This window comes from Hibiscus syriacus, unplaced genomic scaffold (assembly GCF_006381635.1).
Source record: "Hibiscus syriacus cultivar Baekdansim isolate YM2019G1 unplaced genomic scaffold, ASM638163v2 tig00111013_pilon, whole genome shotgun sequence".
NCBI classification, from domain to species: domain Eukaryota; kingdom Viridiplantae; phylum Streptophyta; class Magnoliopsida; order Malvales; family Malvaceae; genus Hibiscus; species Hibiscus syriacus.
Genome location: NW_024062953.1, coordinates 720,918 through 790,571, shown reverse-complemented (window position 1 = coordinate 790,571; position 69,654 = coordinate 720,918). Strand labels below are relative to the sequence as shown.

The window sequence follows — 69,654 nt, the reverse complement described above, 5'->3', positions numbered from 1 at the left end:
GTTTTGCTGTTCCAACATTGCCATACTTCTCAACTGCCATTGGCATAACAGATCTTGTAGAAGTAACACTTCGCCCAGTCCTCCCTTGTCGTACACCATCCCCAATGTCTTCTCCATTCATCAGCTTATTCTTTCTTGATGGCAGGATCAAAGTTGATACTTTTTTAACATTCTGTCCAGCTTTCTCATCTATTTCATCAGACTTGGTCACCTTCCCTTTAGATTTAATTTCAGCAGCCCCAGACTCCTCACTTTCAGAAAGAGCAACTGAAGATAAAGCGTCACCTTTTAGTTTAGCTTGTTGGGGAGAACCGCTTGACAAGCGTCTAGCATATCCTGACCCAATCTCATTTCCAGCCATATCAGACACATTATCCAGCAATGGAGTTTCATCATTATTTGAAAGAATAGGAACAAGATTTGTTCGTCTTGCAGTTCGTGAGCTCTTCTGTGGTCTCTGACTGGCCCAATTGGCAACAGGTGGTGATGAAGACTGAGTTGATATCGTGCGTTTGCGGTTACTCACTCCACCAGCAGTAGGTAGTTTATTTGTACAGTGAGATAGCTCCCAGTCATTTGATGTTGTTGTTCTGTGAACAACTGGTGACAACTTTGGGGCAACTCCAGAACCCGATCGTGGACCACGAATAGATGCATTCAGTTTTGTGCTTGAAGTCGGACTAGCTGAATTAAACTCATCACGCGCGCTCACCCTGCATATTGTAGAGAACAAAGAGCAAACAAATAAGTACACATACTGCAGTAAAACACTAAAAGGAGAAGCATGCCAGGAGACAGAAATAAAGATGCCCCAAAGGACAAAAACCAAGGCTTTTACAATAGAACTAGCCAACTAGGCCAGTAAAATTTATGCAAAAAGATTAAACACGTATTGGGAAAACAATGCATACTTGCTAACAGCTCTTAGATTCACTCTCTCTTTATCGGAAGGAACAGGATGATCTCTCCTATCATTGCGAAGGGAACTGTTGTCCAGATCAGTCCTAGGAACAGATGACCTAGGACCTAAGCCACTCAGCAGCGAAGTACCTTCTGATTTTCCAACTCCAGCAGATCCATTAGCAATTCCTGACCTATAGCAGGTTAAATATTTATTAATAAAAAAATCAATAATAGGATACATCAAAACTTTAAAGAACAAATATAAGGAAAGGTTAGATTCACAGAGTGCTCCAAATACAAGATTTGAAGAAAAGGCACTCAAGAAGACGCTAATACAATTTCCCCACAGCCACCATTATGGTCATCTGATATGGAAACTGCATCCCTCTATAGTCTGAGGAGAAGGCTCCAATAAGATTTCTTTCTAAATATGTCAGAACTCAGAATGTCAGACCAAATCATGATTAAAGTACTATCACAATTTTCCTATTCCCTACAACCACCATTATAATCATCTATTAAGGAAAAAGTATCCATCTATAGTGTGAGGTGAAGGAAAACAAGACTTCATTCTTTATTTGCCAGAAAATCACACGCTTGGATCTTTAAGCAATAGGTTAGGTCAGATCATGATTAAATCATTCTATCTCTCAAACATTAAGTGCAAGATAGACTAAAGGCAGACATTACGTGCTTGTACCATCATATACTTCTCCTGCAAATATTCTCAAGTATAAAAACACCTTAAGGGCATTTGTTAGATGTCCTAAGCACTAAAGGCAAAAGCAATTTCCCTTGATTTGAAAGCTCCATACTTTCATTCAGGTGATTTTAGATCTCAATAAGGATGGCATGCCAAATAAGGACAATACAGCAAAGGATTATAAAAGGTTAGTAAAGCAAAATTATGGAACTGTAGAGAGGGTTACCATAAACATATTTCCGCTCTAAAGCTACTGTTAGAAGAGTGATTTAGGGTTTAGGATATCATAAGAAGTGTCACTTTGACATTAAATAGAATCAAGTATAGTCATGGTGTACTAAACCAGAACACGTATTTGACTAGATAATTACTCATCTCTTATAAAAAAAAACTAGATGATTACTCATCAATGAAAAAGGTATGTGGTCAAGGGTTCAAATCTCACAACTCAAAAAATAAATAATAAAGCAAATACCTAAAATCCATTTGATAACTAGCCACTCTGATTTAACTGACAAAGTTCCAAACCAGTCCAATCCAGTTCGGGTGTCACTGAATTACACTGGTGATTCTTATGATAGATATAACCTTCCAATGATAATAGAATTACTAATACTGTGGTTGTCCTCCTAGAACCATGTGCATTCCCTTTAAAAGATGTTATTAAGCAACCATGCAAACAATCACCGCGGCACATGCACAATAGTAGTACTTTCAGCAAGCATACCTGAACTCATGGGAATCATTGTTTAACCTTGATCGGGAAACAGAAACAGCCCTTTGCTGTATTCCCTGTTTAGGTTCCCGGTACCCTTCAATTGGTTTAGACGATACGGTACTTGGAGATACATCAGGTTTTATACCAGACCGCTTTTTCTTCATCTTTGCCTTTTCCCACCCATCAACACTGCCAGATAAAGTTCTATCTTCACCCTGAACTGCAGCAGTATTTGAAGCCCTGAGCATTTCCCTATCCCTATCTGCATTACCAGACTGCCTGACTAGAGCATTATTCTGCATATCCATCTAGATTCATTAGAACAAATATTAAATCTTCTCTACAAGAGATAGTGAAGCAAAAACGGCACAAACCAACCAAGATGAGATTAAAAATATAAAGACTATGCATAACAGTAAGAAATTGAAATATAAAACCAAATTCATATCAAAGCATGTGTAAAACAGAATATTATGTAGGCTCTTGTAACGATAAATGGTTTCCTATCAGTCACATAAGTACTAACTCAGCAAGTGAAGTACATGAGAATATTTTTGAAAAGGAGTAAAGAGAACAAACCACCAATGACCATCTAGTTGGACTTGGAGAAAGAAAGTGAGGTTTGATTCAGTGACAAATGGAAAAGAAGAGATCAACTAGTATAGAAAAAATGAAGGCAAAGCTAGAGAGAAAAAAATAAAATAAGCAATGATGACAATATTTACACTGGGACTTCGCACTCTTTGATTGCAATCATACTTGAATACGGCACATAAAACAGCCAATGCACAAGCTTACTAAATAAGTTGCATCCAGCACAATAGAATATAACATCATCATGACAGAAAATGCATAGAGATGGAAGATAAAAAGATACAAACCCTAGCATCCAGCAGAGAAGTTCGAGTACGTTTATTAGGAAAAGCACTTTTAGGCCTTTCTTCCGACTTCTGCTGCTCAAATTCGATACCTCCAGCAATGGAATGATTATGTATTCCCATCTTACCAACGCTTGGCCCCAAGACTGACCGATCACTCGATAACAAAGCATTGGAGCGGTCACTGGTTAAGCTTTCTGATCGAGATCTTTTCTTGGATGGTATGGTTGGGAAAAACTTGTTGAAGACTGATAAGGCTTCGTTGAAAGTTTTCATGCGCTCCCTGTTAGCCAATTTCATTAATAAATAATGACAGCTTCAATCCAAAAAAACAAAGTTTACAAAGAACTACCTCGCTTTGACAGAGCAATCACGTAGACCAGCTTTAACTCGTTTGATTTCCTCAGGTATGGGAGAAGGCAGCAGCTTGCCTTTTGACAACAGAGTTGGAGATTCATCAGGTGAAATGCCAAGAGCAATATTGATGCGCCGCTTAAAGTCTCCTTGGCAACTAGACTTATGTTCAGCAGCAACCACCTTGGGATCAAAACGCAAGCACTGTAAGAAGTAGGACACGTCTCCATGGACTACTACAGAAGTGCTCCTTGACATACTTGGCAAAGAAGATTGGATTTGATTCTCCATAGCCTCACGAAAGCTACTTGATCTGTCTAATTGAGCAGCTAATTGGGCTCCACGCTGCCCACTAGAATACAGTGGCCTATCTGGGCTATCAGAAGAGAGATCAAACTTGCTAGACGTTGCCATTGCATCAGGTTTTGGAAATCCACAATCTTACAAGGCCAATAAAGTAAGTAGTGCATGACAAAAATGTTGTGCAACGGCACATAAAGGCTGAATTAGACTCTTAAGGATAAAAAACAACCTATCTGCAAAGGAGAAAAAAACTAAGGATGAGCATATAAATTTTGTATTAGATTCCGAATCCACTGAATGCCACCTCAAAATTCAAGTTTTTGCGTGCATAATGCACATGTAAAAGTACAACTAGAGACAATAGGTTAAAGTTCAGTCATGAAGTAATTCCTAGTAAAGAAATATCAGCGGTCATGGAATTAAAATGGCATTAGTCACCTTCAACAGTCTGTGTGCTAAATCTTTTATTGAAAGTATGTAGCAAAACAACCACACCATTATCATAATCACGAATCACACATATATATGCACACACACATAGAGACAAGAATCTGAGTAGTGCTGGAGAAAATTAAAACCTTATTGTTAACAAATTAGAACTAATGAAATAAATAAGGAATAAAGGATAAACGATGTAAAAGTTAGTCTGATGCCCTGATTACACTCAAACCAAAGCACTCTGCCACTGTTTAACTAACTGAACCAGCTGACAATATTCTATATATTAAATCAACAATTTAAATACCTATTTCGCCCAATTAAGACATAAGAGGACCAACATTTATTTAAGTAATGGAACTTACTTTAATTTCAACTGGCAGAGACATCATGTAAATAGCAGTCAGTAAGAGCAGTATTCCCATTTTAATTATTTCCTAATCAATATTGCAGTTATGTTTCTCCCTTTCTTCACTACGACGGGGATACATATAATTGCGTTCAACTTCACTTTCCTTACTTCAGTTAAATCCAATCTCAAATTGAATCACAAGGCAACAAGAGAGAGAGAGAGAGAGAGAGAGAGAGAGAGTAAGTATTGCTTCATTGTTCGACTAATCAACAAAACCTAGCTTCATCAAATGAAAATACTCTATTTTGCACAGTAAAAGCCAGTCTAAACTAAAAAAAACTATAACTCCTCGATTTGACATCTGAATCATACTTCATTCATCGAACTTCCACAATTGAAAAACAATTTTGCAGAAAAAACCCTAAATAAAACTAAATCACAATGAACATTGTAAAAATTAGCAGAAATTAAAAAATTCAATCAAACAAAATTTCAAAAAAATAAACAATTAATAAATTTCAAAAAGAAAAACCTAGAGCTTGCAATCAAAGAATGTGAGTAAGAAAATCTACCTCCAAATGAATCACGGGAAGATTCGATTGCGAACGGCTGTAGTTTTCTTCTTTTTTCCGCAAATAATTAGAAAATCTTTTAAATTACGAATATGCGATCTTACCTAATATAATTTTTTTTATCGGAGAAGGTCGGAATCGAAGGTTGAAAGTTCGTACATGGCCATGGAGGTCGAAACAGCGCCCACCTGTGTTTTTTGATTGGCAATGAAAAATTTGGGTTGAATCAAATGACGATTATGCCCATGGTTCGTTGTGCTTGGATGGGGAGATGTCGCGTCTATCGAATAGGGTCTTTTTGTAATAGAAGTATTTGAAGCCGGCTCCCGAGAGACGGCTTGCAGTTTATGTAATCTGCTACTATAGATTATAGAATCTATGATAGAATCTATGATTTAAACAAAAATCTTATTTTTCTTGAGTTGACTTTAGGCAGTAATGTCAATTACTTAATTTAGATAAAGAACATCAAATGAAAAATGCTTAGTACAAAAAATAAATGATTAAATTTTGTCTCGAACGAATAATATTTTAGAGTATAAAGAAATTTTCGTTAAAATTAAGTGTTTAATATTTTTTATCGGAGATTTTTAGGTGTCTGAACCTTAATGACCGTTAAGTGACACATGTCATATTCTAGTAATTTAAAAAATAAAAAAATAGAGAAAAAAAACAACCCAGCAGCCCCGCATCCCTCTTTCTCTTTTCCGCTGCCTCTTCCTCTTTTCCCTTTTCATGGTCACCGACCGACCATCCGTAACCTTCATCGTCACTTTCATCAGCATCAACATCAATCTCCGATCAAACCCTATTGACATTTTGTTGTAATATGTCACCGTTTTCCATATAGAAACGTTCAAAGGTTCGTTGGATTTAAACAATCGGCATTATTTTTCGTTGATTCCGACCGATCCTGTCATCCATAAGTCACACCACCACCACCATTCAAACCATCGTGTAATTCCGATCAAAATCCAAGTGTTCGGCGACGATAGTGGCCGGAAATAACCGACGACAATTAGTAATTGGTTGAAATGATATATTTTAGTTTTTTAAAATTTTTTTATAATTTCATTAAAATTTTGGGTTTTTATAAATAAATTAAGTTTTTTTAATAATATTTTTATTATATATATATATATATATATATATATATATATATATATATATATATATAACGGTAGTCACCTAAAAGTATAACTGAAAAAACATTAGACACTTATTTTTAACAAAAAATCTTTAGACACCAAAATATTTTTCGTTGTATTATTTAGGCACTCATTCTTGTATTAAGCTAATAAAAATGTAAATCTATGTATTGTTTTTATAAAATTAGGTATGAGAATGGTGGGTTAAATTAGATTTTTGGTATATTTGAACTTAAATTGAATATAATATATTTTGATTTATCATCTTATTAAAATTGAAAGAAGTTTAATTCGATTTTTTGTGTGTGATAAAAACATATATCAATGTGATTTTATCATTGAAAAACACTCGATCTAAACCTGGACCTAATTTAAAAAATAATTCTACAAAATCAAGTTCGATTAAAACGCATCAATTTTAAATCAATTATTTATCTCTATATAAAACATACATGTCTTCCATTTTATACTATCTTATTTGAACCGATATAGTATTAACCGGAATGTGCATATTCTTTATTATATTTGAATATATTTGACACACTTTTTTAAGATAAAATACATCAAAAAATAATTAAAAATGTTAAAGTAAATATTTTGATTAATAGCCTTTTAAATATTATATATATTTGTGTTAGACCAAGACAGATATAAGTTTTTATCTTAAAAGTTAGATTGATTTTTGAGTCGACAAAACTTCACTGAAGTTGAGTTAAATTAAGTGATAAGTCGAGGAATAGAACACTATGATAGAATTCGAGTTGATCAAGAACTCTACCCAATCCATACCTATCTCTACCTGCAACTCTAAACTCTAAATAACACTTCTAAAACTAAAAATAAGCATACTTGTACAGAATTCAGCTTATGCATACTACATACCATATCGTTTTTATTAGGGTGAATTACATAAATATAAGAAATTTTTTGTTTTCAACACTAAAGTTTCAAAAATAACGAAACATGCACTAATATTATTATTTTATAATAAATTAATTACTCGATTGTTACTAGCGTTATCCCAATAACAAGAGACTGATGTATGATGTTAAACTGATTTGTTTGACACCGTTTAACCACACATGAAGCTTCAATCATTTTCAGAGATCTTTATCATCTACCGTTGACAATATAAGGAGTATAGGGCAGCTAAATGTTGCTCACAGTGATTTTATCGATGTGATTTTGGTCACCATGTACCAGCTTTCCAGGCTCCACACTTTAGTTATTCGTTCGACTATTTCACCAGAGAACCACCTAGTTACACGGCAATATTGAGTGTATTATTTGAGACCGTTTTCTTATAGACCTTTGAATTATCTATATCGTATATGATACCAGAAATTTATCTCGTCAAGACAATCTCCATTATTCTTTTGTAATAGTGATACTGTTGCATTAAGGCATTTTTTTTTACATTTAATTGTGGGTCTTATGTAGAAATAATCGTTACCCAAGTTGACAAGACCTATGGTCTGGTCGTCAATTTGAGCTACGCCTCTAATAGTTTTGATTAAACTTTTCATGTTGTCAACGATATACAACTAAGATCTTTGCAAATGTTGAAGTTTTTTCTGTTGGTTAAACGGTTCCAATTAAGTTAGTCTAATGTGTCACATTTGTCTTTTGTTATCTGGATAACGTCGGTTAACGGTCGAGGAACTAAATTATTATAAAACGATGATATTAGTGACTATTCCATTCTTTTTAAAACTTTAATACTGTAAACAGGAACTTACTCTTAATTAATTGACTATTTATATATTGTACCCTTTTTTATTACGGTAATATTACACCGCGATGACAAGCACGTGAAGGGGGCCACTTTGAGAGTGGCGCCAAAATGCTGTTTTCTTCCTTTCTTTTTTACACTCGAGAAACTTTACCATCTTATACATGCGTGACCAAACCTCCAGCTCTCTCCCACAGATTTTTTTTAAATAAAGCAAAAGAGTTGGTAGAATTTCAGAAAAGCATTTTCGCCGTTGTTTAAAGCATTTACTTCCTCTTGTTCGATACGATCAAATCCTCAGTGTAATCGATGCTGTTGATTCGACGTTTTAGTGTGTCCTTATAAATTCCTCGTTTCTTTTTACGCGGGGGAATTTTTTTCTTAATTAGGGTTTAGATTATAGTTAAGGTTGTGAATTTTCCTTTTTCCTCTTTTTAAACTTATTTGAAGTTGAATTGATGGAACCTTGTGTCGGCAATAAGTTCCGGCTTGGTCGTAAGATCGGTAGCGGCTCTTTCGGAGAGATATATTTGGGTTCGTGACGTTCTTTGCATTTTTCCCATTTTATTTTTTGTTCTCTTTTATTTGTATATTTGAGGGGAATCTGGTGCTTTTCCCCCTCCCTTTGCAGGTACGAACATTCAGACAAATGAAGAGGTTGCCATTAAGCTTGTAAGTAGTATTGGATTGCTTGTCAATTGTAACTGTTGTTGGTTGCTTTAACATTCGAAAAAGAATAGTAATGTAGTTGCCGTTCTGATTAGGGTTTAACCTGATCTTGTGTCTGTTAAATTTCGTTGTGAATGCAATCGCTTATACCAAAGCTATATAGTTGAGTTGTAGGATGGTGTTATACAAGGAATTGTAGAAATCTTTTATTCGTTACTTAGTTGTGTTCTAGTCAATGTGCATGCAAAGCAGAAACTGTCTTCCGATTTCTTTGAGAGCGTTCGGAGGAAGCATGGAAATTGCGCTGATGTTTGCAGCCACTTGCATTATGCTCAATGTTTTTACAAACTCCCTTGGGGGGAAATGGAAAACATAATATTAGTTAGGATTTAAAATGGGGATCATCATATCTCATTAAGAGGATCAAATTGTTCCCAAGTTAATATTTCCATCATAATGGACAAGGACAGCATACTCTGGGTGGTATTCTCCTGAGATGAATAAGGTTGAACGGGGTGACTTTCTTTATAGTGTTGATTACCAATTTACCATTGAATGCACATTAGTCTCATTATTTTTTTCTATACTTGATCCTAATTCATTTAATGTTAATCAATCAACGATGCTTATAAATCTTGGTCAGTAGGCAATTTCATCTCGGGTGACATTAAGAAATTGATTTTCTGCTAGAATTATTGTTTGATTCAATTAATTGTACTTCAAACTTCAAAGTTTTGATGTTTTGTAAAAAAATTGCTTGCTTATATTTAGTATTGGTAGCTGTTTACTTTTATGTTGTGGTTGCTTTAACCTTAATAAATTCTTTTGGTACCTAGGAATTCACTGACCTTTTCTTTAATAATCAGGAAAATGTGAAGACAAAGCATCCTCAGTTGTTATATGAATCAAAGTTATACAGGATCCTGCAGGGAGGAAGTAATGATTTTTTTTTGTCTTTCTGAAACGTAAAGTTGTTGTTTCAAACTGTGGATGTTTCTAAATTTCATGTTCATTATTATTTTTTATTTTGTTTCTTTTGACTGCAATTGTTAAATTTCCCTTCTCAATCATTTTATTGGCAGCTGGGATTCCAAATTTGAGATGGTTTGGAGTTGAGGGAGACTATAATGTTCTGGTTATCGATTTGCTTGGACCCAGTCTTGAAGATTTATTCAACTTCTGCAGTCGGAAACTCTCATTAAAGTCAGTTCTCATGCTTGCAGATCAAATGGTAGTTTTGTAAAAACTTATACATTTGCAACTGTAGTTCCTCTTCCATTAATGTCTTGTCACCTCATGCTCTTTTTTATTTTTCTCCCCAGATCAACCGTGTTGAATTTTTTCATTCAAAAGCATTCCTACATCGAGATATTAAGCCGGATAATTTTCTTATGGGCTTGGGGAGGCATGCGAATCAGGTTTCTGTTTCTGTTCAAAATACCATTATGTTATGCATGTTTTTTCTGTTACATATAATATTTAAAGAGATTTGTTGTTACTGTTTTTCTTTCTTTCATATAGGTCTATATCATTGACTATGGTCTGGCTAAGAAATATAGAGACAATTCAACCCATCAACACATTCCATACAGGTGAAAGAACTTTGCTTGCATGTAATTTATTGTATATAGTTTAGAAGGCCTTATTTATTTTGATATCACCCCTATTTTTCTTCTCTTAAATCCTAGTGATTTATTTTGGACATAACAAATTACTTGTAGTGGTGGTAATGATGATGCAAAAACTCAACACTGGCATGTCTATTTTCAGTTTTCTTTTTGCTGATTTATTCTGTTGATTGTTTTCGATGTGCCAAGCCATTTTTTTATATTCTACCTGGTCATGGCTGTTTCAGGGAAAATAAGAATCTGACTGGTACTGCAAGATATGCAAGCATGAATACACACTTGGGTATCGGTATGTATGGTCAATCTTATTTATGGTGTATTTTCTTTGATGTATAGACCATTCTTTAAATCTTCTTAGTTTTGATTCTTGGCACTCCTATGCCATCTAGAGCAAAGCCGCAGGGATGATTTAGAGTCACTAGGATTTGTGCTTATGTATTTCCTAAGAGGAAGGTGATTCTTGCCATCTTTACTACATTCTTTCCTTTTTGTCTTGCATTCATTTCCTTGATAGTTTCCAATTCTGATGCCACTTCTCTTTACAGCCTTCCTTGGCAAGGCCTGAAAGCTGGAAATAAGAAACAGAAATATGAGAAAATTAGTGAGAAGAAGGTTTCTACCTCAATTGAGGTAACGAGGTCTTGAACCTTGCAGTAGCGATAGGTTTCTATAAAGGGAATTTGAGGTAATAGAAAGATGTAGATTTATGGTTTTGACGTCCTGATTCTTGTGTGAAATTGTGATTGTTGCAGGTCTTATGTCGAGGTTATCCTACAGAATTCGCATCATATTTCCATTATTGTCGTTCACTAAGATTTGATGATAAGCCAGATTATGCTTATCTCAAAAGAATATTCCGTGACCTCTTTATCCGTGAAGGTTTGAATTTACCTTTTCTTTGGCAGTACATTCTGTCAGTTTGTCTTAATCCAGATCGACATCTCATCCATTCTGTATTCTTTTTTATCCTTGCTAAAACAGGCTTCCAGTTCGATTATGTCTTTGATTGGACCATTTTGAAGTACCAGCAATCACAATTGATCACTCCTCCAGCTCGAGCCCTTGTGAGTGCGAGTAGGGTGTTTTACTTCTTTTAGTAATCGTTGTGGAATTCATCTTCTGTAATGCTTGTCTTCATTAGGGCCTTGGTGCTGGAACAAGTTCTCCCATGACCCCTGTTATTGCCAATGTTGACAGACTCACAGGTAATTGGTGCACCTTTCATATGATTGAAATCTGTCATAAATAGCTCTAGTCTTTACTATCTATGTTTTGAATTTTTGGGTACTCAAGAGTGTGTTTACGCACGCATGCAAGGTTTGCATTACATGGAATGCTATTCCTTCTCTGTTTTTTTTAGCTCTCTTTGATATTTAACAAGAAAATGGTAAATGTAATCTCTGATCTGTTTAAAAATCAAGTCACAATTGGAATTGTACCATTTACATCTCTTGCTTTCAGCTGGGGAGGACTTGCGAGCATCTGGTTTGTCATCCATGGATTCCTCTCGGCGGAGGACATCAGGACCCTTGATGAATTCTGGAAATCATGTGAAACAGAAGAGTCCAGTTGCAAATGATCCTGTAAGTACTAAAAGAGTCTGACAATCTTTTTTATTTTATGGTTGTGCGCATGTATATACCTGCTTGATGGATATTAGCAAGCCTCGTATGGAAGATGGATGTGCTTCAGATACTGTATAATTCTATTAGCAATGCATATTTGGTAGTTTGAACTGTGCCTATGAAGTAGCCTATTACCATTTTATATTTTCATTCTGAAGTGCTAACTAACTCGGATTTTACTCAGATCAAGTTTCTGGGGCAGTCAGGTGGATCTTCTACGAGGCGAGTTGCTGTTTCTAGCAGTCGTGATGCTTTTGCTGGTAGTGAGGTCAACCCACCTCGTTCTCATGCAGCCTATGCTAGCCCTGGAGCATTGCAAAAAGGCTCAAGTCGACAGAGAAGTCCTGTTGAACCTGTTTACCCTAAGCGGACAATGTCTGCTAGAAATACCTCTCATGTCAAGAACTATGAAGCAGTCCTCAAGGGAATTGAGGGCCTGCACTTTGAAAGTGATGAGAGAATTCATTATTAAATGCTCAGCTATACAAATTGTTGTAAACCGTGAAATGGTTGATGTATTAATACATTTTCCAACAGAGTATTGGAGAGGTCGAGTTTTCAAGGGATTTGTAACTCGGAGCTCCCGATTTGGAACCGGGTGCAGCGCACACCCAAAGCATAAATTTCTGATCCACTGATGATGAAAATGTTGTGAAGTTAAAATTTGAGTGCTTCGAATTCGAAGTTGTTGGCTGTCGAAAGTTTTAAAAGTGTTGTATGGTATGATTGTTTTCTTACAAACAGTTTTTAACTCCCTGTTTTTGTGGTGTTGCTTTCCTCTCAAGATATAATGACCTTCTGGTTGCTTCTTTCAGATATGAAACTAGATGGCATTGTAAATTGTTTACTGTACTCGTTTCATTTGTTATGATTATACATGCATGCATGCATTGCATACATATTAATGGAATCTAGAAATGCAGGACATGATCAAGATTTTATTCTTCGCTATCGTTGAAGGTTGTGCAGTAAGCTTCACCAAAAATTGTCTAGGAGCCAAAGCCATTGTCTGTGAGTGAGCCGCTTGCAGCTAAAGTTCCCCTTCACCAGTATTTTCCCATCTCCCTGCAGCACCTTTCTTTCCAGCCCCTTGTCTAACCATTTTCTCTCTTCTCCGACAAAAAAAAACACCCTCTCGTACTGTGGCCGGTCAACGACAATAACTGCTGTTTTCCTTTATCTTTGTTTTGTGAGGTCGGGGGGGGGGGGGGTTAGAACTCCCTCGAGTATTCTTTTGATTCATGGTCCTGTTCCCTTGCCTTAGATGGTTCATCAAGGTGAGTATGGCATCTTTTGTTGGAATAAATGCACCGGTTAAGAGACTCCGATTTGATGGTAGATGCCCATTTTCCAGGTTTGATTCCTTAGATGCTCACGTTCGTTGTTCGCCGACTACAACTATCGTCTTGATGGATCCTGTGTAAGCAACTCACTTTGCAGGTCTCTTTCCGTTTATGGTTACTTTGTTTCTTCGCTTGTTTCCGGTGCACTTCTGGGTTACACTCGGGCAAACAATATGATGTGCGACTATATACCCCACTTTTTCCCCCTAATGGAATGAATGTTTTCCATATTCAAAAACAAAACTGTCCGATTTAAATGTTTTATTTTCCACACATGTATTAAAGGTGAGATTCACCAACATAAAACTAGTAGTTTGATCATTTTATGTATTTTCATAACATTTTTCGTGATTAATATTTTAACTAATTTCATTCGAAAAAAGTTGTCCTCCTTTCATTGTCATTAACATTAATCTTATTTCAGCACAAAAAATTACAGTAGTGATTTGACTTAAGTTCGTAATATTAATAATCAAAAAATTAAATTATATAAAATTAAAACATATAAATTAAATCTTAAAATTAAATATAGTAAAACATGGAAAACCTTGCATGTGTTCTTATGCGGTATATTTCATGTATTATAATTATATTAAAATAAATTTTAACTTGTTAATAACTTTATACATATTCTAAAACAATATCAAGTAATAAATATTCATACACCCGAGTTAATAGTCATACAAATTAGTCAATTCAAATCCGGAAAGAAACAAGAGAAAACAACACTAACATGTTCTAATTGAAGGGGTCATCTATGTCATCTTCTATACAATGAGCACAATTTCACCTTGGGAACCTGCAAAAACAAATGAAAGATGCAAAATTCATAAGAATGGAAGAATGATGCCTAATAAAAATAAGTAAGACCATATTATTACACAGATACAGGTATGAGTATCGAATATGTATCACATGAACTTGATCTTTTCTTACGTATTTAAAGGGTGCTTGAAGAGCCGTATCTTCATACTCATTTCCAGATATGGATGGAACACGCGTAAGAAACGAGTACTTAGAAATAAAATGAAGAGTTGGAGAGATTATTACATGTTTCAAAAATCTCTTTGGCCAATTGTAGCAGTGAATCTGTATCTTCAGCCATTTTCGAGACTCTTTCTGCTTCTTTAACTGCTTCAGCTGCAAGAAACGACTTATTTTCTGCTTCAGCAATGAGATAGGCAGCAGTTACTGAAGCTTCTTCAACTGCATCACAAATTATACGACCGGTGTCTTGCAACTGCTTGGGCTGCTTGCCTTTCTGTTTTGGGATAGGTGATTTTGTCCCGAAAGTTTCATATTTTCTTATCTTGTACCGATTGTGCACCTGCATTATTTCAATAGATAAAGCAAAATTGATGCCATATTTCAGATATACTATAAGTTTAACCTAATAGAACGAACTGCAAACACGATTTACTTCCTTCAACAAATTCATGGCTCAACCAAAAGTTTCTTTAGCAGCATTTACACAACTTTGATAATTTCTTCAAAGAATGAAAATTGGTTGAATTAACTGTTGCTGAAATAAAGATATTTTGGTTCGACTCCCATGACCGGTTGTTCTTAAGTTCCTTGAAGTGGGGAAATTTTGAACAATAAGCATATCATAACCTTTGTAGATATCCCTATGTTCCTTTCTGTTTATCCTGAGGGGCTATAACAAGACAACAAAGAAATTCAAGGAAAGCTTAAGCACTTCTACTTTGTTGAATGAATCATCTATCTACCGAAGCAGTTTCTAGTAATGAAAAATCACATAGCAGAAGAAGTGGATAAGTATCTTTATAGCTTTAAAAAAATATCCGCAATTCGACTCTAGTTATATTTTCCATCTATTCGAAAGAATACAAATGAAAACATATCAAAGGTCATTCGGGCTCTTCCCCACATCTTGTATCAACAGCTCATATTTGACCTTTACATTGAAGTGCCATGACTACACCAAGAAACTCAAAAGTCAGCTCCATAATTTCCTCCTTTAGAACAACTATTTTATCAGTAGTAATTTAAATAACTTGAAATTGAGTATTCAAAAGAAAGAAAGAAGGTTTTTCCTTTTTGACCAAGCAAAAACTAGTACATGACAATTGATAAAAAGGATAGAACCATTTATGATTTACCTTTTCTAGTTTTTCTAAAGCAACCAGCCTTTTCAACCTTGAACATAACTGCTTCTTAAAACTTTGAGGTACCTCTTGCCTTTGCTGCGTAATATATTAAGGAAAAATCATACTCGTGATTTGATAATGTAAGCTCATCAACAATGGGAAACCAAGTTACAATGCATGGATAGAGAGACCTCAAAAATTTCAAGCATAAGTAATTTTGATTGCAACATCCAAGTATTCAAGGTTAACCATCATTTGGTATTATATTAACGAAATAATGAACTCGTGATTTTGATTATGTAATCTCATGACCAATGAGAAACCAAGTTACAATGCCAAAAGAGAGACCTAAAGTCGTCAAGCATAAGCAATTTCCCAAACTACATCTCAATTAACCATCATTTGTATTTCTATGCGTCTTAAAAAATATCATAAAAGGCAAGGAGCTTAATGGACGCTGTTGTTAGCCTGAGAAAATTTCAGATTCGAAGTGCCTTAGGCAGCAAAGCCTATCAAGAATTGCACAACATTAGGCACATGTAACACACATACCTTCAAACCAACATGTATGGTTTCTCAAGTTCAGTCTTATCATTAATGATGAGATGCATGGTTTATTCAAAACAGAGTTCAACTTCGATGATGATTAGAGACAAAAAAAGGTAACAGCACATTAATTCTTCCATTTTCACAAGTATTTTAGACTTCAGACATAAATGAAAATATTGAAAGGTGTTCCTTTTCCTAATGGAACAGTTCCAAGTAAAAAAAAATATTCACCACCAAAAAAGAAAACAGAATCTGACCTCAATGTAGCCGACTATTGCTCTGTTATCTGATCCATTTGGCTCTTTCAACGCTGATACAGCTTCGATAATCAATTCATTGTACCGGCTACAATCAAACATCACAATACATTACATGCTTATCACAAAGAGATTAGCAATAAACCATCAAAAACACCTTTAAAAGAAACTGCAGACTGGACCCCATTTATTTTTGTATAAGGAAAAAAGAAAGCCTTCCTCGTTGATAAATTACGCTAAATGACTAAATCCCATGAACACTAAAAGTTCTCAAAAATATAGCATCAACTAATTATTTGTTCCCAAACATTGTAAACATTACTAATTATTTAGATGAGAAAGAGAGAAAAGTTGCATACTTAGGACTAGGAGCAAAGCTTCTTGAAGAATCATCAATGAGTGGTTTAGGCAATGCAGTTTGCTTAACAACAACAGAGCTCTGCGGACCGGCGGAGTTCGGCTTGGGCTTGGACGTCCTTGATTTTTCCCGAGAACCATGACCTCCAGGTCCACCACTCAAATTCCGCCACTTGTCCTAAATATCCAAACAGGTTAAAAAATCGATGAAAGAAAATTTAAAATAAAAATTCAAAAGGAAACTTGACGGGGGAAACCTTGAGATCAATGTTGGAGCGAGCAAAGAGGAAAGGGCTTAACTCGGGGTCTCTTTGTATTAGTTTCCAATTCCCTTTGCCGTATTTGGCTACCCCCGCTCTCAACGCTTCTTCTTCCTCTGCCGTCCACTTCTGCTTTGGATTCCCCATCTCTCTGTCTCAACGATGCGTTACACGATGTTTTCCTTCCGGCAGCCGCTGCTACTGCCGCCAGCAACCGCCACTCTGCTGCAGCAAAAGTTTTAATTTTTAAAAATTTTCTATACCGACGGTGACGCTTCAGGCTTTGAAATAGTTTGAATGCTCGAGTAATGTGGCGGTTTACAGAAACGATATTTGCTGTACGTTTCTTGTATGTTATACGACGCCGTATTTTATTTAAGGCTTCTGAGAAAAATTGACCTTTTTTTGCAGCGTCCACCAATTGCACTTATCCAACTGAGTAGCAGATGGCCAGATGGGCAACTACTTTTATCAAATAATATAAGGGTAAAGTATACAAACTGTCCTCTTACTTTTATCAACTATATGATAATGTTTTATTGAGTCACCTAATTATTAAAAATTATAAAATAATCTTTTAACTATATGACGTTATTTTATTGAGTCTTCTAACTATTAAAAGTTACAAAATGGTCAATCAACTATTCATACGTTCTAAACTCATCTTTTCCCATTAAAAAAATGTAACCGTATGAGTTAGATATTAACTTGTTGTTTGAAATATGATATTTTAAGCACTAGTTCGACAGTATAATATAAATGAAGAATCAATCAATAAAATACAACTTAAACGATTCTATAATCAGACTTTATTACATCTTAATCAACATGTTATTGTCCAGCTCAAACGACCGCAAATATTTTAACGAATAAAACGAATTTAGAACATATAAATAATTAAATAATCATTTTATAACTTTTAATAGTCAAATAACTCAACAAAACAATATTTTATAATTAAAAGTCATTTTGTAACTTTTAATAATAAAAAGATTTAATAAATTAATATCCTATAATCGAAACTATTTACGTAAATTTAGGGATGGGCAAGGGTCGGGTTTCGACCAACCCGACCCGACCTGAAAAAATATATACCCTCCATCCGACCTAAACCCGACTCAATTTTTTGAGATAAAATCTAAACCTATCCGACCCGACCCGAAATAATAAAAAATATTAATCTTATTCGATAAAAACAATGATTTAATTGAAAAAAATAATATATAGAGGGGGTATTATTGTAATTATTCCTAAATATATAAAATAAAATTATATTTTTCCCATATAGGAACAGGTCGAGTATTTTTCACCCTAAACCCGAATCCGACTCGACCCAAACATCACCTTTAAAAAACTCGACCTGACCCCGATTTTTTTTTTAAAAAACCCGATCGGGTCAAGTCGGGTTAAAACCGACATGTTTGGATCTCATGCCCATCCATATGTACATTACCCATAATATAATTATATTGAATGCTTAATTATTGTTCATATTCCTGAAAAGTTTAGAATTCTTGTTAATATTTCTGAGAAGTTTAGTAACAGACACCATATCAGCCTTCTATCTTCTTTCTCACTAAACATCGAGTTCTTCCAATTATTAAAACAATTCTTCATTTAAATTTAAAAAAATTAAACTATCATCAACGTTTACAATTCTTTAGTTAACATCTCCCACGATTTATTCTTTAAATCGGAAAGAATAAACTATCATTGACATTTACAATTATTATATAGTTGTTATACTTTATCTTCTCCAATTAGTCATATAGTTAAATTATAATAATTTTTTAATAGTCTAAAATGATTATAAAATAATATTTATTCATAATTTCATTTAATGATTGATAATATACATACTCTATAAATATAATTATTTAAACTCGAAACTTTTAAAAAAAACAACACTCCTTGCTCAAACTTGAGACTTGAGATTTTTACACTCCTTAACGGGTGAGGTTGTTTGATGAGTTCAAATTACAATAACAAAACAAACTTTAATATTAAATAAAGAATCTAATTACTTATTTAATTACATCCTAATGGGAAACAGTTGCATGAAAAAGAGGATATAAGAACCATGATTTCTTTTTCTCGTTTAATCAAGTAAATCAACATCCAGTTTGTTCCACCAGCTCACTTGGGAATCCACTCCAGCTACATGCTTTCCAGGTCACAAGATCCTCTAATTCAACATAAATGTTCGGATCATTCATCGCCAGTTCCTCATTTGTTGCAGTATCTGTCCGGTTGTCAATGCTGATGTGGTTGTTGTTCTCAATACAGTCAGGCAAGAACCCTGAGAGCTCATCAGCTTGAATCGATTCCAACGGAGGGTAATCCTCGGATACTCGAGCCTCGAGCAATCTCTTCCTCTTGCTAAACTCTCCACCCTCGAGCTCTCTCTTTTGCTGTTTCCTCTCGCTAACCAACTGCCAAATGAAGTCTGGATGTCTAGCCATTTTAGCTAAGAAGTTGCACATCTGTTGTTGCTTACGTTCGGTGAAACGAATCCGTTCTTCGACGATGTTAAGCTGATGATCTGACTCTTCTTGATGTTGTCTCAGTTCTGATACTTCCATTTGCAACGAACATTGATCTTTCTTTAAAACCTCGACCTCGGATTCCAATCCGATACCATCGGTTGAATTATTAGTACAAATGAGTCCTTGTCGTTGCTTATTAGTATATCTACTTCTCCTCTTAATATTCTTCAACAAGTCCTTCTTCCCCCCTCGAAACTCTTTATTTGCGAACTCCCATCGATCCGAATCAATCTTCCTAAATCCCTGAAAGAAAAAACCCAAAAATATGTTGAATTTAAACTTGTTCAATTATGGTTTTAGATCCTTCACTATGCTAAATTTTAGGGTTTAAAGTAAACCCTAAACTACTTAACTATGTTTAAATGATATTTTTATCATTAAACTTTCAAAAATTACGAAATACTCATTAAATTTATCGATTTTATGATAAAGTAATTATAATTACACTACAAAATAATCATTAAAAATATCACACTATTATAAAATAATCATTAAATTTATCAAATAACATCATGATAACCATAGTTTAAACTTATAACAAGCATTAGCTTTTAAAAATATCATAAAACTTAAATGTTCAAGGTTTACTTTTATATCATTTGTTCTTATCATAAAATAGAAGCTAACTATCAAATTATATTGAATTAAATAATTAAATCTAAATTTTCCGTATAATAGAGGGGCTAGATCCAGAATTAGACCAACTGAAACTGTAGAAAGTAGCGACTAAACCCATAATTAGACAAATTAAAACTGTAGAAAGTAGGGACTGAATCCATAATTAGACTTACATAAGTGTTGAGTTGGCGAATGAAGCTGGAGAAATTCTTGTGCTTGAAATATTTAGGCAGCAGAATCTCAGAGAACCTGTAAGAATCCCAAACGACGAAGCTGTTACGGTTCAAACTCCAGGAAACGATCGGGTCGGTATCCGGATCCTCCACCATCTCGAACGTTTTCCTCAGAAACGGCGCCGGGCCGGACTCATGTAACCCTTCCACCGGCTTCGGCGAACCATCCGATGAGTTCAAAGACGACGACGGCGATGACCCTTTGTTCCCGTCTTCAACGAATCCCGTTTCTTCATCGTCTTCTTCTTTTTTAACCGCTTTCAACAAGTCCAGCAGCTGATCATCTTCTTCTCCGCAGCTTTCATCACCCGCCACCGGCTCTTCCTTGACTACTACCGGATTGTCTTCAATCTCTGTGTAGCTCAAACCAAAGCTTTCTGATTCATTTCCTCCACCGCCATTGTCTTGCACATAAACCACCATTTTCTTTGTTTCTTTAAAGTGTTCAAAGTGAGAACGGCAACGATGAAGGGATTTATATAGGAAAGGGAAGATTTGGAATTGAAAGTAACGGTGTTTATCAGCTTTATATATATCTTTTCAAAGGTTATCGCCACGTTTGTTTGCTTTTTCTTCATTTTTGCCATTTGTAGAGATGCTTTTTATTTTTTCCACCGAATATAAAATCTAATCCCCTGTATTTTCATTTATTAACAAATCAGCCCCTCTTTTACCCATTAGGATGTCGCCGCGTCTGGTGTATGACAAAAGCAATGTCGCTGTCTTTCTTGTGATCAGGATAGAAAAAGGGGGGAAGTATGTATCAATTGTTTCATATAATTATTATTTAATTAATTGTTTGATTAATTTAAATTAAATGCTTTTAGAAACTATTTATGATGGTATTATAAATTATCAATATTGTCTGATTTTTAAATATCGAGTATAAAATAAAGTAATTTTTTCCTTTAATCTTGGTTAGAAGGTTTTATAATGTTTCTTGTTGTTATTGTCAAGTTTAAAGTCATAATTGTTATACATAGACGTTCAGTCTATGAGTTATAAAGGTTTTACGTAGCTCACTCCTTTTAATTTTAAAGAAGAGTCACAAACAACGATTCATTATAGTGAATAATGTATTAAAAATATCAAGTTGAAAATGGGATAGAAGATGGATTCCCCCCTCAAACTTAACTGATAGATTTTATAGTAACTTTTATTATCATAAATTATATTTAAAATTACAGTTCTTATTCGTATACTAACAAGTTGAATAAATATAAGTATTTGATAATAAATTTGATTTTTGCAGGTCACATAAATTTATTATTAATCTTATTAAGAATGCCAATCGGTTGTTTAGAATTTTTGAAGTGGCCTCGAGTTTGAGCCTAAACCTATATAAAACAAAAGTATATGGGATAAATGTAGCCGAAGAACGGATTTCAGCCTGGGCAGGAGTGATCGGTTGTGGTTGGGATAAGCGTCCCACAACTAATCTTGGTTTGTCGCTGGGTCAGACGAGGAACTCTCCCGAGCTTTGGAAGCCTATAATAGTCAAACTCCTAAGTCGTCTTGATAGCTGGAAAGGTGTCCTTCATTTGTTTGGAGGAAGGCAAACACTGGTAAAGTCGGTACTCTCAAACTTGCTGGTTTACTACCTATCTTTGTTCCAAATTCCAGCCGGAGTTGCGTCTAAGTTGGCAAGTATCATCTCAAAATTCCAGTGGGGACCGAACTGTGATCGATCCATTCATTGGGTCAAGTGGGAGATTGTGTGTAAACCTCGGAATCAGGGGGGTTGGGACTAGTTGATATCCGCCTCAAAAATGGGTCTCTCCTTAACAAATGGGTTTGGAGATTTGGTTCTGAGCCTAACCGTTTGTGGAGGAGGATTGATGTAGCTAAGTATGACTACGAATCTGGTTCTTTGATTCCTCCTTGCCGGGATCCGAAAAAGTTGTCCTGGGTTTGGAGAAGCGTCATAAAGCCAGTAAGCAACCGGGAAGATTCCTTTTCAAAGGGTTTGAGGCTTGTGCTAGGTGATGGTTCGAAGATTGATTTTTGGAACGATCGTTGGACTCGTTTCTCTTCATTGAAAGAAGCTTTCCCAAGAATTTTCGGGTTAGCCACAAAAAAGATGGGGAAGGTGTCGGAGTTTGGTGCTAAGATTGAAGGAAAATGGTCGTGGAATATCGAGACTAGGAGATTGCTGTTCACTTGGGAGTTCAACTTGTGGGATGAATTTATCCGTACTCTAAATGAAGCAGCGCAAGGATGTGTGGAGGAGGATAGGGTTAGGTGGGATGGGTCTCAAAGTGGTTTGTATTCATCGAGCTCTTTTTGTGCTAGTTCTATGTTTATTGAGGAAGAGCGTGATAGTTTTTGGAAGCTGGTATGGGCGAACCTTGCTCCACCGAAAGTGGAGTTTCTTGTTTGGAGAGCAGTGATCCAAAGATTACCCGTTCGTGTGGAGTTAGAGAAACGGGGCTGTTTATATTCGGATTCTAACGTTTGTGTATTATGCTTAAAAGAGCCAGAAACGGTGAACCATTTGTTTTGTAGGTGCGAGGTGGCTTAGAAGGAGTGGTCGAGATGGTGTGCCATATAGAACCTCCAGCTAGTTTGTCCGGGCGATGTTCGGTCTTTCATCTCTTCCTGGGAGGGAGTTCCAACTTACAAATCCAGTACACCTCTTTGGCAGCTTGTTATGTTTGGTATCTTTTGGTCTATTTGGATCCAAAGGAATGAAATTATTTTTAGCAACAGCAGTTTGTCTGAGGAGAAGTTGTTTGAATTGGTTGTTTTGAGAATTGGTTGCTAGTGTAGGTGGAAATGGCCTGAATCTTACTTGTCAACCTCTGACTTCTGTGGGAAAACCAATGTGACGGTTTCTTTTTGGAGGTAATGGTTCCAGCGTTTATGATTCAATGGAGCTGCCTTTGTGTGGGTTGTGCATGTTGTGTTCCTTGTTGCAATGCTTTTGTTTTCTTCTTCGGGTCTTATTTCTTGTCGAGTTCTGGATGCGGGTGTTTCTTCCAGGGTGGGGTAAGTGCTTCGGATATGGGTGTCGGATGTTTATGGTGTTTGTTGCGGGTATAAAGATTTTGAGAGCGGTGTCAGTTGTCTGTCAAATGCTGCTATTAGGGCCTGTGTGGGAGGAGAATCCCATTCTGCTTCTCTGGCCCAGTGGTTCTTTTGCTCGTGTGCGGTTGACAATGGGAAGGTGTTGTGTGTGTGTGGTTTTTTTGCTGGTTTTAAGTGTGTTTTTAGAGGGGTGTGCAGCAGTTTACTGTAAGGTTGGCGTATAGGGAGGTTACTTTGATAGTATTGACTTGTGTTGGAACCTCCTGTGTGCTTTGAGCATTCCATGCGGCTATTGTAACCATATTGGCTAGCCAAGCCACTGAATATGGTGTGTTGGGTGCTGCAGCCCTGTTATCGTGTCTTTGGTTAATAATTGTGTGTGGAGCGTAGGAGTTTTGTGAGGGAAGCTTGATTTGCTGTTGGTGTTGTAAGTCGAGTGTATCCAATATTCGAATTGGGTGGGGCATTTTTTTCTTTTATTTAAGATTAGGAAGATTTTTAAAGAGACGATCTGATATTCGATTTGTGTATGAGTTTTTTGTATTAATTAAAAAAAGAGTTTTATTAATAGAAAATGATGGGTCATAATACGAGACTTTGAAGTCTTAGAAAATGAAATTTTGAAATTATAGAACATGGGATTCTAGATTTGTAATTGGTAAAAGGACATTAGTTGAAAGTTTTCTCCTACTCAATATACTTGAATTTTTAATAAAATTATTTGCAGAATAGATACAAAAGAATAATAATACTTGTTTATTTTTTATATATATAACGTTAAATTTGAAAGTAAAGGTATCAATTGAAAATGTTTAACTGTTTACTTAAAAAAAAGTTCATGATTACACTTCTAATTTTAAATCTTACTTGAAACATCTAATACTCCTTTGTATCATCTCCAGACTCTTCACCTTGCAATAGCGTTTCGTGGCCGTTGGATATACTGACGTGGAAATCCCAGATGAATACGATCGTGCGGTCCTTACAAAATTATGTTATTCCCTTCTGCATGATAGCCACGTGTTGGGCTTCTCGTCCGTTAAAGTGTCCAATTTCTTTTTGAAAGAATCGAAGAAAATAATTAATTTCGTCATCGCTTCCTATCCAAGAAAACTATCGTGCACTCTATGTTCTGGTGAAATCTATCCAATAACGCCGCGCCACGTTACCAGGAACGCAGAGAAAGGTATGAGCTTTATTGTTTTGGGCCAATAATAAAAGCTTTGACCTGTAATCATATTCGAATATATCATGTACAGCAGTTTTAATATATGATTAAAAAAATATTATCGAAAATATTTTTTAATAATATTATTATTTTTAATACTTTTAATAAAATATTAATTAAAATATTATTTTATCGTAAATGTTAATATTAAACTGTTAACATTATTCACCATAATCCATTTCATATTGGGAAAACGGGAGCCGTACAGGTAGCACCGGTGACATAATGGCAGTTGGGCCAATGAATAACGTGGCATAACCTACTCCTCTACTTTTAGTCTAAGGAAAATAAATAAATTAAGACAGTATTTGTTTATACATTATTAACTTAACTTTTTTTAAGAAAAAAACTTAATCACGTGGCAAAAAAATTATACCTTATCTTCTAATTTGATGATATACAATGTTAATACAAATATAAAAATTAAAATTAATTTTTAAAATTAATTTTAATTGCCCTCTCAATTTTAAGATCTCTCAATAGGATTTTTTTTATATAAAAAATTCAAACTTAAAACTTTACTATAACGATAATTAAATTCCTTATCATTTAAATCAATCTAGGCTAATTATTCTAAAATTTATTCTGATATCTTTTTAAAATAACTTAAACTCTCTTTATTCTAAAAGGGTTTATCCTCTAATCTTAATTCTCATTCTCATTGTTACCCGTCTCTTGAAAATTACAATTTAATATATATTTTAAAATTTTGTATATTTTGTATTGATAATTTTTTTTTATAATTTTAGAAATTTTATTCTATTAAAATTTTAAAAATTCATTTATAATATACAATTGTGTATCTGTCTCATATTACTACAGTGAGCTAACCTTTGTCTACAAATGACGAAGATGGGATTAATTGCTTTGAGAAGGACGAATGAGAAAAAGTACAACAAAAAATGTTGAAGAGAGTATAACAATGTTGAAATTTGGATTTTGACTTCAATGAACAATGAATCATGGAAGCAGAAGGGCACAATTATGAAACGGAGAAGTAGAGGAGCTTGCCGATTTCGGTATTAAAATAAAAGGACGACGCATGATGTGATGAAATAGAGTGTTAAGGGATTTTTCAACAACTGTTTGGAAACTTACAGACGAACGAAAAAGATAACGCTAATGTACTTAACGAATTAGTGAATGGAGTTGTGATTGTCGAGATTACTTATAACTTTATCAGATTTTTTTTTGTTAGAGACAACACGAACAATTACAACGAGAATAAGAATCGAGATTAAGGTTAGAGTTAGAGAAAATATTTCTTTAAAAAAACATTTTAGATTTTATTGTTTAAAGATGAAGAAATAATTGACACTTTTAAAAGTTTCTAAGTTAAATTTTAAAAAAGTCATATTTTAATTTATCACGTCATCAAACTAATAGAAATTAATAATTTATTGACTAAAATAAGACAAATCTATATTCAGATGCGAATGTAACATACCTATTATTTTAGATAAATTGTATAGTTTAATATATTAAAAGAAGAAGAAAGAATAAAAAATTTACATACTCATTTTTTAATTTTTAAATCCGTTACTATCTTGATATCACGACTTATAAAATTATTTTTTTTCAAAATCAATAACTAAAATAAAACAGAACAAGAAGAGAAGGAATCACAAATGCAATATATACATACATACATATATATATCAAAACTCCCCTTTTCGCTCCAATTCCTTGACATCTAGAGTTTTAGCGCTTTCTCATTTATTAAAAACAAAAGCAAAAACAAATAAAAATAAAAAATCCTTCAAAATCGATGTCACCGATGATAAAAATCATTTTGATCCTCTTAAACCCTACCCCGTTTCGCTTCACTCTATGACGCATTTTTGTTTCTTTCCCCCCTTAATTTGGTTTTAGTTCTTAACGGGGAAGCTCGAGCCAATCTCATCAATGCTCACAAGGTCGATGATTTCTCTTCTTTCTTTCTTTCTTTCTTTCTTTCTTTTATCATTTTCTTTGATTTACTGTTTTTATTTTCAGAATAAACTTCCGAGTCTTGCTTGGGAAAACACTGATTTGCTAGAGAGCCCCTCTCTCCGAATGTCAGGAAGCGTGTGGAGATTCTTAGAGGAAACCAGGTACTTTCTTTTTTACGACATTGCTTGTGTGTGTGTTTTTTTTTTTTACTCAATGATTGATTTTAGGTTCCGATTTAGTTTCATAACCAATGAGCTCGAGCCTCTTTGGATGTTTAAGATTACTCAATTTTGGTTCTGTTTGCTTTGAGTTCATGCTTTACATTTACTCTCTTGTTCTCATCTAGATGTGGATTAGATTGTTGTAATCTAATTTTAGTTTATTCGAAATTCAATATGGTTGGAATCTGGAAGAGAGAGAGCTCATTTTTGACAAGAGGTTCATTTTTATTTCTTCAATAGGGTCAAACATGATGAATTAGAGGCTACATTTTTTGACGAGAGGGAAGCACTTGAAGCTGAATATCAGACATTATATCACCCCTTATATGCCAAGGTTTGCCTAAGGCCATCTATTCTCCGGTCCTCATCTCTACTCCAGCGCATCTTTATCTCTACGCTAGAGATGAAACAGTAATTCATCTCCAACGCTATCTCTACATTACCATTAACTCTATTTTATTCACAATATTTAATTATTATAATATTGATTTTGAAAATATAAAATAAAACATATACATATCTAAAAAATATCAAGATAAAAAGTTTAAATAAAATATTTATAAATAATATTGCGAAAATACAAATAAATAAAAAAATTCTAATTTCAATGTATTTTTATCTATGTTACAATTTAATCTATCTTTAATCTAATTTAATCTACTTTAATCTAATTTAATCATTAAAAAATTCTATATTTTTATGTTTGTTGTATTTTTATGTTTCAAAAAATTAGTATATTTATTTATCTAATTTCAATATATTTTTATCTATCTTACAATTTAATCTACTTCAATCTAAGTTAATATATTTTAATCTATTTTAATCCTAAAAAAAAGGAAAAAAAAGGAATTTGTAGCGTTGCTACAGTATCACGCTAGATGTAGCGTGGTACTGTAGCTATCTTCAAAATGGCGCAGCACCGGAGGCATTTTTCATCTCTACTTTGGCGAAAATCTCCAATGCAGCGCAGCATTGGAGATGCCCTAAGAAGGGATCAAAGAATGCCAAGCCAATCACTAAAACAGAAGATTGTGAAAGTTTCTTCAACTTCTTCAATCCTCCTAAAGTTCCCGATGATGATGATGAAGGGATTGATGAAGATACCGTATGGGCAACCTCAAAATAGCAATATAAATTTTGATGATTGATTCGCTACTTTTGTTTTTCAAATCGTTTTCTCTTTCTTGCACATGCTGAAGAGCTTCAAAATCTAATGGAACAAGACTATGACATAGGGTGTGTTCTCTTTCCAAGCTTACTCTAGTTATAGGCTCTTTCGAGTTTGGAGATCTCTTCAAGCTTCTAATGAGCTCTATATATTTATCAAACTGATATTTTGGGTCTTATTCTATCTGTTCATTTGTGTAGATCAACAATTCGAGACAAGATTATTCCACATGCTTTGTCACGGTTTACAGGAGAAGCTATTCAGCGAGATGAGTAGAGATAGAGGATAACGATGAAGATGATGGAAATGAAGATGACGACGAGGACGAGGATGATGAAGGAAGTAAGCACTAAAGAAGGTATGTGATAATTCGTCTTATTACCCTTCCAAATTTTTAAGTGAACACTAATTTTTCATTCCATGAAAATGTTGCTGCAGTCTATGTAATATGTCAAAAGGAAAAGAAGGGGTAAGGTTGTTTACATAGTTTTGATGGTTATTTTTTTACAAACTTATGGCAAACCATGAATATGATTGGTTTGTAAGTTTCAAAAAACGGTCCGCGATCGCGATTTCGTCCGCGATATATCGGTTTCGCCGCTGTCTGAGTTACCCGCGACGGCCGCAATAGCGTCCGCGACGACCGCAATCACGGTAAATCCGAAATAACTAAAAACGCGACCGCGATTTGAAACTCTGTGGAGAACCCTTCTTTTTCCCTTTTTGGTTTGTTTTTACTAGGATGTGGTCTCCTAGTCAGTAGATATGTTGACATTTTCTCCATGTGAATGTTACCAGTAACTCGAGTATATCTGTCTAGGAATGGACTAAGAGAGTGCTCGGAGATGCGGTTGTATCCTTTGGAAATTTTATATTCTCATATAGTTTATTTTATATTTTTATATTTTTTATTGATGATCTAATTTTATACCACAAATTTTTAATATAATTTTTTAAATTCACGACTTCAAACATAAAAGCTTGCGTTTGTTTATATATTTACGTCTGCATAGTGTTCATCTTATGATAGCTTTGTCATCAATCATTCTGTGGCATCTGCGTAGATTTCTTTTAATTTCGTGCCAGCCCCTACGGTTAATTCCCCCCCCCCTTTAATTTTCTCCTTGGTTCAAGATGATGTTCGTTGGTTTTTCCCTTGTTAAAGGCCCAAATGGTTTGTTGAAATGCTGCTCTATTTGTAAGATAAAATGTATATGAATATCAATACATAAACATTTGTATTTAAATTAATATTTAAGTTGAGTTTTTTAATAGACATTTTATATTGCAACTCTTTGAAAGTATATTCTTATTGTTTTTTTTTTTGTATACTTTTTTGTATTCCTGTCAATATTTTATCTTTAAAATTATTTTTTAAAGAAATAATATTATAAATATATTATATAATATTTAATTTATTAAATAATATTATAAATATTTATTACATAAAAAAGAATATGATGAAGTATAAATTGAAATAAATAAATATTATAATTAATTTAAATAAGTATATCTAGTTTTATATAAAAAATTAAAAAATACTTGTTAAGTAAAGTTTAAAGCTTTGGTGGTATGAAGGATAAAATTAAGAAATGATAATTTTATTGATGAAATTATTAAGATTTAAAGTAAAAAAGATGGATATGAAGTTTAACTATTTGATTAATAATTTTTTTTTCTTTATATTAAATTCTAAATAATAAAATGACACTTGTCAAATTCATTAATTTAATTTATTTTATTGATTTGAAAGAATATTCACAGTTATACACATATTAATTTAATTTGATTTCAGGTTAATCCAAAGTAAATGGTCTTGTATAAATATGAGTTGTTTACAAATTCTAAAGGACAAAATGAGAATGATGAATGATGTAGAAAAACCCAGAAGAATGAATAGAGGAAGACTGGTCAGTGATACACAATTACAAGTCTCGGATCAAATCAAGTTCTAGAAACAAAAATTAAATGTTTTTGAGCCACTCATTATAAAATGTTGACCGAAACCAATCAGACACCATGTGTTCAAATCATCATTCTGTTTCACATTCAGTATAGTATTAGATTCTGAACCTTTTCACCTCCTTCAATAACCTGGACTCGTTATCTGTAGTGGGGCTGGACTTATATTAATCCATAAAATATTGAAGAGATCATTGGTTTACGTTCAAATAATTATTTTAGTTATTAAAATTATAATTAATAATAATCATGAAAATTTAATAAATTTGATGACTATTTAATAATTTTTAAAAGTTCAATGATTAAAATAATCATTTGAACATGATGTAATGACCTGCTGTATACTTTATCCTATAAAAATTTCTTAGGAAAGCTGCTTCCTCAATCCATCAACGTAATCAACTGTTTCTCCTTTCTCCTTTTATTAATTAAAAACTTCTTAAGTGTGCTTGAATTTACGTATGTTTAGATGTTAAAATAACAATTATATTAAATTAAATTAAAAATTCAATTGAATGATCCGACAAATAACAAGTTGTTTTAGACAATTGATATGTAAATAGATAGTTTATTTTCTAAATGTATGACTAAATGAATGTGTCCGACAAATTGACTGCAATTTTATGGATGAAAAGGAGGCTATGAAAGCGACCCTTACTTGTTATCTCCCCTTTGATTGAATGAGTAAGAAACCATATAATAAAACGTTTAAATATGCATTCAAAGTTGGTCTAATATCAACACAACTTTACTTTCCAAGACTATCAACCCTATTGAATTATTGCCATACTACCCTTCATCATCAATTTCGATCTGAATTTAAAACTCAGATCAACTTGATTTTATTACAAAAAAACAAAATTTTAAATTTGTTTAAAATTCAAATCAATCTAAATTCAATGATCTAATTTTGACATCACTTGAATCTAAAATAATCAAATTAAATATACATAAAAAAATATAATCTGAAGTTATCCAAATTTAAAACGATTAGAACATGAAATGATTTTATCTAAAATATTTCAAACGATTCATACCTAAAATTAATCAAAATATAAAATGATTCTAATCAAAATAACCCATAAAATTTACAATATGAATGGACCAAATTCAATATTCTATTCTACTTTTTGGGGGGCCGGTTGGTGGTGGTTTGTTGAGACGGCGCTTTTGACTGAGATTTTTGTTGGAATGGTACAAAAGAATCCGTGGAATTTTATGTAGACCATGTTATTTTGACCTACTAATTATAAAATTAGTTGATCTTATTCCCATATGTAATGGGGTGAGGGGAGGTAGGATCGCCAGGTTGAGAGCAGTTACCGTGGAAGACCTCCGGCAGTCAAAATTATGAATTGCCTACCGTGTGATTCGATCCTACGACCACAAGGTTAAAATCCTTGCGCTCTACCAACTGAACTGTACGGGCAATTCAAGTGACCTACTAATACTATTATTAATAGTATATATGTATAAATTAGGTTTTAGTCCCTAAACTAGATAATTTCTTTCAACATGCTCCCGTAACTTTTTTCTTATCCACTCTAGTCTCTTACCTTGGCAACTTTCTCATTTTAGTCATTTTGATGGCATGATTAGGGGTGAATATTCGAGTTGAGTCCAGTGAAAAAATGAATTAGTTGTGTTTACGAGTATCATTTTTTCATTCAAAATTTTTTGGAATTTTTACGAGTCAAGTGAAGTTTATGAAATTCGATTTAAATTGAATCATATATACTTGTTTTGTTCAAATTTAAATATAATTATTTATAATGTTACGATATTAATTGGTTTCAATTAAACGACTCTCTCCACCTATATATGTACAATATATGCCGTTTTTTCACCATTCTAGTTACTAAGTTAGTTATATAGTTGAATGCTTGTAATGATCGATTCTAATTGCAACTATTACTCTCGTTGAAATTAAATTAATTGTATATTGTCGTACCTGTAATGATCGAATTCGATCGTAGCCGTTAATCTAGTTAAAAGTTGCATCGAAACAAAAAATTCACTAAAATAATCCGATCAAAATTCAAAATTATATAATTTACAGCAAAAGAAAGGACAAAGCTGTTGACTACAAGAGAAATTGTTTTGATCACTGATTAAAGTGATTAACGTATGGGATTGTATTAAATCACTGTGCTAAGTCTGTGATTAGTCTTCTCACTGCTTCCTTGAAGGTGGATTCATCCCATCCATTGCCCTACAAATATATCAACAAAAGGCCTTGTAATTTTGTGCTGAAATGACTTAAACTAAATAGTTATTTGTTGAGGGACTAAAAATGTAATTGTTCATGGCTTCGCCTCTGAATCTAAGTAGCACAAATGAATATATGAATGGTCCGATTCGTCCATAAGAAGTCATCTACTTGAATCTATTCCGAATCAGAAAATGACCTAAATCCACACCAATGCCTTGAACTCAAATACCAAATCCGAATGAAAAAATTATGGAAATAATTTAACCCAACCCACCAATGCCTCAAATATGATGAATTTGCATACCTCAATCCTGAGTCTCAAGTTAACAAGATTAACCGAACCAAATTCCGATAAACGAGTGTTAGCTTCAACGGACTTCAATTTCACATTTCTATCAAGCTTCAAGAATTCAAGTAGATGAATTAAGATATCCGCGATCGACCCTTCTCCTCTGACATTAACTCTTAGATCGATGAGTCTTTGTTGGGATGTGGATTCGGATACAGGCATAACGACAACATTTACCCTCTCGCTCGATGAACTATTAACTTCCATGGCAGCTTCTTTGGATGGCAAAAGCTGTGCTTCTAGCAATTGGTTTTGCCTACTAAGCTCCATTATTTGTTCCTTCAACGAAGCCAAGTATTCCCTCGCACTTATAAGCACCGATGCTTTGTCTCTCTACATGAATGCCCAAAAGTAATGTTGTAAATCAATGGTCGAGTCCTTGTACTTTCACAAAAGTTTATATTCATTCCCGTGGTTGAATTATATAAAATATTAAACTATACTCTTTGGATTTCAAAATTCTAGTTTAATCATTGACATCGATAGTGTTAACCATTTAAGCATTGTTCAATGACCTATGGTGTAATTTGTCTTAATCATTTTAAGTATAAGGGTTAAAGTGAAAAATTCATCCAATTCCAGGGATTAGAAGCACATTTGACCTAAGCATAAATAAATCACTTTAGGTACCTTGGTGCCCGGAGGAAGAAGGGATCGCAATGCAGTGAAACTTTCATTGAGTTTCTCTCTTCTTTTCCGTTCCGACATCATGTGGTGCAACTGATTGCTAGTCTGGCGGCTTCCGATCAGCTGTTCCCGCCTCGCCAGATTGAATTTTCTATAAAACAAAATCACTCGTTTCATCATAGCTTGAGCTCGTAAACTGGACCTCGCCGGCGTCGTCGTCGGACCGCCAAACGTCGATGCATAGCGCTTAAAAGCACTAGCATTGGGGTTTAGCTGGTAATTGTATGGCAAATTCTGGTTCCGTTGAAGGGGAGTCGAAGAGGAGGAAGCAGAAGAAGAGGAAGGAGACGTTAAGACGGCCAGGATCGCCTTCGTCATCGCCTTGTTATCGCCCTCAAGCGTCGGTAGCCGGACGTTGCACCGCATTCGAGAAAAGGCTTGCATGGCTTGGCGAGGATCGTTGAACGAAGAAGGTTCGTGAGTGGTCGGGACGGTGAAGATCAAAGAAGAATCCGGACTGCTCGTGGATAGTGACCTTAGCGACGACGAAGACGATGACGGCCGATTCGGATCGGTCGATTGCGGAAGCTGATCTTCCAACGGAGACAATTGTCTGCAGAAATCTCCGGAGAAGAAGCTTCTCATCTCCATCTCCATGTTAAGCTGCAATTAATAAGACAATATAAAGTTGAGTGATACATCGTATATATATATACATCGTATATATATATATATTATAGAATGGCGGCATTATAATACACGGGGAGTATTAGTATTAATTTATTGGGTAAAGTGCGCTATAGATTACTCAATTATGTATAATTGATTGTTTTAATCATTAAACTTTTAAAAATTATAAAATGATCATCAAATTTATCGAACTGTTATAAAATAATAAGTGTAATATTATAATAAGGGTAAATGTTCGATAAACTTAATGACCAATTAATAATAGTTTGATAAAATTAATAATTATTTTATATTTTTTAAATTAAATAATCAAAATGACAATTTAAGTACAATTCAATGACATTTAGTATACTTATTATTTTACTTACTTGTGTCACACTTGATGACCCTAATTCAATCTCTCCACTCCTGCATGCCATAAATACAGCCGTCTGCAATATTTTGATGGTATATATCAGATAAAAGGAATCTAAATGACTCGAACTTGAAAACTATAAGAAAGTATTATATGAATCAGATTGTTAATCCGAATGGAAAACTTAAAATGACCCAATCCAAAAACCATTATAAGATCGAAATGACACGAAAATTTCGAAACTATAATCGACCCAACTCGAAAGCAAACTGAATCTAAACGTTTACGACATGTTTTAAGATTTGAGAAGTAGAACAAACCTTGATCCCTGCTTCCTGCAGTAATCAAAGACAGAAGATACGTTAGTCTAGTTCATGTAAAACCACAATCTAGTACTGTTCAGTTAATGTCATGGGAGATTTGCATTGTTCTTTACCCGATAGAACCGCCTTTGTGTCTGATGTGATGCTCGGTTTTGAAGCTCCGATTCCTCGAACTCAACGTAAGGCTGATTCTTCCCGAACGCAAATCCTGGAACGAGCTCACTGCAGTACAGAAAATGAGAAAATCCCGCAGAGATCAATGACAAATTTAACAGGTTTAAAGAAGATTGAAATCTGTAGCAAGATTTGTCATACTGATCGTTTTGAAGATAAAATATTGATCGTCGGTACTCCAGGAACAACCCCAAAGGTATCGGCCGGTTGTTTTCTTTATTGTAACATCCATCCCAGCCGAGTAAACAGCTGCAATGGGTGTTTGCTTGTTTCAGTGAGAAAGACCAGAGGCAAATATAAGTGCAGCATGTGGATTGCATTAGCAACTGCAGGAATTCAGCACGAGATGCTTCATCGAGGTGGAAGACGGCGTCCATGAAGAATGGCGAAATCAAAATGGTATTTTTTTTCTGTGGTAAACTAGCAGTTAGGGAGATCCCTATACTGCTGGTTTAAGTTTCATGGTGTTTGATTGTTTTTATAAAAGAAACGATATTGTAATAGCTTCATTGTTCGTCTGGTAAATTTAGGTGACTGAGCTTGGAAAAGTCTTTAGGGGAGGGTCTAATTACATTTTTAGTCCCTATATTATATTAATTTGGTCATTAATATTATCCAAATTGATAACAGCGTTTAGTTGCTGTTGTTCAAGTGCTTGCACAAAGTTCTTTTACCTTTATCGATTGTACAGTTAGGGTTACATGAAAGTCCAATCAAACAATCTTCGACTATAAACTTACACTTCGATTGAATATTTAAGACGATTTTAAAACTCCAATCTCATCACTTTTAACGATAATAACTCATGATGTTATCTATTTGGACCTGATAGTAATAATTATAAAAGTAGAGGGTTGGGTCGACTGAACCAAGAGTGGAGTCTTTAACATAGGATGAAATTATGTCAAATCAAAATTTAATATTGTACAGGGAGTAAATTCAAATTAATCCAAAAGCTATAAAAGGCGGAACGGGCCAGCCAGCCAACCTGAGAAAATATGGAAAAGTAATGGTCAAAGTCATCCCTCCCCATGATTCGTTTGAAAAGAGTCAGTCATGGAATGCAGATTTCCTAAACCCCACCTATTATTCTTTAAAAATAAAGTTTCGCTTCTTTAATTACTTTTGAAAAATCTGAGTTAATTGTCATTTTTCAATTTAATCCCTAAAATTTTGAATATTTTAATTTCATCCTCAAACTATGAGTTTTATGTTAAATTAATCCTTTAAGTTTTAAAACATTTTAATTTCATATCAAAAATTTGGAAGTACATGACCAGTTTAGCACTATGCAACAAGAGTTGCCAACATTCTTAAACACTATAATATTTCATAGATATTAAATTAATGTTATATTGTGTTTTAAATCAAGTTTGTATGAAACCCTAAAAGCTTTACAGCTCCTAACACACCAAACTTACCCTTTAAAGACGATATTGACTTCTCTGTCAATAAACCTACGGCATATGACACGATCCAATTCGCAAGCTTATAACATCGTGAATTCATGATTCGAGTATATCTACAAAGAAAGCTAAGATTTGGAACATATAACATCATGATAGCATCAAAACAGGCAGAAGAAAATAACACAAAACCCCAACCAAAACACCATCAAACCATCCTATAAATACGCGCAAAAATGACTATCCATGTAGCTACCATCTGTATATCATATTGAGAGTATCCATATCCACTTGTGCAGATAAACCTTTACTTATATACATTGCCCATCGGTTAGCTACTCGAATGGCTGAGGCAGACCCATAACTACTTTTCAATCATAACATATTGAACACACTTCCTATATACTTGGAGAAATAAAATTTTCAGTTACAGAGTTAGTTTCTAGATACATTATCATACCTAAATCTGAGTGCAAAATCTTCAAATAGTGCCAAATCCTTTTTTATACATTTCATAAACTACCCTTAACCTCTCCTTCCTCAAAAAAAAATTAATTATACCCACATGTGCAGGACATTACGTGCCTAAGTCTACTCAAGCCCACTACCTCTAGGAGTCTGCAATAGCATCGCTGCCAACTGAGTATAATACAGAATGGTAGGAAACTACATGGAAATCCTTTTGGTTTACAGAGAACTATTATAATACACGAAAGAGACTGATATAAGTAAAAGCATAGAAGCCCAAAAGCAAGAGCTGAATGAACAGTGGAAAAGCAAGTTCATCTGAACAAATTAAAATAGCATCTTGGTATTAAATGCAACTAGTGTACACCATTTATAGTTGCCACTGTACAGACCACATCAGTTGATTAAATGCACATACATGTTCATTGCAACTGTAAAATTTATACTGTATCAGCAAAAAATAGTAGAATACGACTCTTGAAGAAGGAAAAGGTCATACTGGCTGTTGAATTTTGAAAATCGGTACTTCTGAATTTGATAGGATTATACATCTTGTAGAGTCCCATTCACAGTTGAAAGGCATACTGTGATCCCTATCATGTCTCAGCCTTGCTTTCAAAGTCAAGCAGCTGGAACCTTTTTTCCATCCTCAATAAAGAAAATTGAAGTTTCCATGACCTAAGGAAGAGGGGGAAATGAAAGTTAGTTAATTAATGTAATTTGATAACTGTCCGATAATCTTGTAGAAGAAAACTGTATGCATGTAGATAACCCTATCCAGAAAAAAAAATATAAAAAACAACGAATATCATCCCTGCCTTTCTTGCAAACTTGATCAAAAAGAAAAGTTTTTATTCTGCCACTACTAAGTAACCAATGACCATGAGTCCATGATTCTCAAGAACTCGTTTAAAAAGTTCAAATGTTAGTTCTGATCGTCGATTCATAAAAGAAAAGGGGGAAAAATAAATGAATTTCTAATTGCTTCTTTAAAGAAAATATTCAGAGAACAATAATTTTTTTAAGCCATGGCACTCTGAAAACATTTACGAAAACTATTTGTTTATCTTAGCACAAAATTCCAAACTACACATAATTACATGAAAAATTTATGCCTTTAAGCCCCCCACCAGATCGGCTGCACATTATAGGTTTTGCTATTACTCAACAAGTCATTATATCAAGGTTTCAGATGACTTCAAAACACTGTTTCCTCTTTCCATGCTTTTATGTCTTTTAATAAGATTCAAAAACACATATAATAACAAAAGTAGGCTTAATTTTGTATCTTCCACAAATCACAAGTCAAAATGACGTTTACAAATAAATTCTAAGAGAATTCAACAGTGATACAGGTGCCACGAAGTTTACATGTAAAAGGTACATCCATTAACAATAGAGACAAGCAATGTGAATAGAGCATGGCACATTAACTAATGCAAAGTTTCAGCACCATTTTTCTATAGTTTTCCTTCTTGGAGGCACGTTTACTTTGTGAGAAAATGGAAAAGAAAGTAAAGGGTTTCTCATTTAGTTTACATTGACCAATGTAGTTGCAACTTGCAATGCTAGATGATTTTGGCTCAGGGTCCTTATATAATGAGGGATAGCCTGCATTATAGGATACAAATTTCATTTGGCATAAATCGAGATAAGACTGATTTTATTTATTTATCTTAATCTACAAGGCATGATGCATGCTTATTCTAGTTTGGCTGAACTTATTGGTATAAGAGTAGTAGTCTGCCTCTAAGAAGTTCACCATTGAAGTTAAAGGAAAGAAATGGGGATAGACGCAACTTAGCATAGCACATTAAAAAGGAAAGAGAATGGTAGTAGTATTACATAAGGCCAGGTTTCTGTTCCTTATCAGTTGGCCCCTGAAATCAATCAGTTGAAAAAATAGTGCATGAAATCATGAGATATTACAACAAAGAGAGTTAAATAGCTCTTTTCTGCAGTGTAATGCACCTTTACAACAGACGCTCCAGTAGCAAACTTTTTTCCAAGTTTCTTTGAAGCATCACTTAATTTTACACCTGAACCAAGTTAAGCATGGTCATGAGATGTCAGTATTGACACAAATTACGCTTAAGAAAGCAAAAAACTAGCATGTGGCTCACCGAAGTGTTCCAGGCCTTTTACAGTAGTTATACATTTGCGCTTGTTACGCACAACCTTTTCAATGATAACTTCTTTCTTCTCCTACACAAGAAAAAAAAACTCAAATTTTCAATTCTATTAAACTAACTTGATATATCCACTGAATGACATAAAAATCCATTTCATGTGAGTAATGTTCTCATGCATAGAAGAGTCACTGATTGTACTTTCTTTTTAATTTTCCCACCAGGAAGACGCTTAACTTCCTCTGGCTTAGCTTCTGAACTACCACCTGCAACCAAGGAAAAAAGGAGTGAAGAATGACATCCTATTGAAAATTTAAGCAAAATCACCACAAAAAAAAAACATGTTATTGCAAAATTAATCGTTTATAGTTTCTTTTATTTATTTTCTCAATAATTATTATCAAAACTAAGTTTAATCAACAAGAAACTAGAAACAAAATTCAAATCAGATCTGACATTCATATCCAAAATAAATTTAGCTGTATCAGCAGAGGAGATGCCAGTGGATTGTAACCGATCAGCAACGTTATCAGCTTCATTAGCACTCGCAGCTGCAAATTTAAATTGAATTAAATAAAATATTCAAAAAAATCAAAAGATCGGTTGCGATTTTCAAGTTTTAACTCCACGATGGCGTTTACCTTTGAGGAGATCCGGGTAAAGATCCGGTACGTTTTGGATCAACCAGGGCTTGCCTTTGTCGAAATCGGGTCCGAATTTGCAGTATTCGGGGGCAAACCGCAAACTTGACAATACCGTAAGACGACCGGTTGAGATTTCTCCGCCATTAGACCGCCGCCTCAATGATTCAATTCTCCTTTTCTTGCTTCTTCACTCTACTTGTTGCATAAACGAGCCAAAACGCAGCGTTCGGTAATCACAATTTGATCCTCTAACTTTCAGTTATCACTTTTCAGTTTTAAATTTAATCTCGAATTAAACTACCATTTAATTTAGGGGAAACTACGTATTTAGCTACCCATTATCACTTTAGTCTCATTTTGGTATGCTAACTGTTATTCTTTTTCAAAATAATATCTAACGTTAAGTTTTGATTCTGTTTTGATAATATATAATTCTATAAACTACTGGCGATATAGATCATATCACGTCAAAACAAAATTAAATGAATTTAAGCTTAAAATTTTATAATGACTTAGTATTATCTAATTCAATGATAATACATAAAATGATATATTATCAATGTATAAAATATCGATCGTATATATTTACTTGATCCTTTTCAATTTTGAAATTAATCAAATTAAATTGTAACCCTCTTTCTTTCTTTCTTTTTAAATACTTATTGGATCCTTGTCGATTTTAAAAGTAAACATATTTATCTTTATTTTGATCTATTTTTTTACTTAAATTTTCAACTCTATTTAACATAATTATCATAATACCTTTTTTATATATATTTAAAGATGATTATTATAATGTCAATGTATATTGTTTTCAATTATCTTTCTATCTTATTGAATAAAGAGAATATTTATTCGTGTCGGATCGAAACAATTTTTTATCTCAAAATTTAAAACAAATTCAAAATAGATAAAATTTCAACAAACGTTAAGATAAATTGAATCAGATAATTTTATTTAATTTTTAAATAAAACTTAAAATAATCAAAAACCGATCCGCTCGCCTCCATGTTCATTCCTAATCGCATGTGATGCAAACTCTACCCCTCTTTATTTTTGTCATCAAAAAGTACACAAAAGGACATTCACGCATGTCATGGAATCGCATATTGAGTTCTGCTTTAGAGAGCCAATCCAATGGCATTTACATTATTTGAAAATCAAAAGGAGCCTTTCAGACTCAGTTTTCACCTTTAAGGTATATGATATGATATTATTTGCATGAAAAACGAATCTTTCCAATTATACGTAAGGCAAAGTTTAGACCTTTATCAATATCTCTTTTTAATTCAATTCAATAAAAATAACATTTTCAAATCTATTAAAATAAAATTTTAATTCAATCCTTTATTAGTCTAAAGTGGATATAATATATCCGTTTAATTTTTTCATTAATTGACAATACACGTACAAATATGTAGTTGCTCAAATCCAAAACATCTAAATAAACAACATTATAATTGTTTATATTTTAATGATTATGCTTTTAATTTTAATCACTCGGTACTATTGCCAATATAACACTTTCATATATCTGCATTTATAAGGGAGCCCAGCACTCTTGTATGTGTCATACGTCAGGTTCTAAAGTTGTAGAAGGATTATTTATGAAGGTGAGAGTGTATTAATCTTATATTATAAAAATAAGAGAAAATTTTAACTTTTAAAAGCAATTATATTATATTTTCTATAAGATTTACTTTTTAAGAATAAAAGTTATAGTTAAAGTAATCTTTTGACTATTTGTCTTTACATTAAATATCTTAATAATTAAGATAAACAAAACGGACCAAACGTAAATATGAATCAATGATGAAGATCGTATGATGGAGAATGTCACGTCCTAAGCTCTAGAGAGGAAGACAAACTAAAGGCAGTAAAGTGTATCAATCCATGTAGATTACCGTTTAATATATCGTTTGAGATAAAAAAAATTATTGAATCTTATTTAATATATCCTTTAAAAATAAGAGAATAAGCGTGACACATATCTATTGAATCTTCTCTAATAAATAATTATATATTTTAAAACTTGCTTTTAAATTGAATTGAAACATTATGAAACTTACATATATTTCATTCCAATTGTTATCGGCAAAAGTGCCCAGATAATGTGAATGAGAAAGTTTATTTCCAAAATGATGCACTTAGCCGATTAATTTCCATCTAGGGTGTTTTCTACAGTGTTTTATGGCTGCATGGGATATCTCGACGTCTTCAAAGGAAAATTTTCCCATGCAAACCATCCTTTGAAAATCAGTTGGAAATCTTGGAATCTTTAGGGTGAATTATTCCCTTGTTGGAAATCCCGACGTCTTTAGGATTTTAATACAGAAAAAAAAGTTGACGTTTTTACATAAATATCACCTTAAAAAAATTAATTATTTGCTAGATCCGTAAAATTTTCTAAAACGATGCCTAATAAATAATTAATTTCTATTAGAGTGATATTTGTGTAAAAACCCAACTTTTTTTCTTTATTGACAAAATTTGTAAAAGCTTTTAAAGATTTTAATGCAGAAATAATTTTATAAAATATTACGAATAATCATCATCATCATTTTAAAAAATAATTTTGCAGAAAGGCGCGACACATACACCGCATAGGATTTTGAAAAATAAATACTAGTTATAAAACTTTTATAAAATTATTTATATTTTAAATTACTTACCTTCAAAATTTTCCTAGACTATACAATATGTATACGATTTTGAAAGGGTCAAAAACGTATCAGAAAATGTTAAGTGATAGTTGGTAGACATAACTGTATTGTATAATTTCATGCAAAAACTAAAATTTATCGAGTTATAAAATAAATTACAAAAATGTTTAAAGATTTTAATGAAGGAAAAAATTGTGTTTTTACACAAATATCATTATAACAAAATTTAATTATTTGTTAGACACCTTTTCAAAAAAATTACGGATCTAGCAAATAATTAATTTCTGTTAAGATGATATTTTTGTAAATATGACAACTTTTTTTGTGCATTAAAATCCCGGGATTTTCACATGGTTTGCATGGGAAAATTTTCCCTTAAAAACGTCGAAATATCTCATGCAGTCATACAACACTACCTAGATGAGGAATTAATTAGCCGAGTGCATCATTTTGAGAAATAAATTTTTTTCATCCACATTATCTGGACACTTTTACCGTTATTACCTCTAATTTCTATTTAAATATTATCATATTTGCACGATATCGTTTGTCCTCCCATGCTCATAAATTTTTTGAATTTTGTGTGTGAATTTGAACAATGATTTAGATAATTGAACTACGATTAAATTAATAAATTTAATATGGGTATTTCAATTCAATTTGAACTTGAATACATAAAATATTTATTTGTAAAAAAAACTAAGTTAATCCGATTCCAACTAACCTAATCTATCATGTCAAGTTTATTCTTAATATTTAATGATTCGTTGAGGCAAATGCCATCACATAGAATTCAAGAAAATGATGATTAATTATGATTTTATTTTTTTATATATTTATATTTGAAATTTACAATAATAGTTGATGTAAAATTAGTGAGATAGAAAGGTTATAGTTAACTATACGATCTTTAAACTCGTTACTCCAAAAAAAATTAATTATTAAAATAGTTTGATTCATATGAAATATTATTATTTTGAAATAAAAGAAAGTAAAATCGCAGCAAAATGATCCCAAGAAAATTCACATTATTTGGCATAAACAATACATGGCTACAAATAGGGACACTAAATGCCCCTATGAACACAATATTCAAATCTCGTAGGCTAGACGGTTTGATGCTTTGAATATACTAAAAAGACAACCGTCCACTTGAACCATGCACAAGCACATGAACCACTAATTAATCCAACTCTACTTCCACGAAATACTACACACTCCAAATGACGGAAAACCCCACCATTTCCCACCAGAACTACATGAAACCAAGGGCCAATAGTTGGTCATTTTGGTTGTGGGTTAATTAACGTTTTAGTTCCTCTACTATACTGAAATTTGAGATTTAATTTAATATGGGAAATTAAATCTTAAATTTTTATTACAGTAGAGGGAATGAAACCATAATTAAACCCTTTAGTAGGACAATGCTGTCGGGCATCAGCTAGCTCTATCCTCCTTGAACTAAAAAGACAACATGAGATCCTAAGTTTTTAATGTCGAAACCTTAATAACAAAAAAAATGGAAGTAAAAAAAAATCTCAGATTAAGTTACTTGCTTTGGCCCTGAGCATGTCCTTATAACGCAACAGAGAATCCAACCTCTGCAACTTAAGCTGCTGCTTGAACTTGTTGATGAAATCATCAGCTTTTGCATCGACGCCTTGATCGTCGCCGTCGCCGTCGCCGTCGCCGTCGCCGAACGACGTCGTTTTTTCGATCCTCATCGTCGCCGGTCGCCTTCTCTCCAACTCTTCTTCTTCCTCTCCGGCCTTAGCCCTCGAGTTCTCACTCGCCGATTTCTTCATTTTTTCTGAAACTTTCCTTTGTTTTACTTTATTCTGCTCCGATTTGCTTCTCTTTACTACTTGACCCTGAACTGGAGTATTACTCGTATCGATGACCCAACCGGGTTCTTCTTCGGGTGTAAGGTGGCCGCTTTCTGGGTTTACTTTTCCGGAGTCTGATCTGTAAAAGGATGTGAAATCGATGGACTTAACACGCTCTAACAACGATGGCGGTCGGCTGAGGGGCTGTTCGACGTAGACCGGGTCTGGGTTTTGAGGTGGGTATTTGTAGAGGTTCAAGTTAATGGACTTGACTCGTTCGAGAATCGACGGGGCTCGCCCGACCGGGTGGGGCTCCGAGTCATTATCAACATGTTGTTGGAGATGATGATGGCCTTCGTCGAATTTGAATGTCGAGAAGTTGATCGACTTAACGCGATCTAGTAACGACGACGAAGCTCGCAGTAGCGGCGGAGGAGCTGAGTATGAGTAGTATCCGACGTCGTGGCGAGGTTGCGTTTTGGGAGGAGAAAGGCGGGAGAGGAGGAAGACGGTGCCGATGACGACGTTTAGGAGGAGGAAAAGAGAGGTCGGCGTTAGCCAGCTTGCTATAAAATCCGACATATTAGAGAGAGAGAGAGAGCAGAAAAGAGACAAGAGTTGGAAGGTTGGAGATGAGTTGCTGTAATAGGCTTTTTGAAGATAGCAGTTGTCGTTAGCTTGTTGGAGCTGCGAGTTTGGGAGAAACAATATATTTTCGGTTTAATAGGGAAATTCAACGTATCAGCATGCTGCACGTAGCTTTCTGTATTTTTTTATAACTAGTTAATTATTTTAAATTAAATATTATAAAATTTATTAAAGTATTTTCCTTTAATTCAATTTACTACAAAATCAAATTTGCATATTAAAACTAAAATTAAGTGTAAAGGAAAGTGTCCTACGTACATTATCAAATAGTAATAATTTCTCTGCATTATTTTATATTTTAAGAATATTTAAAAATCAACGATTTATTTGTAACATGAATTCAGGGTTGTTATAGCAACTTTATTTTTGAATTTTTGTAACTTGTAAATAAGAACGAAGTTGAAAAGTGTGGACAGTCAATGTAACTTAGTTTAAGATGTGAGTCGTTGAAGAATGACAATAATAAAAAATGACAGTATGAGTTCGACCTATTTCTATAAGAGAAAATCGCCTCAGTGACCAAAAATACCTTATAATATACGATTTTAACCAACTTTTTTTGGATTTGCCAAAATGACCAATAAAATCGCAACGCGATATCAAAATCGCAACGCGATTTAGAAAATCGCAACGCGACTGAGAGAATCGCAATGCGATTAAGAGAATCGCAACGTTAAAAAGATAGTTAAAAGATTTTTGTTTCTTAAGAATTTTCTCTAAAAAAATAGTATCCGCGCGGACGTGTCGAAGACACGTATTACCACGACCACGACCACAACCACGACCCGACTCGAGACGAGACGGCGGCGGCGGCGGCGCGCGAGAGTCCCCCTTGTCCTCTTTCACTCAACAAGGAAGTGCAAAATACAAGCCTTAAATACCATTCCCAATAGTATTTCCAATACTATGTGGGATTGAGCATTACCAACACTTGTTCCAAATATCATTATTCTTCATAAGTTATCATCCATTACAATATGAATTAGTCGTGTTAATGAACCAATATACCTCATTAATATATGGTATTGTTGAACAAAAGAATGATGATGATGATCTTATTAAAGACCATCTAATACGAAAGAATCCAATGCATAACCGATACCTTATTGTGAAACTAATTCACATAGAGGTTGTACGTGAAAAAAAAATCTTTTACTTTTATAGTAAATATCTATCTCAATAATTTTAATATAAAAAATATATTTTTTATTTAATAATAGAATTATTTCATGTATTTATCAAGTTATAATTTTAAATACTTATTAAAATGAATTAATTTATTATCGATAATTCATATTGTAATGGATGATAACTTATGAAGAATAATGATATTGGGAACAAGTATTGGTAATGCTCAATCCCACATAGTATTGGAAACACTATTGGGAATTATATTTAAGGCTTGTATTTTGCACTTCCTTGTTGAGTGAAAGAGAACAAGGGGGACTCTCGCGCGCCGCCGCCGCCGTCGTCTCGTCTCGGGTCGTGGTCGTGGTAATACGTGTCTTCGACACGTCCGCGCGGATACTATCTTTTTAGAGAAACAAATGTTTTTTTATTTTCAACGTCAATCGCGTTGCGACTCTCTCAATCGCATTGCGATTATATAAATCGCATTGCGATTTTCTTCTAAGACTCTCTCAATCGCATTGCGATTCTATCAATCGCATTGCGATTTTCTTCTAAATCGCGTTGCGAACTTGGAAGCTCGCGTTGCGACTCTCTCAATCGCATTGCGATTATATAAATCGCATTGCGATTCTATCAATCGCATTGCGATTTTCTTCTAAATCGCGTTGCGAACTTGGAAGCTCGCGTTGCGATTTTCTTTTTAACGTTGCGATTTTCTAAATCGCGTTGCGATTTTGATATCGCGTTGCGATTTTATTGGTCATTTTGGCAAATCCAAAAAAAGTTGGTTAAAATCGTATATTTTAAGGTATTTTTGGTCACTGAGGCGATTTTCTCTTTCTATAAAGATGAGGATGAAAAAAAACTTTTTCCCATATGTGGAAGTCTTTTTCATATATTTTGTGATTTAAGCTTATCTACACTCTTCAAAGGCGAACGGAATAGATAGCTTTATTGTGTGTCCGATCAAAGAAAGACAACAAGTGATGCCCTCGAATTGAAGTATGACTGCAACAAAAGAAAGGTCTAAAGAGAGATTAGTAAAGTATAAGATAAGATAATAATGAAATGGAAAGTAAAATGAAATAAGGATAGCGTTGGTTGCGAAAGATAGTTGTTGATGATGGTGACCTTCAATGGTGTTGATGGAAGATGGTGTTGAAGATGTATGAGTGGCAATGGTGATGGTGATGGAGATAGTATCTCAAACTCGTCAAAGAAGAAGATATGCTATGAAGCACAACTTTCTCCATCGATAATCATGAAACAAACTTTGTTGTTTACATGACATCGAGTGTGAAAGATGTTCTCTCTTTGGTTGTCCTCAATGGATTAAATGTTCAAAGTTCTTTTAACAACAAGAACTTGTCCTAAAATACTAGGAAGGTCCAACGAAACTTGTGACATTGTTAGTAATAATAAGGAAATGAAAACCTTACCAACACGATCACAAATACTCACTAGTTCACTCCAAAGGAAATTAAGAGATCATTTCACTCAACGCTCGTGTTTGCACTCGGGAATATTTTCTTGGCTTTTATCAATTCCCCTTCTGATCTCACACTCTCAATTTACCTTTTTCCACTTGATCCCTCTTTTTAATTTATTTAAAAAAAACTAACTCAAGATCAATGCAAGTAGTTTCAACTTGATGTGCGTCGGCTGTAAATATAGTTAGAATAGAAAAATAGAAAAATAGAAAGAAGTAAAGGGATATGTTTAGAAAAAGGAAGAAAATAAGGAATGTGGTGACTTACAACTCAAGAACAACACTTACAACCTCTTTTATCGAGACACAACAAGGATATCTCTTCAAGTATGATTGATGTTGATATGTTTCCATTGTTTTGTCTTGCAGCATTCTTCCTTTTATTTTGCTTTGAATTTACTTTGCTAGAATTTTCTTTCTTTTATTCTCTTTTTATGCTTTTCTTTTGCATTTTTTTTTGTTTTGTTTCACGCCAATGGCACTTGTTTGTTGTCAATCTAACTATGTTCTGAATACCGCTTGATGTAAGTCTATCCACACTCTTCGAAGATGAAGGGAATATATAGCCTTACTGTGTGCCTGATCTAGGAAAGACAGCAAGTGATGCCCTCGAATTGAAGTATGGCTACAACAAAAGAAAGGTTTAAAGAAAGATTAGTAAAGTATAAGATAAGATAATAATGAAATGGAAAGTAAAAATGAAATAATGATAGAGTTGGATGTGGAAGATAGTTGTTGATGATAGTGGCCTTTAATGGTGTTGATGGAAGATGGTGTTAAAGATGTATGGGCGGCAATGGTGATGGAGATAGTATCTCAAACTCGCCAAAGAAAAAGCTCTGCAATGAAGCACAACCCTAATCATTATAAACTTGCTTGAGGGATAGTAGAAGTTACTTAAACCCTATAGATAATAATCTAGGAATTTAAAGTATCAAGGTGATTATAATTACACCATAAGTATGAAATTATACTTGCTTAATCGATATAGTTCTAAAAAGAACTTGGAAGAGAGGTAAACTCACAAAAGGATAATTTTGATTAAGTGATGAGATGATATTATTACAAATGATGAATGTCTTTCCTATTTATAGGAAATGGAAGGCTTTGGCCGAATAGGTAGGTAATGTTTCGACCAATGTACAAGTCTTTATGAAAGTACATAATTAATTAAATAAATGCATAGGTCCTTTGGCATCATGATGGTTCGACTAACTCTTCATAAAAGAGGTGTTGATTCAGCTAGGATGGATGAATGTGTCCTTGGTCGAATAGTCATTGTGCTTGTTCATCTTGGCGCCAAACTCAAGCATGTGCAAGGCATACTTTATGTGTGTGGTCGAATGGTCATGATGGCCTCCTCATGTCTCTTCTTGATTTAGGCATCCTTTGGCTGAAATCTCTTCACCAACGTGCACCCTTTTGATAATGACTTTTCATGGACAACAACCTTCATGAAAGGACCCAATGTTTGGAATGTAACCTTTCATGAAAAGGCATGTTCTAGGGTGAATGAGCTGGAAGTGAGCTGGCCATAGATGAATTATAACTTGAGGAAACATTTGGCAGCTCTTGGTGAAAAGTAATGTCTCGGAATGACACCTCTTCGCGAAAAGGCATGAACTGTAGAAAAATGACTTTTCATAAAATTAAAGTCCCTTGATGAAGAATGATATTCGTGCATCTCCCCAGCTGATTTGAGTAGCTTAGTTAGCTCAAAAGTCCATCTCAATATAACTATGAGCTTAAAGTTTAGCTGACAACTTTTCCCAAAATTATTTCTTAGCTTCCCCAGAGTTTCGTATATAAGTTCCCATAGCTTTGACCTTTATTTGCTAGCTTGTTTAAGTTATCTTTGATGTGTTCGAATACTCTTTCACAAAGAACACATAACATAAGTAAGTAAAATAAATTAATAAAGCATATAATATAAAGATGTGGGCTATAGGTTATATTAAATTTCAATTTGCAACATGTTATATAACATATCATTCAAAGGTTCATTTTTATTAAAAGATTTAAAAGCATAAATGTATTTGTGAGAAAGGACTTCCTTGAATTGTTTAGTCTTTGCTCTAGTGATGGGTCCTTGTGGCATGACTTCAGGATCCGGTGGTGTATAAATTATTGCATTATCTCTCTTCTATAATGAAGGGAATAAATAACCTTATTGTGTGTCTGATCTAGGAAAAAAAACAAGCGATGCCCTCGAATTGAAGTTTGGCAACATTACCTTTGGCCAAAAGAGTTCGTTATTCATACATATCATGAAGCTTTGAAGCATATCAAGGGTCAACAAAGATTGAATAAACGACATGCTAAATGGGTAGAGTTTTTGGATTCATTTACATACGTCATTCATTATAAGAAAGGAAAAATAGCGTTGTGGCAAATGCACTCTCTCGAAGGTACGTACTAATCATGGCTTTGGAGAAAGGTATAAGTCTTGTGATAAAGGTGCATAAGAGAAATTCTACAAGCACGAAGGATACCTTTTCAAGGAGGGGCGTCTCTGCATTCCACAAAGATCTTTTCGAGAAGTCTTAGATCGAGAAGCACATAAAAGAGGACTAATGTGTCATTTTGGGGTAAGCAAAATGATTAAAATGTTGAAGGAACATCTCTATTGGCCAAAAATAAAAAGAGATGTTGAAAGGATATGTGAAAGATGTGTCGCTTGCAAAAAGGCCAAATCAAAAGTTATGCCCCACAACCCCTACATGTCTATTCCTATTCCAAAAGAGTCGTGGGTTGACATCTCGATGGACTTTATGATGGGGCTGCAAAGGACTAATAATGGGCAAGATTCCATATTCGTGTTTGTTGATCGTTTCTCCAAATGGTGCATTTCATACCATGCCACAAAACTGATGATGCAACTCATGTGGCTAACTTGTTTTTCAAAGAAGTTGTGAGACTATATGGCGTTCCAAGAACTGTAGTTTCTGACAGAGATGTAAAATTCCTTAGTCATTTCTGGAGGACATTGTATAACAAGATTAGAACCAAGTTGTTATTCTCCACAACATGTCATCCACAAACTATTCTTTGGCGAGTTTGAGATACTATCTCCATCACCATTGTCATCCATACATCTTCAACACCATCTTCCATCAACACCATTGAAGGCCACCATCATTAATAACTATATTCCACAGCCAACTCTATCCTTATTTCATTTTTACTTTCCATTTCATTATCATCTTATCATATACTTTACTAATCTTTTTTTAAACCTTTATTTTGTTGCAGTCATACTTCAATTCGAGGGCATCGCTTGTTGTCTTTCCTAGATCGGGCACACAATCAAGCTATATATATTCCCTTTATCTTCGAAGAATATTGATAGGCTTACATCATTTTGTGTTTAGATGTCACTTGACGTAAGTTTATAGATAGATCAACTTAGGATTTGCTATGTCAATTAATTGCCATACGTTCTATTTAATAAAAGAATATGACTAAATAAATCAGATTGTCTTATATGAGTGACAAAAGAATGTACTAATAATTACAATCTTGCTCTAAGATCAAAAGATTAAAAAGCGTTAAATGATGTTCCGTTATTGTTTTTTGCGAAATCTTTGGGATTATCGAAAATGTACTAATGGAATAGTACAACATGAACAATAAATAATATTTACTAAGTTGTACGATAAGAAGTTCAACATCTCTTAGTCTCAAGTCTAACTTTTATAAATAAAAAAACACCATCAAAAGAGTTATATCTCATTTAGAAATATAATTCCACCTTATTTCAAATATAAAATTGCTACTTAAAATCTCAAAAATGAAAATTGCGTACAATGAATAACGAATTTCGAACTGATAAGAAGAGGGTCCATTTTGGTGATATTGACAGGGACTTGTTAAATGTGTAATTATTTAATGGACCGTGCTGCGTACAAATTGTTGTTTATTATGCTAGTAATGTAATGTCCATTGATGATATAATGGGAGTGACGTCATATTACTCTGTCGAAGGAATCAATCCCTATTAATCTAATTACTTAACAAAGTTTGACCTATAATTTTTATAATTAACAAGTCATGGGGACCAAATTTAAATTTTTTATTTTATAACGTGAAAGTTTTTAGTTTGACACGTGACATTTATATGATGGTGGGTAGAAATAAAAAAATATTAATATCTTAATAAAAAATAAAAATAAATAAACATCTCAAATAATTAACGAAGTCTCAAATCATGGTTCATATACTAAATAAGCCCTTGAATTTTATCATTTTATTTAGATAAGCCCTTGTATTGTTATTTTATTTATATTCTATTTTATCAATTTAATTACATTTAAATAATACCCGACACAAAATCAAACTGAAATCGAAGAGAATATATAGCATTTTGAAGTTATATTCTAATTGTGAATTAATACTTGTGTACCAAAGAAAGTATTAATGCATATATACATAAGCGATTATTTGTTACACTAATAATGAAAATTTCATCCACAGATCATCTTAGTCTATTATATTATGTCTTTAATTAATATTTAAATAAATATTTTTAAAATATATGACGATTGATTAAGATAATTTTTATTACAGATAATAATAAATAAATGATCGTAAAAAAACCATGCACATTTATGTAAAAATCTTAAAAGTATAAAACCATAAATAAAAAGAATTTTTTTTTACTATAATCAACGATATATCACAAGAGGATATATGTATGCAATTAGATCAAACCTTATATATAGTTATGCAAACACAATAATTTTAATTGAATGAACTGAAAAGATATAAAAATTTTAAAGACTGTGTTTAGTCAAAAAGGGTTGTGAAGAATGTAATTATGTGACATTTGAAAGTAGGATTAGGTTGGAGGAGTTCACACAGGGCGAGGCAAGTTCTTGGTCGTCGCAGCGTTCACACAGGGGCAAAGTCTTGGTCGTGACAGACTGGGACGGATCTATTTGATGATTGAAAGAAATTATATTCTTAATTCGGTAAAAGAACTATTTAATTTATATAGATATTTATGAAATAATTATAAATTATTTTTTATTTTAAAATGTATATTTCATCCGTCCTAAATTAAAACCATGACCGGTGACAACGTTTTCATTTGAGATTGAAATTATGAACGAGTATGGGGAGGGATTGGGATGTTAAGAAAAGACATGGATGGACCAAAAACCACACGAGATCGGACCCATGGCTGGGAAACGTGTCTCCGGGATGGGTTAAAACTTCAATGTACGCTCACATTAAATTCCAACCTAACTCTTTTGTCTCCATTCTTAAGATTGGATCCCAATTCAAACTAGTCTCGACTTTACATTGGAATCTAATGCAATGTCATCATCCACGGTGATCTAATGATCGATTAGGGTTTGTACATAAAATATTTATGTTTTCTTTCGTTTAACAGTTTTTTTAAATGAAATCGGTGGTATTTTTTTATTCTAATATTGCTTTTATAAATGTTTTTAGGTTGATTTTATTATTTTTCCTTTTGTTGGTGGCTGTTCGATTCTTTTTGTTGATGTATCATTAATTCAAACCTTTGAGTTAGTTTTAACATCCTTGTAGCTAGGTAGTTTAAATCATCAGAATTGTTTCAAATATTTTCGAGACTATTAGTAAAAACTCAAAAACATATTTCTATATATATTTTAGTCAAATAATTTCATAATTTTTTTTCTTTTGAATATAAACGCGTCTCATTAAAAATCTTCCCTAAAACTTAAAATGGGGTAAAGAGTACCCTATTTATTATAGAACCTAAAAGGGAGAAAAGAGTGCCCTATTTATTAAAAAAAAGGGCAACACAAACAGTTTATACAAAACCATAGATCAAACTACACCAGCAACCATGAAAATGCCATGACAGCACGAAACACAACAACAGACACAAACCCCTCTACCATTCACGCAACCTAACAAAGCCAAACTCTCCTACATTAGCAGAACCAGCATCGGGGCACCGTATGTTGTTCTTGCTCAAAATAGCAAATCCAAAAGCTCAAAATAACCAATGTTGTTCTTCCTCTTCTTGAATTTGAATTGTAAACATGGTATGTAACTTGATTTTGAACAATAAATAGAAAAGAATTCAAGAATGTAGTATCATTTTGTAGTTAGATTGAGATATGAGTTAAATGATATTTGATAAATCAAAAAATATGATTTGATTTAATTTGGATTGGGATAAAAGGAGGGTGAGTAAGCAAAGTAAGGGATAAGCTATACTTTTCATTAATACTTGGATTATATCACAATCCAAATATATGTTGACTTTATATTATACCTAAACTTATTTATAGATTGGATCAAAATAAGGTTTAAGTAAAAAATTTAAATTCGAGTTTAGATCCATCTTGCATAAATAACTCATTTCATTACTTTAAACAATAAAAAGTATTAAAAATATATGATTATATGTTAATATATATATATATATATATTAATTAATTATTATTTCAGTCCAATCAAACGATTTGTAGATTAATTTTTTTAACTGAGACGTGATTCAAACGGTTTAGATGGATCAAACCATAAAATCACTCAATCCATAAACAAGTTAAATTATCAAAAACTAAGTGTATGGTATCAACGTAACTAAAATATTATATCGATATAGATGTCAAATTAATGTTACATACATTTTTAATTTAATATATCCATGTCTACAGTATATAGAAATCAATGTATAACATTTAGTAATAAATCAAAACTAACAATGAAATCAATGAGTATGGTTACATAAGTATATCGATGATGATTTCCCGGGCCCCTTTTAATTCTAAGGTCTCGTCTTGATTAATTCGGGCTGACCTGCATCGTACATCTGGTTTTGGTGGGTGAGTCTCTCAACAAATATTTTTTTATATACATAGGGACTCGAATTCGAGACATTGCTTAAGTGATATCAAGTTGCTTACCACTTGAACTAATCTCTGTTAATTATCGATGATGAATTTTGATAAAGAATACTACGATATATATTAACTATTGTACTAATATCATAATTCGATCGAAACAAATTAATGTCATTATTATATTTTCAATAAATAAAATATAAAAATATATTCTATTTAAGTCCAAGCGTTCATGCCTAAAGTACATCTGTTGGGTCATAAGTTTCTGGAATTTGTGCACTATGACTTTTCCAATAAGAGGAGAAAACAATGGGGTCTCAACTAAACATAGAGCAGTGATATATATACATCTTTGGTCATCAAAGGTTGCTTGTTGGATATATTCAGGTAAAAGAACCCATTTGGTGGAATATCATTCAAAAGGCTGCTCTTTTTCAGCCTTAAACAAAGGTAGATCAAGCAATAGAATATATGCAAAAATAAATGAAAAAAAAATACAAGTCTCATTCCCAAAAAGAAAACGTATGTTAGGTTTATGCTTATTTCCACATGGTTTGCTTTTTTAAAAAAATGAAAAATGAAAAAGAAAGGGTAGTTGAGAAACCTTTATGTAATGGTCCCTGCCTCCCAACCCTGTAGCATTTGTTGCTGGGATTGCAAGAATGAAACAAAAGATGGTGGCACTCTTTGGATAAAAGTAGGGATGATAGGGAGAAAAAAAATGGTGGGTTATGAAGCAAGAAAACTAGTACATCAAAGACATTTTCAATTTTCTTTCTTTTTTAAAGTGAAAATATCAGTCTATTTATCATTTTAGTCCCTTTATCATATTGAAATTTGCAATCTAATTCATGTTGAAGTTGTATGACTCGATTTCGTTTTGATATGGCTCAAAGAGTTTGTGATGCAAGTGGTTTGATAAATAAATAAAAATGGGTATTTATTTGGGTGAAAGACTGAGGCTATAGTTGGCCACCAATCTCTATTCAACAATAACCTTAACTGGGGGTACGAGCCTGTGATACAGAGCTGTTAAATTCGTATAAAAATCAAGAGTAATAAACTCAATTTGAATATTTTTTTTCTATACAATTTTTCTTTGTAATTAGAATCTTACCCCTATTTTAATGGAAATAATGAATGGTTTATCAATTTGGAGCTACAACATTATAGAAATGGAGATATCGTGATCAAATCCAAAATTTTAACATAGTAGAGGGGTTAAAACCAAACTTAGACCAAAAGTGATAGTGATACAGTTGAGAGAAACATACGGGGTTATTGATATGAGTTGGGCCACCAGAAATCCAGCTGGGGAAGGTCGGTGGGTGCTGCAAATTATCATTTCGAAATGATTTTTTTTAACCAAGAAAAAGTGTACAAAATACTTAAATTGAAATTCGAGATTTAATTTCCTCAAAAAAAGAAATTCGAGATTTAATATATATACTTCTAACCCATTATATTAATTTAAATAGAGATAGATACAATTACATAATGTAAAATTAAGAATTTTTATATTGATTTAGGACTGTTGGATAGTGAAAATAGACGGTTGAGATCAATAATAGAAAATGAGAAGATATTCACTGGAAAAAAACAAAGAGATAATCTCAACTGTTCATTTTCACTCATTCAACGATCATAAATCAATGTATAACTAGTTTTTTTATTGTGTGAGTGGATCATAACCCATATAAATATTCTTTAAAAATTCCACATTATTATTTTAATCAAAATGGTTAATAATATTAGTCATTGGATTAATTAATAAATTTATATAAGCAGAAGGATCGAATCATTTGGAATTAAATCTCAATTTTAGGTGTAATAAAGAGACTAGAACAATAATTTTATCAAAATATTCATATTTACCCTGCCTTATATTTTCACTCATCTACCGATCCTAAATCTATGTAAAACTAAAAGAGTTTTAGATTATGTAAGTGAATCTTAATTATTTATTTATACATACATAATCTAATTACACAATATAAAATTTCTTAATCTTATCTTTCAAAAAAATCTTAATTTTACATAGGTCTAAGATCATTAGATGAGTGAAAATAGATAATTAAGACTAATAGTATAAAATGAAAAAACATTCACCGAAAAAATAAGTTAATCTTAATATTCTATTTTCACTCATCCTACGATCCTAAATCTGTACCAAACTAAAATGGTTTAATACTTTGTAAATAAATCCTAAAAAAATTAAAAACGAAGACTCAATCAATTCAAGTTGAATGAAGAATCAAGCAGGTCGGGTCCCCAATCTAGTCACATGCACCATATTTCTTTTGATTTAGCAAAATACTCGGCAATCGTCATTATTACAAAAACTATGGAAAGTGTCGTGCTTAGCTATATTCCAAGCAAAACGCTCCACCCCATGGCCATGGGCTACGGTGATTCGGTGGTGGCCGGTGGGACAATGGTGATTTGAGACCCATTATCACTCCCATCAAGGTCTTTCCGGTTCTCCGCCAAGGTTTGTCAACTCTATTTATCTTATTTATTTTAAAGAAAATAATCTCAGTGACAAAAAATGTCTTATAATATACGAATTTAATAAAAAAAATTGGATTTACCAAAATGACCAATAAATTCGCAACGCGAATTCCAATTTCACAACCCAATTTCCAAGCAAATATGTAAAGCGCATTGCGATTTTCCAAATTCACAACGCGAAAGTCAAATTCGCAACTGAATTTCAAATTCGCAACGCGAAATCGCAAACCGAATTTAACTTTCGCGTTGCGAATTTACTTTCAACATGTCTTTTTTACCTTCAACATAATGCAAATTAAAAATTAAACAACAAATCAATTAAACATTGTTGTGGGTACATTATTTAAACATTGTTATGGGTACATTATTTGGAAAAATAATGTTCCGGACTTCGTTAGAAATAACCCTTTTTCATCAGATTAATTTCGTTTTTGTGGGTACATTATTTGAACATTGTTATGTATAAATTTGTTGTGTATGTATATTTTGGTTTAATTATATTATATGTATATTTTCATTCAGATGAGATGGGTTGTGTATAACAAAACAATCTATCCCTTCCATGTGAGTATTTTATTCCATCCATGTGATAAGTGTGACAACCACATTAACTCACAACTTAGCTTTGAACTTAATCAATATTGTCTTTTAGCTTGATGGTTCATAAAGCATGTTACTTGAACAGTATGAATCAATTATGCAATTTCCATGTTCAATTTAACACTGCATTTCAAATTCATTTAATATGTAATTGGAGTTTGAATTTAAATTTCAATTTGAGTTTGAATTTCAATATAAATTCCGGCTCCACTATAAATATTAGCCCAAGCCAATATGCATGTTATCATTGATTATTCCTAATTTCCATTGTTTTTTTTCAACTTTAAACGCGAGGGAAATCCCGACCATCGTATTTTTGGTCAACTTTAAAGCGTCAGAAACGTTTCGGGCGTATGATCTGGGTGGTATACGAGAAATGCAACAAATGACAACTAAAAATCCCGATAATTGAGGGCTACAACTTGTAATAATAACAAAAATAATAAGTCCGAAATGCTTCTGAGTACCATCCAAATCATAAGTCCGAAATGCTTCCGATGCTCATCAAAATCCAAAGCTCATATGATGCCAAGCAAAAGGAAATCAAAATCCAAATCTCATATGGTGCCAAGCAAAAGGAAATCAAAATCTACAACTTGAGTTTGAACATTGATATGATCTGTTCAGTTGTTATCATGTTGGGATTTTCTCTTGTGTTTAATTTTTTGGATAGTTGTTCTTTTGCTTCTTCAAGTGTCCTTAACTTGTATTTATAGCTTGGAATGTGTTTGATGTTGTATATACCTTGATGTTGTATGTTGCGATCAACGCGAAAGTTAAATTCGCAACGCGAAAGTCAATTTCGCAAATCAAAAATCGCGTTGCGAATTTGACTTTCGTGTTGCGAATTTGTACATTCAACAGATCTTTTTTGCCTTCAAACATAATGAACTTGAATTTTTTAGAAACAACAAATCAACTTTTACAAATCAATTAAACAAGCAAAAAAATAATTCTTATTTACAAATCAAATTAAACAAATCAACTTTTACAAATCAATTAATCAAAAAATAAATCTTATTTCCTCATTAATTGACAAATCAACTTTCAATATAAAATTCAATTAAACAAAGAAAAAAAAGTATACCCCAGACTGTTGTTTATGTACAAATATATTTCACGCAGCTCACTTCAGGATTAACTTGCAGAAACCAAACATTTGCTCAAACAACACTTTATATACATCTAAAACCAACAAACAACAAATTACTTAATTCTAGGTACTTAACCAAATATTTTCAAACCAATTAAAGAGTACATATAACAACACTTGCTCAAACTTACCAATTGTTTATGTACAACTTTCAGCACGCGGATGTAGGTAGACAGCGTCTCGCATATATCGATCTGGCCATATAATGTCGAAACCACAAGCTAACTGTAGCTCTATCTCTATCTGTAGGAGGTAGATATTATATACTTCATGTCGTCAAACATTCCAAGAACAAGCATACGAGAGGACCACAATCCCCTCTGGCTCCCTGCGTTTGTTGTGGCGCTGTCTCGTCTCTGATCATTGTAATTTTGAACTTCTTTGGCTTCTTGTTTCCAGAATTTGTCCAATAATTAAGTGCATTCAAGTATTTAGCCAAATGATCGCTCCATCCCTTTGTAATAATATCTCTCAAATCAGATAATGGTATGTAATTCAACATGTTGTCATATACCATTTTCTTCAGGGATGGGAGCTGAAGCTCGACGAGAAGCCAATGACGACGTTCCAAAATAAGGATAAATACATGCAATCATAAATAATTGCGCACATCAAATAAAATTTATGAAAACCTTTAAAATATTCAAAAAAATAAATACTAACCTGATCGACCTCCCACCACGCAGGATAAAGTTTAGTTTTTCCATTAGCCAACTTATATGAAGCATCTCTCTGATCCTTCAAGTGAGCTGCGTGAAAAGACGTCGGTATAATAGTCCATCGAGTATTTTTTATTTTCTTCAATTTCCTTATTATTAGAAGACGTGACACCCATGCATCAATATGATGTTTTATAAAAAAAATACATATATTAGTGAATTTATTAATAAATTTAAAAAAATTTAATCAAAATGCAATATAAGAAGAATATAAGACTTACCACCCCTTCGAGATAGTCATTATCTTTAACCCCTAATAAAATATCCCACCAAGACCGATCAAGAAACAAATGATATGCATCGTCGATTTGGCATAGGTCAGAATAACACCCCTTGCTCCGCTCATGTAGATAAAAATCAACTGCGGTCTTAGCCCAAAGGGTATTATCCGTAATTGTTTCCGGTAGTGTTTTCCTCTCCTCCTGAGGAATGGTACTGGCCGATAACACATACGAAAGCCAACTCGCATCTATCATATCGGGCATGGGAGGGGGTTTATCAATATGTCGACATATGACGCCATGTGAATCGGGCTCTTGAACGGCGGGCGGGACCACTTGAACGATGACAGGGGCCTCTTAAACGATGGGAGAGGCTTCTTCGATGATGAGAGGGGCCTCTTGAACGATAAGAAGCGGCTCTTGAATGATGATATGTGCATCGGGTTTATTCTTACGGAGTTTTGGCACTAGTGGGGTGAACAAAGACGTAATGGCACGTACACGACGTATGATGCGTGAACCCCGTCGTGTAAGAAAAATCCAACGTAAAGCATCTACCTTATCGGGCCGTTGAAAATAAATTAATATATAAATCAATAAATAAATAAATAATGCCGAAAAAAAGTTATTTGCATTTTTTGTATAGTATTAAACAAATTTACCTCATTGCGTAGAGTATTAACCTCATTCTGCAACAATGAAACAATCTCGCGTAGAGCGACAACCTCATCACGTAAGGTAGACACCCCACCGCGTAGCGCACCATTGTCATCGTGTAAAAAATCCACCTCACCACGTAAAGATCGAACCTCATCATGTCATGCACCATTATCTTCACGTAAAGTACCGACCTCATGACGTAAAGCACCGACCTCATGACGTAATTCCCCTAACTCATCCCGTGGAGGTGGAGAACAGGGAGATAAATGTCGTGGCCTCTTTGCCGGTCGCCTATCATGAGGTGATGGTGGAGATGGAGAAGAGGCTTGATCAGGTGATGGCTCCGGGTGTCAAGCTGTAGAATCGGCCCGATCATGTGATGGCTCTCGAGGTGGGGGGTGCTCATCATCCGTCCCATCAAAAAACCGCTTACTAGGTTGCCACCAATCAGTGGCAAGCTCAGCCTCTGTGGGTGTCAGCCTTTGTAATGGATAGTTGGCCACCTAACAATATAAAAGCTCAAACAAAGTTAAACTTGTACTAGTAATAATTTGTTTATATGGTATTATTTGTGTGTTAACTTACATCATTCATCGTCGTATATGGGAGTAACTCTTCCCAATCCAACATGCCGATCCTCTTCCAGGTAATAGCCCTAGGAATACCATTTGATCTTTTTATCACATATGTCCGCATACTGGGGAAAGCCTCAAATATCCAAATCTACAAATAATATAATACACAAACATTAGTAATTGTTAAATAATTAATTATAATTTTGGAAACATTATAATATATAAATTCTTACCTTAAAGGCCCAAATAAAGCCTGTCAAAGTATATTTAGAACCATCGCCCCGCAAAGTTTTTCGGTCCTCAAAGGCAGACGACAACTTCTTCTAGGTAGCTTTCCATAGATATGAACCCCACGGAAACATGTTTCATGCATTTAGGTCCTCTACCAATAATATTAGGTCCTCGGAGATTGGTTGTCTGCCCTCTTTGCCTAAAAAGCCGGCATGCAAAAGTAATAAATGACATACTCGGACAACATCAAGGTCATCCATCCGAGTAAAACTATCTTTATCAAATAATCTCTTCAAGTTGTCGACGTGTATACTCGGCTTCGACTTTGCTAGCTCAGGAAAAACCCGATATAACCATTATGGGCGGGAGATATGACTAGTGTACCGACCTACATCATCGTGTCCGAAGCGTAGACCGGTGATTAAGCAAAACTCCTCCCGCCCAAAACAAGTATACGCCGGTGCCGGAGGAAAATGAAACCATATCTCCTCATCACCACATTGTACCCCCTCGGGTAGATCGTTAGTCATGGTCTGAAGAAACAAATGTGTCAACATAACATCTTCACCCGTATGTTGCACTTTCAACCATGGCCCGAAGCAAATATCCTCAAACAATTTTCTTTGTAGATGTGTAAGCGTCGACGCAATTTTAGTGGCTATGCTTAATTTATTCCTTAAGGTCAATGCAGCCGGAAAAAATTTCTACAAAAAACAATAAACATACCAAGTTAGATATACCAAAAACTACAAATTATACACTATAAACAGACATGATATTAAACTGTGAAAACAAAGCCAAATATGTTTCAAACTAGCACGATATTCACCCAAGTCATTATTCCATCATAGTTCACAAAATGCATCAGAAAACATTCCAGAAGTAAGCACTTATATAAACATTTAAAAGGACAACATATAGGTTTAGTGCAGGTTCAAGGACAACATAAAGAGTAGTAGTTTATTCTTGAAACTTAAATTAGCAACACTGTGAAGTTAGTATTTGTCTTTGTTTTTTGGTTGAAGTAATGCAATTCATTCAAGTTTCAATTTACAGAATAAAAAAAGTTTCTGAAACTTAAATTCGCAACGCGAAAATGAAAATCGTGAAAATCGTAACACGATTTTAGTTTCGCGTTGCGATTTTCATTTTCACGTTGTGAATTTGGTGTTGCGATTTAGGGTTACTTCAACAAAAAGACAAAACAAAGACAAATACTAACTTCACAGTGTTAAAGACTAAACAGTTTAGCAGTATTGGCAGCAACCGAATGAATTTAGCAATCTCAGTGAAATGGTTAATCTAATAATAATACAAAAATTTTAAAATAAAAATAATTAAAAAAAAATTAACCCTCAGTGGTTGATTTTCCATTTCTGACCGTGAATGGTTGTGAGGGTTGCTCTGAGAGATGGAGATGGACGGATTTCGTCGGAGATGGGGACGGATGTTGCCGTAGAGAGTGAGAGATGGAAATGAGATTGAGTTGTGCTTTAGGGTTTTAGGTTAGAGATGATTTGTGATAATACTGTTTACATTTGTGTTGCGAAATTAATATTGTGTTTCGCGTAAAAACATTTGACTTTCGCTTTGCGAATTTGACTATCGCGTTGCGAATTTGGAAACTAAGTTGCGAAATTGGAATTCGCGTTGCGAATTTGTTGGTCATTTTGGCAAATCCAAAAAAAGTTGTTAAATTCGTATATTATAAGACATTTTTTGTTACTGAAGTTATTTTCTCTTTATTTTATTATATGTTTTAAGGTTTAGAATCTCTCGTTTCAATTGCTGGCCTAAAACATAATTGTGATAGTTAAAAAAAACTGTTGGTGTATTAAAAAAATATCACAAAAAAATAATATCCACAAAAGTGGAATTTTCTCATTCCTGTTTTGAAGATGGCTTAATGCAATGTTATCAACTTCTTGATTGCCATGAAAATGGCATGTAAATTGACAACTTCTTCATTTTCAATAGTTGCATTCTATCAGAAAGCAACAATAAATTATTATTAAACTGTCATTATATCAGAAAATTAGTCTAATATTTTTTAGAGAATAACAAATAATTTAGGAGAATAAAGATTACATTGATAATTTTTAAAATATAAAAGGTTAAAGTTATCATATTATTTTAAATCAAAATCAAATTAAAAGAATTTATAAATTTTAAGAATAAAATTATTATTATACTTATTTATAATAATAATTTAATTAAATAATTAAATTATAATTTTAGAAAAATAATTAGTTAATAATTAAGTGACGTGGAATTTATTTTGCCCATAAATTAATGAACTTTTAAGCACTTTGATGATGGCAAATGGCAATGAGCCACCAAAAATGAATGCTTTTGAACTTGTTTTCCTTCCATGGTGGGGCCTTCTTCTCTCCTAATATCATCAAGAGAATTAGGAAGAAGGATAAGATTTGGTTGATGCGTCAAAAGAGAAATTGGGCACATGCCGAAGTCTCTCACTTTCAATGGGAGTCATTTTCTCTTACTGGCTAACAAAGATCAACCGGGAAAATCGGTTTAAACCCATTAAACAACACTTTATGAATTTCAATCCCAAGAAGGTAACTAAAGTTGGTTCAAACCCCATTAAAAACACCCTCTTTAAAGCTAACTTTCCTCACTAAGCTACCATTTACTAATATTAAAACCAAAGTTTCTGATTTCCTTTTCCCATTCTTTCTCTCTCTCTCACATGCTTAACATCCAACAAACTGTCCAAATATTATATATATATATATATATATATATATATATATATATATATTCTCCCATCTCTCTTGAAGGAAAGGTTGTCTGTTACTTGGCACTGTGACCCTGTGAGGTGTCTTTGTGTCTTGTTTTCATTCAATTGCTTGTTTTTGTTTTGTTTTGTGTGTGTGTGTGTCAGTTTGTGTTCTAGCAACTTATGGTAGCAAAAAAAAAAAAAACAGAAACTTTGTGAAGTTGAGAGCTTCTCTTGCTCTCGAGGGGGAAAGAGAAGAAATTGATTTGCTAATTTGCTTCTTTGTTTTCACCAAATCCAAATCTTGGATTTATCAAATACAGATTAAAAAATTAATCTTTGCTTGTTTTGCACTGTTTGTGTGTGTGTTCTTCACCATCATCATTGAGGGAGCTTGGTTTAGAGATTTTGTGAAATTTGGTGCTTTATGGGATGGGGATGCCACTGATTCTTCAGCTTGCCAAACTCTGCATCATTGGCTTTGCTTTGATTGTTCAGGGATCTTCAGGTAAAAATTCTATCTTTTTCCCCCAGTTCTTGCTCAATGCTGTTGAATTGTTATCATGTCAATTTCTTTGTTGAATTTTGTCTGCAAAAATTTTAGGTAGAAGCTGCTCTTCAGTGTTAACATCCATTTTCCACTGTTTTAGATCCACTGAATTTTGATTCACCATCATCATGTGTCTTCATAATTCATCATCTCATTGAATGAATGTCAATTTGCCTAACCAGAGACTAGAAGGCATTGTTAAGAGTAGTTTTCATGGAGGTTTTATCTAAGAAATGCTTTTTATAGCATAATTGACAGCAAAGATCTTTGCTCCATTGACATGTGAAATTGATAGGTATGACTCATAAATATACCAATAAAGAGGACAGGGGATGGAGCGGAGTGAGACATTGAATAAAATTTCTAGCGCCGTCTAGGCACCGAGGACGTAAGCACATTGCCGAACCTCGTTAAAATTCTTGTGTTCTTTCGTTTACTTTTCCCGATTCTTCAACAGAAATCAAGTTCTTTTGACATTATCGATTTTATAGTTCATGGATGATAACCTATTTGATATCATAAGTGAAAACCAATTGTTGCATGGTAAGTGCAATTTGGTGTTAACTTAATCGAATATATTCATATTTTTCGCTTGTTTTAGGTCATAATGCATCCCCATCTCCAGCAGAGTTTTCTGGTTTTCCGCCCGCCAAAGGAGTCCCCGATGCTGTTGAACAAAGAAGATTCACACCAAGTATGCCACCTCAGCCGAACGGTAACTTCCATTTCCCAGCATCATATGTTCTTGTTCTAGACTTTTGATTGAAGTTTCTGTCTTGACAATCCAGAGTCTGATTTAAATTCTCCTCCTGCATCATCACAACTAATGCCTGCCCCGGTGCCTGAAACGACTGAAGGGCAAGCACATTCCTTGTCGCCAATTAATCCGATGGAACTAACGCCGCAAAATACAGCTTCACCACCATTACCTATTGAAGAAAATGTTCCACCCTTGGCACCAAGTACTCCATTGGTGTTGCCACCGTATCTTCCACCTCCGCCACCATTCACTATTGAAGAACGTGCACCATCCTTGGCACCAAATACTCCAGTGGTGTTGCCACCATCTCCTCCACCTCCGCTTGTTCGAGTACGCACACCATTGAAGTCACCAACTGCTCCTCGGGAAAAGGAACCAGTTAGTAAGTCTCCTGTCTCGTTGCCAGATGCTCCAGGTACACGACTAAAAGCAATTCCATTGATCTTCAAGTTAATGTAAATCGGCATTGGCTCTAATGCTTCTCTTTTTACTTCAATATACAGCTCCAGTTGCGTTTCCTTCAAGGACTTTGCCTCGAAATTCACCAGATATACTCCCATGTATGCTTGCTAATCAAAGGAATGCATCAAATAGTTTGGTTAATTTGAAGTTCAGTATGGTCCTAATTGCACTTTTTCCAACTTGCAGTACCATCATTCACTCCGTCACAAAATTCTCCAGAAATTTCACCTGTTGTCCATCAAAGTAAGCCGGATATTATGCAAAAGGCATTACTTAAATAAGTAGACTGCAGGTCGGGTTTTTTTCTAATACAGCTTGCTCCCCCCCCCCCCCCCAAACAAAAAAAAACCCAAATTTGCAGCTCCAATTGCACCACCGTTGAGTAATTCTCCACAAAATTCCCCGGCCATAAACACCAGTAGGTCAAGTGCTTTCCCCCCAACTGACCATGAAAGAAGTTCATCTAACTATAAGGCGCCTGTTCCGGAGCCAAGTGCTCCAGGTATAATCAGGAATTTGATCATTGACATGCCATTTCCTGATAGATTTAAAACTGAGTTCGGTTCTGACGATGCTTCTTTTTACTCTCTATCTTGTAGCTCCGGTTGCATCACAATCGAGGAATTCACCACAAAGTTCCCCACCCTTGCACTCAAGTATGCCAAGAGCTTTGGCCCCAACCCCAAGTGCTAAACAAGAAAATTCATCAAATAGAAGGGCACCTATTATAGAGCCGATTGCTCCAGGTAGATAAGTATTAGTTTGATGTGGCATTTGTCGATAGATTTAGCACTATGATAGCTTCTAACATTGTTGGTTGTACTCTATTTTATAGCTCCAGTTGCAACACCTTCCAGAAATTCACCACGAAACCATATGCCGGTTCACTCCCGTGGGCCAACTGCTTTACCACCACATGCTCCGATTCCCGAGCCCCCCACTCCAGGTACGTAATTCATGGCTTAATGTGTCCTCTTTTACCTGGTAAGCCTAGTTTATATTTTTCTACGAAATTTCAATCAAGGAGACTGTTAAGAGTTGCTTATCCTGTTTTATAATTCTGTTCCAGTTAAACCGCTGCCTGGAGAATCACCTCATAGTTCACCAACTGTCCACCGGAATGTGCCAGTAGGAAATCCGTCTCCATTACCAGGTTCTACTTGGAAGATTATATCAATTCTTCGAAGTTGAACCGATGATTAATTTTCCATATCTATATACTCTCCTCACTTTTTAATTATATTGCTGCAGATCCTGATATCTCTCCTGTTTCAAATCCACCCTCAAGCAATGATGGAGCACCTGTTATGTCACCTTCGGATGGGGTACACAAGCCAGTGCCACCTGTGAACCATTCTGCTAAAAATGGTATGTATCGTGAATCTGCAAATATCGAGCTAATTTATGACTTGATTATTATTACCAACAGTGGTTCTGGTGATAATTCTCCAGGTTCTTCCCCAGCCATATCTCCTTCTACATTGACAGCCAGGAGGAAACCTAGTAATTCTCTTGTACCGTCCCTTGCTCCTTCGGACGAAGGGCATCATAATTCTTCAGCGTTGTCTCCTTCAACCTCGTTTCGTAAGCATCAACATAAAAGAAATGAAAGAACCAGTCCTGCTCCAACATCATCAGACCCGATTTCACCTCCTCCTTTGGAACAAGGTCTAGTATCTTATGCCACTGCCATAGTAACATTATATAGGGTTGTCACATTACTGATTTCTAACATCTTTCCACATTACTGATTCTTCAGTGTCCCCGTCCCATTCCTTCATTCCTCCGCCAAGAAGCACTGTTTCTCCTGTTCCTTCGCCATCTCCTGTGACTGCGCCTAGGCAGACACGAAGTAAGAATAAAAACTTAATTTGTTGAATATATGTTTGTGATGTACCCTCATTTTCTATATTTTTCCGACTTTTCATGATTTGTTTCTTTTGCATAGAGCCTCTTATTTCCCCAAAAGTTTCTCCATCCATCTCTCCGTCGACGAGTCCCAACCTAGCACCACCGCCACTGCCACGAGTTATGTCATTTCCACCTCCGCCTCCAAATGAAGGTTAAAGACTAGGTTCTTTGCTCCACATTTCAAGTTTTCCAGTGTCCTCTCTATTTTCATTTCCAAAGATATTTTGTATTTTACGAATGTTTGACTCTGTATGTAGATTGTTCAACAACTATTTGCACGGATCCTTATACAAATACGCCTCCTGGATCACCTTGTGGCTGTGTCTTGCCGATGCAAGTCGGATTACGCTTAAGTGTTGCCCTATATACTTTCTTTCCTTTGGTTGCCAAGTTGGCCAGAGAAATTGCTTCTGGTGTTTTTATGAAACCAAGTCAAGTTCGCATCATGGGTGCTAATGCCGCTAGCGTGAAACCAGAGAAGACAGTTGTCCTTATTGACTTGGTACCACTCGATGAAAAATTCGATGACACGACAGCGTTTATAACTTATCACAGATTTTGGCATAAACAAGTTGCTATAAAAACTTCATTATTTGGGGATTATGAAGTATTATATTTCCACTATCTTGGTTTGCCTCCTTCTCCACCTTTGCCATCCGATGCTGGTATGATTGATGTCGGACCATATTCGGGTAACAACAACAATGCAAGGGCTACAAAACCCCTGGGTGTTGATGTGCATGGGAAGCAGCAAAAGAATGTGCTTAGAGGGGACGTGATTGCTATAATCATTCTGTCGGTTTTGGTGGTCGTCGTGTTATGTTCGGCCCTTGCATGGGTTTTGCTTTTCAAACATAGGGATCAAGCTAGTAACCAATTGACAAGTCTGCAGCATCCGCTAACATCTCATGCCAAACCATCAGGTTATAATTAGCTAAATATGTTCTGGCTTATTCGTTCTCCGATCCATGAATGACTCGGTAAAATGTCGTTGAAATTTCAGGTTCGGCTGGGTTCATGGTTGGAAGCTGTCTAAGTTCCACATCACTTTCATTCGGTTCTAGCATTGCAGCCTATACAGGATCCGCTAAGACCTTTACTGCAAGTGACATGGAAAGAGCCACTGACAATTTTGATGATTCAAGAGTACTCGGGGAAGGTGGATTTGGTCGTGTTTACAGCGGTGTTATTGAAGATGGAACTAAAGTGGCAGTCAAAGTTCTGAAGAGAGATGATCAACAAGGTGGTAGGGAATTCTTGGCCGAGGTAGAGATGCTTAGTCGCCTTCACCACAGAAATTTGGTGAAGTTGATCGGAATATGCACAGAAGAGCGCAACCGCTGTTTGGTTTATGAACTCGTTCCAAATGGCAGCGTCGAATCGCACTTGCGTGGTAGTTAAATTGTGTGCTATTTAAGCATTCCTAGTGTTCCATTCCACGGGAAATGGTTATATGTTCCTCTGTTTTGTTTGTTTTCAGGAGTTGACAAGAAATCCGCATCACTCGAGTGGGATTACCGCATAAAGATAGCCCTCGGTTCTGCTCGTGGACTGGCTTATCTCCATGAAGATTCGAGCCCTCGAGTCATACACCGTGATTTTAAGTCTGGCAACATCTTGTTGGAGCATGATTTCACGCCTAAGGTATCCGACTTTGGTTTGGCTAGAACTGCCATGGATGAGGAAGGCAGGCACATATCGACCCGTGTCATGGGAACTTTCGGGTACAAAATCTCTCTACTATATTGGTTCTATGATTTTTTTATTTTTATTTTTTTGTTAATTTCTATTTGTAATTTGTTGTTTTACATGTGATGAATCGTTGGTCCAGATACGTGGCTCCCGAGTATGCAATGACTGGCCATCTTCTTGTGAAGAGCGATGTTTACAGCTATGGTGTAGTGCTTCTCGAGCTTCTGACGGGAAGAAAACCGGTAGATATGACACAGCCGCCCGGCCAGGAGAATCTAGTTGCATGGGCACGTCCGCTTCTAGCAACCAAAGAAGGATTACAAACAATTATCGATCCATCGCTAGGTTCGGATGTACCTTTGGAGAGTGTGGCAAAGGTAGCAGCGATCGCTTCTATGTGTGTCCAACCGGAGGTATCGCACCGACCTTTCATGGGCGAGGTTGTTCAGGCTTTAAAATTAGTATGTAATGAATGTGACGAGGCAAGAGAAGTATGTTCAAGAGGTTCCAGTCAAGATGATCTGTCCATTGATATGGATGGAAAAGTTGGTACAGACTCTTATTCCACTCCCAACTCTGATGTCTCGGGTCTAGATACCGAGAGAGGACTATCGGTGCCGGATTTGTTCAGTTCGTCAACAGGATTCGGGAGGCAATCATCCGAGTCGTTTAGGAGGCACTGTGGTTCAGGTCCGTTGAGAGCGGGGAGAGGCAGTCAATTTTGGCGAAAGATGCAAAGATTATCTCGGGGCAGCATCAGCGAACACAGTGTTATGATGAGGTTCTGGACAGGTTCGCCTTAAAAATAAACCCTTCTCTTCCATGCATGTACATGAGTAGCAACCGACGGCGACTGCACTTAGGAATTTTTCCGTGTTGAGGCTCAGAATCTTTCAGAATTCATCTTTTGATAGTCTTGGCGAAAAATATTATTCAAATATGTTTCATCGCGTTATTCATTATCTCGATTAATAAAAACTATTTACTTTGTTTTTTTCTTCTATATATAGTTGAAAAATAATAAAATAAATAATTTTAATTGATTGAGATCATAA

At 34.3% G+C, this 69,654-nt stretch overlaps 8 protein-coding genes and 1 pseudogene across 18 annotated transcripts in view; 3 read left to right on the top strand and 6 right to left on the bottom strand.

The window, feature by feature from the left end:
• Window positions 1-5,372, bottom strand: part of LOC120149944 — a 10,842-nt gene extending 5,470 nt beyond the window's left edge. For 2 of the 7 annotated variants that reach the window (XM_039162656.1, XM_039162654.1), the window contains exons 1-6: window positions 5,222-5,372; window positions 3,555-4,092; window positions 3,206-3,485; window positions 2,334-2,632; window positions 912-1,094; window positions 1-713 (exon numbers count right to left, since the gene is read on the bottom strand). The exon at window positions 1-713 is cut by the window's left edge and continues 40 nt beyond it. In XM_039162656.1, coding sequence (XP_039018587.1) covers window positions 1-713; window positions 912-1,094; window positions 2,334-2,632; window positions 3,206-3,485; window positions 3,555-3,970 — 1,891 coding nt within the window. In that variant the 5' untranslated portion in view covers window positions 3,971-4,092; window positions 5,222-5,372. Of the gene's footprint in view, window positions 714-911; window positions 1,095-2,333; window positions 2,633-3,205; window positions 3,486-3,554; window positions 4,093-4,662; window positions 4,834-5,221 lie in introns of those variants that run through there. The other 5 variants (XM_039162655.1, XM_039162657.1, XM_039162660.1 and 2 more) reach the window with 5 other exon arrangements.
• Window positions 5,373-8,428: 3,056 nt separating this feature from the next.
• LOC120150079 (casein kinase 1-like protein 1) lies at window positions 8,429-12,707 on the top strand. Of its 5 annotated transcripts, none has more exons than XM_039162789.1 (14): window positions 8,429-8,635; window positions 8,733-8,773; window positions 9,637-9,706; window positions 9,853-10,001; window positions 10,093-10,188; window positions 10,292-10,362; window positions 10,626-10,687; window positions 10,788-10,851; window positions 10,944-11,028; window positions 11,151-11,277; window positions 11,380-11,462; window positions 11,540-11,603; window positions 11,860-12,001; window positions 12,058-12,142. In XM_039162789.1, exons 1-14 carry the CDS (start codon window positions 8,560-8,562, stop codon window positions 12,125-12,127), a joined length of 1,200 nt encoding a protein of 399 aa, XP_039018720.1. In that variant the 5' UTR covers window positions 8,429-8,559; the 3' UTR covers window positions 12,128-12,142. The 5 variants fall into 5 exon arrangements, with proteins under 5 accessions (XP_039018720.1, XP_039018717.1, XP_039018716.1 ...); XM_039162786.1 differs by lacking the exon at window positions 12,058-12,142 and adding an exon at window positions 12,214-12,707 and having other exon boundaries at window positions 8,430-8,635; window positions 11,860-11,981; XM_039162785.1 differs by lacking the exon at window positions 12,058-12,142 and adding an exon at window positions 12,208-12,707 and having other exon boundaries at window positions 8,430-8,635; window positions 11,860-11,981.
• A 1,267-nt stretch (window positions 12,708-13,974) lies between these two features.
• On the bottom strand, window positions 13,975-17,218 carry LOC120150007 (telomere repeat-binding factor 4-like). Its single transcript, XM_039162705.1, has 7 exons — window positions 17,086-17,218; window positions 16,898-17,052; window positions 16,643-16,818; window positions 16,284-16,371; window positions 15,490-15,573; window positions 14,417-14,693; window positions 13,975-14,165 (listed from the first exon to the last, which is right to left on the bottom strand). Exons 2-7 carry the CDS (start codon window positions 17,045-17,047, stop codon window positions 14,134-14,136), a joined length of 807 nt encoding a protein of 268 aa, XP_039018636.1. The 5' UTR covers window positions 17,048-17,052; window positions 17,086-17,218; the 3' UTR covers window positions 13,975-14,133.
• Window positions 17,219-18,956: 1,738 nt separating this feature from the next.
• LOC120149942 (heat stress transcription factor A-7a-like) lies at window positions 18,957-20,735 on the bottom strand. Its single transcript, XM_039162652.1, has 2 exons — window positions 20,238-20,735; window positions 18,957-19,689 (listed from the first exon to the last, which is right to left on the bottom strand). The coding sequence occupies exons 1-2, from the start codon at window positions 20,718-20,720 to the stop codon at window positions 19,012-19,014; spliced, it is 1,161 nt and encodes a 386-aa protein (XP_039018583.1). The 5' UTR covers window positions 20,721-20,735; the 3' UTR covers window positions 18,957-19,011.
• Window positions 20,736-31,927: 11,192 nt separating this feature from the next.
• On the bottom strand, window positions 31,928-34,955 carry LOC120150039 (putative transcription factor bHLH041). The gene is made up of 7 exons (XM_039162738.1): window positions 34,707-34,955; window positions 34,505-34,613; window positions 34,389-34,403; window positions 34,082-34,144; window positions 33,027-33,686; window positions 32,352-32,729; window positions 31,928-32,047 (listed from the first exon to the last, which is right to left on the bottom strand). Exons 1-7 carry the CDS (start codon window positions 34,940-34,942, stop codon window positions 31,979-31,981), a joined length of 1,530 nt encoding a protein of 509 aa, XP_039018669.1. The 5' UTR covers window positions 34,943-34,955; the 3' UTR covers window positions 31,928-31,978.
• Window positions 34,956-36,739: 1,784 nt separating this feature from the next.
• On the bottom strand, window positions 36,740-39,371 carry LOC120150038 (annotated as a pseudogene).
• A 3,500-nt stretch (window positions 39,372-42,871) lies between these two features.
• LOC120150036 (pathogen-associated molecular patterns-induced protein A70-like) lies at window positions 42,872-44,380 on the bottom strand. Its single transcript, XM_039162735.1, has 3 exons — window positions 44,047-44,380; window positions 43,782-44,010; window positions 42,872-43,751 (listed from the first exon to the last, which is right to left on the bottom strand). The coding sequence occupies exons 1-3, from the start codon at window positions 44,281-44,283 to the stop codon at window positions 43,414-43,416; spliced, it is 804 nt and encodes a 267-aa protein (XP_039018666.1). The 5' UTR covers window positions 44,284-44,380; the 3' UTR covers window positions 42,872-43,413.
• A 19,261-nt stretch (window positions 44,381-63,641) lies between these two features.
• On the top strand, window positions 63,642-66,827 carry LOC120149968 (proline-rich extensin-like protein EPR1). Its single transcript, XM_039162682.1, has 13 exons — window positions 63,642-63,732; window positions 64,376-64,489; window positions 64,563-64,614; window positions 64,678-64,949; window positions 65,038-65,094; window positions 65,183-65,239; window positions 65,358-65,498; window positions 65,596-65,742; window positions 65,832-65,942; window positions 66,066-66,149; window positions 66,248-66,364; window positions 66,449-66,669; window positions 66,756-66,827. Exons 1-13 carry the CDS (start codon window positions 63,657-63,659, stop codon window positions 66,825-66,827), a joined length of 1,521 nt encoding a protein of 506 aa, XP_039018613.1. The 5' UTR covers window positions 63,642-63,656.
• On the top strand, window positions 66,737-69,469 carry LOC120150029 (receptor-like serine/threonine-protein kinase ALE2). Its single transcript, XM_039162728.1, has 6 exons — window positions 66,737-66,848; window positions 66,945-67,058; window positions 67,165-67,830; window positions 67,911-68,300; window positions 68,388-68,631; window positions 68,739-69,469. The coding sequence occupies exons 2-6, from the start codon at window positions 67,028-67,030 to the stop codon at window positions 69,400-69,402; spliced, it is 1,995 nt and encodes a 664-aa protein (XP_039018659.1). The 5' UTR covers window positions 66,737-66,848; window positions 66,945-67,027; the 3' UTR covers window positions 69,403-69,469.
• Window positions 69,470-69,654: the final 185 nt, after the last annotated feature.

Bases quoted from the DNA above. Each gene is read 5' to 3' on its own strand.
- LOC120150029 (XM_039162728.1), top strand. From the start codon at position 67,028: ATGTCATTTCCACCTCCGCCTCCAAATGAAG. The intron at 67,831-67,910 runs GTTATAATTAGC...TTGAAATTTCAG, and splicing joins ATCTCATGCCAAACCATCAG to GTTCGGCTGGGTTCATGGTT. The intron at 68,632-68,738 runs GTACAAAATCTC...TCGTTGGTCCAG, and splicing joins CGTGTCATGGGAACTTTCGG to ATACGTGGCTCCCGAGTATG.
- LOC120150079 (XM_039162785.1), top strand. From the start codon at position 8,560: ATGGAACCTTGTGTCGGCAATAAGTTCCGGCTTGGTCGTAAGATCGGT. The intron at 11,029-11,150 runs GTAACGAGGTCT...TGATTGTTGCAG, and splicing joins AGGTTTCTACCTCAATTGAG to GTCTTATGTCGAGGTTATCC. The intron at 11,463-11,539 runs GTGAGTGCGAGT...TGTCTTCATTAG, and splicing joins CTCCTCCAGCTCGAGCCCTT to GGCCTTGGTGCTGGAACAAG.
- LOC120150007 (XM_039162705.1), bottom strand. From the start codon at position 17,047: ATGGGGAATCCAAAGCAGAAGTGGACGGCAGAGGAAGAAGAAGCGTTG. The intron at 16,819-16,897 runs GTTTCCCCCGTC...TTGGATATTTAG, and splicing joins GCTCCAACATTGATCTCAAG to GACAAGTGGCGGAATTTGAG. The intron at 15,574-16,283 runs GTCAGATTCTGT...TATATTACGCAG, and splicing joins CAATAGTCGGCTACATTGAG to CAAAGGCAAGAGGTACCTCA.
- LOC120149942 (XM_039162652.1), bottom strand. From the start codon at position 20,720: ATGGTGGTTTATGTGCAAGACAATGGCGGTGGAGGAAATGAATCAGAA. The intron at 19,690-20,237 runs GTAAGTCTAATT...TTTTTCTTTCAG, and splicing joins TTCGCCAACTCAACACTTAT to GGATTTAGGAAGATTGATTC.
- LOC120150039 (XM_039162738.1), bottom strand. From the start codon at position 34,942: ATGGACGCCGTCTTCCACCTCGATGAAGCATCTCGTGCTGAATTCCTG. The intron at 33,687-34,081 runs GTAAGTAAAATA...TATTAATTGCAG, and splicing joins GGTCATCAAGTGTGACACAA to CTTAACATGGAGATGGAGAT. The intron at 32,048-32,351 runs GTATGCAAATTC...ATATATTTGTAG, and splicing joins ACTTGAGACTCAGGATTGAG to GGCAATGGATGGGATGAATC.
- LOC120150036 (XM_039162735.1), bottom strand. From the start codon at position 44,283: ATGTCGGATTTTATAGCAAGCTGGCTAACGCCGACCTCTCTTTTCCTC. The intron at 44,011-44,046 runs CATCTCCAACAA...GACTCGGAGCCC, and splicing joins AATTCGACGAAGGCCATCAT to CACCCGGTCGGGCGAGCCCC. The intron at 43,752-43,781 runs GTTGGGTCATCG...GTAATACTCCAG, and splicing joins TACACCCGAAGAAGAACCCG to TTCAGGGTCAAGTAGTAAAG.
- LOC120149968 (XM_039162682.1), top strand. From the start codon at position 63,657: ATGGGGATGCCACTGATTCTTCAGCTTGCCAAACTCTGCATCATTGGC. The intron at 63,733-64,375 runs GTAAAAATTCTA...CGCTTGTTTTAG, and splicing joins GATTGTTCAGGGATCTTCAG to GTCATAATGCATCCCCATCT. The intron at 64,950-65,037 runs GTACACGACTAA...TTCAATATACAG, and splicing joins CTCGTTGCCAGATGCTCCAG to CTCCAGTTGCGTTTCCTTCA.